Below are 66,576 nucleotides of genomic sequence, written 5' to 3'. Positions count from 1 at the left end.
AATATTCACAGCATGATTTATGTCTGACAGAGGGAGGTGAAAGCAGAAATTCACCCAAGCCCTTCAATTCTGGCAGGTATTACAGACCTATGATCTGTTGAATGAAATGGAGGTCATGTGACTCAGAACGCTGCAGCGTGAACATGAAACAGAAGCGGTTTCATGAAGCTCCTTGAATTGCTGCTCAGTGTGTCTGGGCACATTCACAAAAACTATTTTCTTTTTTCCTGTGTCATATGATGAAACAGGCGGAAATTAATGGCAAGAAGATCGAATCCAAATTGTTAATTGCTGGAAATCCAGTTTAGTCGTATCTGAGCTCTGAGAAGTAAGCATTAAGTTAGTCATTCTGTGTCTGGGACGTGTCAGACTGACCTGCTGACAATCAAATTTAAATGTGACCTAATTTCTTGTCAATCAAATGCATTTTTGCAGCTCTTTTGCTCAGTTTAGGCCCATTTTGCATTTCTGTCAGGGTCGATGGTTCAAGACCCAATCATTCCACAGCTCACATATGAGCAGAAATACCGGTACTTTAGAAATTTGTAAGTTCTGGTAAAGTTACTGTCAGGAACTGGTGGTGTAGGACCCAAAATGGCTTGGTGGCAGAAACTAAAACATTTAACTGAAACCTGTCAACATATGGAGCAATAAAAGAGTGAAAAACTGACAACGACCAATTGAAAACAAGACAATTAAATTGACTGAGGGCATTTAACAGGGATGAAAACAGCTGTGGATGACTGACATGAATATGGACTGACTGACAAGACATAACACAGAACATTACCAAAACACTACTTAAAAAACAGACTAAACCGCAGAATATTTATATTATATTTCTTATCTTCTTTTTACAAAATTCCTGCATTTCTCAGAGTGCCTGGCAAATAAGTGGTTTGGAAAAACATTATGATGTGCTTAAAAGGATTATTGACCAATAAGTGACAAAATGAATTTGCTGCCATTTGGTCAGATTACGCAGTCAACATGCTACATTTTGTCCTAAGTGTGTTTTGTGCTGTGACATATTACCAATAAATCATTACATCTCCAGAAGTTCAAAATAATGTTTATTATATGATAATAACACTTTTCAAATGTGATCCAGATAAAAGCTTCCTAAGTTGACAAAGTCAAGTATAAATATTTTTCCACCTGCTTTTTTATTAATTATGTTCAGCACTGAAGAAACTACGTTTAATAACTCAAACTCTTTTTTTTTTTCCTTTCAACTTTTCCCTTTAAGGGTTGCTACAGCGAATCAGCTTCTTCCATCTAAACAGGGTTAAATTCCTAAATAACTAGCTAAATAACTCGACTACTCTATACAAAAAATAAATCTAAATTAACAACCAAGGTAAGTTAAAGTGGTTAAAAAGATCAAGGCAAATAATTAATAATAACAATAATATTATTTCTTCTCTTTACAGGATTGTCATTGTCACTTTTTCTTTTACTGTACAGCTGTGTGACAGTGCAGTTCATAGATTTTGAACTTAGTATAATTAAAAGTAAAATCAGCAAGACACATTATTATTACCTCTGCTTTTTTAAATAATTTATTTCAGAAAAGCTATGTTATTATGAGTGAGGACAGCTGTGGCATACAGGTGAAGAAAGGTGAAACAGTTCTCTTCAGACGAGACGGCAACTGTTATTTGAGGGCACCCTGCAGGTCCGTGACCCAGTGCATTAGCATGGACTGTGTGCAGCATGAAACACCTATGAATCTATTAAAACCACTTAAAAAGTGGGCTATTTTGGCATCTGTGGTAAAACAAAGGGGAGCAAATCCATACAAGTATGTCAGTATTTAACATAAAAATAAGAGAGAAAAGATTTAAAGTCTATATATATAATATATGTAATATATTTAAAAATACATAATGTTTACATGTGTGGCAAAGAAAAAATAACAATGTAGTCATTGGGAGATTATATTCACTTAATAAGCAGATTTTTAAGATGCCAACAATGCAGAAGATTTGCATTCAGATTGTGTGATAGTGATGCGTTTGCTGGGTCATATTTAGTGTAAGTCATACGGAATCATTCACAGTTCACTTCTGGTGCCTCTTAAACTGGGAGGACCTTTTACTTACCTTAAGTAAAAAGGGGTTAAAAGTGAAAAAGATGAACTTGCTCTTAGGTTTCATTTGTCTTTTTCATATGTCATTTTTGGCTGGACAAACTAACAAATATTTTTAATTTAGATATTTTTTTTCTTTTCACTTTCTTGAAATTTAAACTGAGCTTTTAATATACGGGGTTTTAAATTCTGCTGTAGAAAAAGAAAATTGGCAAGGGATGATCATCTCTACCTCAAGCAAACCACGGGTGTACCATCGACTACATACTGCTAAAGCTTACAGTTGGGAATCAAACTTTGTGTTCTCCAATTTTTTATGCAAATGACTCAAGACCTAAGCTGCTTTTCCTGCTGCTTCAAATTGAAAAAAACAAAAACAGTTTGAAGACATTCTGTTGCTCAGAAGCTGCAGTGAGTCGCATTTTCACATAAAACTCAGCATGAAGCTTTGTTACTGTTTTAATAAGGAAGATCTAACTTACTTCCAGGAGCACTGGGACACTGTTACTTCGCTGCATGGCACCTATCATTACGCTTCATTCTGAACCTATAATTGCCCGCCTTTCTTCTCAGCCAATCACCAACATCGATTTAGCCTTTAAATTCATGGATCTTCATCTCTCTGCATTACGGTTCCAGACTAGGAGAAATGCTGCAAGTGATCTGGCCCTTAACCACCATCAGGGTTTATTCATCCACGATCTCAGCTTATCACTAATGCATGATGTCACCACATCTGCACATCTTTCTGTGTCACAAATAAATCCTTCCTTGCATGCCTAAGAAATCTCCTCATTGATGTGAGCATCAAAATGCAGTGTTGATAAGGTGATGTGTACACCATGAAAAACACATAAATAAAAGCTGCAAGGATGTCACGTCAGTGTGGGGTATTACACTTACTGTAAACATCTTTAACCCTGTGAAACTCACTACAGTAAAGAAATTTAAGTTTTTTTGGGTTTACATGTTTTTTATCAACCCTTTAATGAAATCTACCAAAAAATCGGATTTAGATCGGATTTTTTTTAATGATACGTTGGATGAATTGGTCAGTTTTTACTCACGACAATATTAGTTTAAAATGTGCAAAAATATGAGTGTTCAGGAAAGAAAGCATCTTATTTTCCCACTGCCTCAAATTTAATATACACATTTTTATTGTGGTTTAATTGTATTATAAAGAATTCATAATTATCTAATATTGCAGTCTTTCAATAGGCAAATATATGTTTAAAATATGAATAAAAATAGATGTGCTATTCTCACCGTAAAGTTTAGAAAATTAGCGATCCTTTTCCCGCCAAAAGTGTTATTTGTTTTTTCAGATTTCATGGCAGCAGAAGTTTTGAAATGAGCAGGAAGTCTACTTCTACTGCCCCTAGTGGAAGGAAGATGAACTACAGGGCAGAAAACGGATCACGTTCTATAATACGGGTTTTATGGAAAGTTTTGATTATAATAATAATAAACAGATAGAGAATTCAGAAAAGCGCATATCAAATATGAAACCAAATGGTTATATAGGGTTAAAATATTGTGACTCAATTCAGGCTAAGGTTTGACATGGAAACAAATGTAACATTTTTCTTTACCCTTGGGAATATGTTTAATTACTCTGGACTGCTGAGAAGAATTCTTATCTAATTCTAATGCTCGATGACATCCCAACAGCAAAGTAATAATAAGGTTTTGACCAGATTTTCTTTTCAGGACGTGCAGAGACATGAACATTTTTTTCTTGTAAGGAGAAGTCAAAAGGTTGTGGAACTCATGAAATGCACCGACGCATACTTTGTTTTTTATACTAAAACTCTTAAAATGCTTTACTTTACCAGACTAACTGACTGGGTTAATGAATCTAATATCGGAGGTTTAATTTACTGTTATACCAGTTTACTGGCAAAAAGAGAAACTAAATAATAGATTAGATTTATCTGCGCTTTTCAAGACCCTCAGAGCTCTTACAATGTGTCCATTATTCATTCACTCCTCAATCATACTTGGTAATGACAGAGACGTGGCTGCCAGATCACGCCTACGGTCCCTCTGACCATAATCGGGACATTCATACGCATTCACACACTAGAGGCAGGGAGGGTAAGGTGTCTTGCCCAACGACACAACAACAGTTGACGGTGGGGAGCGGGGATCAAACCGCCAACCCTTCGATCACTGGACAACCTGCTTGACCTCCTAAGCCACTGCCACCTCAACTACCCAATGATGTTTACATTTTTAAATACAACTATATTTTATTATGATAAGGACTGGTCCTGGAAGCATTAGCTGCTAACTTCCTCACTACTATAGTATGATGACATTTTGATGCACAATTTCCCTTCTCCGCTCCATTCTGATGCATCCTTTTGTAGACGACTAGATGTACTCCATTTACGTCTTTGTTTTCGCCATCTGAGCTGGCTCAAAATTGTACGGCTAGACAGCTTCAACATTGCTCGCCATTTTTATTGCAACGCCAATGTTAGGTTGGGGGTGTGAGGGACTGTAAGCTAGCGAGAGAGCATGTAAACAGATGAATGTTGGGAAGCAGGGGGTGGGCTTACTCCACGCCAACAGTCCTGCCCACAACTCAAAGGAAACATTTTAATGAACTCCACTGCAAAAACTATTTACTAGAAAATGGCAAAGGATTTTTCAATATTGCCTTTCCATGGCATAATCATAATGACAAGACCCCACAGGGAATGTTTTGAAAATAGATCAGAAGATGATCGGAGTGGGAATTTAAATAATGTCTTTATATAGTTTTGATTCTTGCTGATGAAGGATCTGCAAAGTGTTGGTTGTCACTTTGAAATTAGTCACAGATATTTAAACTATTGTTATTAAAAACAAAATTCCTTACAAACCAAGAGAAACACATTAAAACCTACTTTCATATTTCCCACTGTCACAGCAACAGGAGCTCCAGCTGGTAAAATATTTGTCTCCACAAGGACACAAAGGAGCTTTTTTTCTAACTGGATTTTAGAAGCAGACAAAAGCTACAAGTGCCTCATGAAACACCGCGAACAGAGATTTCTGTTCTCATCTGTCCAAAGCTCCCTGGAAAAGCCTCAATAGAGGAAACTAATGGTACGATTTGGAAGCAGCTCATGTGTGAATTTCCAGCAGAGGAAGGTCTGATTTATGTTTTAGCTTTCATCTCATCTTCCATCATTCCACATCTCACTGAGTCTACATGTGTTTCCAGGGATGTCTGCGCCGTCCTTTTGAAGACCCTGGAAAACATGGCATTTCTCAAATGCTTAATACTGTGGGACATTTGATGGTGAGAAGGAAGTTATTTAAATGCAGAAATTGATTTACTGTTTTGACAAAAGTAAAGATAGAAAATTGAGGAGGAAAATGTAGGAATAGACCTCATTTGTCTGTTCTGATCAGTGGCACAGAACCATTTTTAGTGTCGAAATATGTTTGCATTAAATATGAATTTTGTTTTTATTCAAAATGCCATGCATGTCATATTTGTGGTCATCTTCTATTGTTTGTACATTTTTTCTGTCTTTAGATCAAAAATGTGTGTAGCTTCATCTGGTAACCTTTGGATAATAAGGAGTTTAAACATATTCATGATGTATTATCTGGATCTTTCTTGTTTTTCTCTTCAAAATCTAACTCTAAACGTCTTAGCCTTGTTTGATATTTAAATATTCTTCTATTTTTAACATGTTGAAACGTGACTATTTCATTAAACAGCTAATAACACACAGAAATGATTGAACACCCGCAAAATAATCAGATGCTGTATTAGATTAGAGTCTTCCACAGACTCAGGGAAGTGTTTATCCTCCTGCCAGCTGTCACAGTTGCTACCACTGAGAGAAAAAGTATTGTTCCAGACCATCAGTGGGGCACAGCTAGCCTCTGACCGCCATATGCACTGTTTTTTGCAAGACTGCACAAGAAAGTGTGTCCCTGTGTCCGAACACTCACTGGTGTTTGTGTGTGGTAGAAACATAAGGCAGAGCAGTGAACTGCATACAGTCACAGCAGGTGAAACCCTTTACTCTGTCATTTTTCAACTGTTCATGGTTCACAATTAGGATGCTACAATGACGTTTTTTCAGCAAAGGAAGATTTAGATTCAATGATTCAAATATCTCCTAAATCTGCACCAAAAAGGACAGAAGTAGAAGAAAGACACACTTTTAGTTTGTAAAATATGTTTACTTGTGTTTATAACAATAAAAGTTTCTAAAGTTGAAACTTAGGGCTGCAAAATTAATCAAAATTGTTATTCCGTTTGCAATTTTGAGCTTTACGTTTTGCCACTCCAGCTTTGCACACATTCCTCAAGGATTTGGCAAAAATAGCTAAACTCATACAGTGACAAGTTGGTGCATGTGACCCTCCCTCCTGCTGAGGGTCAGTGTGACTAGAATGCAGGAAGGTGTTTGAAATATTCCAGACTTTATTGATCTCTTGATTAAATTCAAATCTTAACCCTCAAGAAAAAAAATTGACACCAGAATATATTAAAGAAAAGTGCAGTTTAGTATTTCATTACCACAAATGAGTAAAAAATGGCTCAAAATCTTCAAACAATAACCACAGTGAAATTAAAATGAAATTGTTTTGCCTTAGATAACATCCAATTTTACATGTCGAACAGCCTGACCTTCATAGAATGAAATACATAAAATGAAAACAAAGTTCTCAGAAGGGCTCTTACAGAGGGGGCATATCACCTAAATGTAATGGCAGGCATGTGTTTCCTGTGAAGTAGAGCTGTGGCAAATACTGTACGTTACAACTTTCTACCTCCACCCACCGCTGTCCATCAAACGCGGTGTTGGGTGTCTGTAAAATAATCACTTTTAACAGATGACTTTGTTTCAAACCTTTAAAACACAACCAAATCCAACACTTCGGTCACTGGGAGCCAAATGTGGCATCAAACAGATTTCACCTGCAGAGATTCAGGTGTGCTGTCTAGAACTGCATGTGTGGAATGTACCACAAAGACAATGACACAATCAGTTTGTAAAAACGACATATGCAGCATTCATAGCAACAAGGCGTATATTTAGCCCTCACTCATCCTATGACATAGTCATGCCTGACACCTTATCTCGGCACCAACAGCCATGACAGAAATTCAAAAAGCTCCTAAAAATAACTATCTCAAGTAACAAAAAACGAAGTAACATGACAGTCGACCTACATTGCCATAAAAATAAAAAAAAACAACATCTTTGGAGTGGTCAACTGAAGATTTGTCCAAAACCTGTTGGTAAAGCAGCAAAGCCCAAATATCTTCTGATTCTAAAGGTGAAAAACTCAAAATGTCAAAAAAATCAGTAAAGGGAGGGTGCTTTTACTGCAGCTCAAAGCGTGTCACTTAACTCGAGACTAAAATTAATACAATACAAATGTAACACCAGTTGATTTACATTTGTATGGCAAAAAGAAATCAGATGTCTGCCCAAAATGTATGGAAACTAAAGGAGCATACTTCCACTGTACGTGACCTTTGTAGTATCCTAGGCACTTTAACATTGGGAGTTGGGTCATCTAGACCCACTAGACAATGATTTATGATCTTCACTGGTGTCCATGGATTACATGAAATCCTCTTCACCTTTATCCACCTTTGTCATGATAGGGAGAACACGTCAGAATTACATATACGGTATTTTAAAAGACAAAGAAGAAGAATTTGCAAATATATGGCAACCTTTCATACATTTTGTTAAGATATGGACCCTTTACAATAGAGTGTTGATTATTTTCCAGATGGTATTATGGATCTCTGTTTTTACTTTGAGGTTTGTTCAGTTTTGTCAATGTCTAGGGGGAGACACTTTTGTTCTTGGGGTGGGGTGGAAGGTGTTAAAATAAGACTGTGAATAGGAGAAAGCATTACTTAAATACTGTTCAGGGAAGTTGCAATTCTTGCAACGGCTGAATCACATGGAATGTAAAATCTGTTTCTGTTTTTTTTTTCATTCAACATTCAATAAAAAGAATGTGGAAAAAAAGGCTCCTTCCTTTCATCAAATTATGATCAGCTCCACTTCTATAATTACAATTACTGCTTCATTTAGACTACATGAAACCTTTTCACCTATTGTTATTTTCCCCCCTTCAGATTACAAATGATGCTAACAAATATTTCTGTTCAAATGTGTCTGTTGGTTTAAGTTCATCTTTGATTTGTTTTGGGTGGATTGACTTTCCTCCTAGTCTTATTTTTCTTGATCTTTGTCAACTGTATGTCAGCTGTCATTAATGTTGGCATCATTTATCTCTGCTCAGCTTTTGATCATCACCTCTGACTCCAATTATTCAGTCCTACATCCCTTTAGTCTACCAATTCCTGCATTTGAATCCTGTAATTGTATCAACACTGACCTGACTGAAAACAAAATCCAATTAACTTTTTAAGAAACATCTAACCTAATAAAGCATTACATTTAGATTTTTTATTCATACATCACTTTTTTGGCATCTCACAGTGATTTCTTTGAACTAAAATTGTTTACTGAGCACAAAAGCCCATTATGCAGAGAGCATCTCGCTTAATTAATCTTTGCTGCTGTGAGTCTTGTGACATTCACTCATTAAATAAGAAAGTCAGATCAAATTAAACTACAGAAAAACGAAATGGGTGATTGATAGTCAGAGCGTTTACTGGCGAAACAGTGAATGCTCATCCTGCTTTGGACAATTTAATTTTTTTTCACATTTCTAAATAATATTTACATCTGCTATGTGCTGTAGCTAATGTTGCTATGCAGAAAAACAGTCAAAAGCAAAATGGGATGTAGATTAATAATCCTGAAAAGCTCTAAACTGATATTTTGAAAATGACTTTAGAACGGACCCGCCAGCCACCTGGTGGTAAAATAAAGTTGCTGCACTGCTGGAGGGAATTGGACAGTTCCATGTTAGCAGAAGATCTTTGGTATTTTGTCAATAAATGAATAAAACTGACTGAAGAGCAACAACATATGATCCAAAAAATAAAAGGCAAAAAGCTGGAGAATCTTTTCCTGCAATCAATGCAAACCCCTGCTTTTATAGCTGGAGGGAGGGGGATAAATCCTGTTTCTGTAGTATGCAACTTATTATAAAAAACAATTAACACCCAAAAAGCAAAGGCATTCATAGCTACATGTATTTAAAAGTGAACGTTTACATTTCTTAATTGATTTATTGGTTCATAATTTTATCACATTAACTATTTGGTATGATCTTCCTTAAATAGGATTTATTACACCACATTTTTTCAAGAAAACATTTTTTATTCACTTGTGGAAAAAAAAAGTTTTTTCATGACTGCTGATTTAAACTGAAGAAAAGTACCACTGTCATTTTATTTTTAGGAATTCTTTTCTTAAATACTTGCAGGAAATCTGTTGGATAATTAGAAAATCAAATGATTCATTTAGATAACCCCTTTTTGATTTGGCAAAAATGACCTTGCAAAGTGATCGATTATAGTTTTTAATAAGAAACTGAAGCCCAAGAGAAGCAAAATCTATATAATGCCGTTTACAGTGAAAGTCAAGTAAAAAAGACGTTCATGGTGCAAGTAGGTTTGATCAAATGATCTGCAAATAATGCTGGTCAAACAAAAAAAAAGTAATTTGTCAACCTTCTAAATTGTTATAGCTGTCCATACCACCCCATCATTAAGTTCCCTACAGGGCAACACGACAAGTTTGGACAGAACAGACAGTCAATTGTGCACTTTTGTAATTTGCAAAGGTAAAGGAACCTTCTGAGGTTGTAGATGAGCGTCCCGTCTTCCCTGTTCTACATGCTAAACTCGACTTTGCGTCCACGTTTTCACTGTTGTTTAATTTGCATTTGGTGTAATATTGACAAAATTTGTGTAATTTAAAATCCTGCGGGATGAACTGATTACTTTAATTAATCTATAACTAAAAAAACAAATTTTGAAAAGGCCCTTACATCAAATACGATTATGCAGCAAAAGGACATTAATCCAAAAGACGGACGGTACAGTATTGACGACAGGATTCTAAGGCTGGAAACTCAGAAAGGCCCTCTTAAGATCCAATACAATACAGTTAGGCTCAGTTTCGTTTTGGCTCGCCTCACCTAATCCATCTCAGTCTGCATGTTTGCATAGAGAGTCCACTTAAAAGGAAAGCTCTCAGTTGGCAACGTGCTTTCAATCACTGCTAACTTAGAAGACACAAGCAACTTGGACACTTCATGGCAAATTAAACCAGCATTTAAATGTGAATTTGGTGACTCTTCAAACATCCCCTTGTGCACATCTTCAAACTCTTTCATAGTCTCAAACATTTTTGCTCACAAATTAATGTCCAAGCTTTATCTGAGCTCCAGTAAAGCAGTGAAACCCTTGTGCTATCCTAGGCACTTTAACATTGGGAGTTGGGTCATCTATACCCACTACACAGTGCGCTGAACCTTTTTTCTTCAATGATTTGTGATCCTCACTGGTGTCCATGGATTACATGAAATCTTTCCACCTTTATCCACCTTTCTCATGGTAGGGAGAACACGTCAATGTAAGGGTGGGGTCATCTAAGATAGCACAAGGGTTAAAATCATTTAAAAAAAGTATTTCTATTAAAAAAAGAAAACAATTCCCATGGAACACTTCGCAATGCATGCAATTTATCAATCCTTAAATCTTGTATTATTCTTTTTTTTTTGCATCCACATTTGTGGCTTTGTCCTCCAAAATATATAGAATGATGTGGTTGTGTATATTTTTAGCATACCTTTTTTTTTGTAAATTCTGCATATCTGATCTACGGGGAAAAATAAAACCCTCAATGTGTTTCAATTCAACCTGCCAGTGAGAGCTGTGTACTTGTTTAGCAGCATTCTCTTTTTAATGTGAAGTGGCTTTCTTATCTTAATAATTGCTAAGATTGAATTTCTCTGCAAAGACTGGTGTGAATTGGATCAAAATAAGAGACACATTTCTTTTTGATAAAATATAAAAGCATAAAGCCTCTTTGTTTTGCGTCCAACACCATTGATAGCACATTTTTTTGCCTGGCCAGAAATTTTCAAAAGTTTTTAGAATACACTAAATCACAACACAACAAATCCCTATTGTACTTTTTGAGTTTTCTCCATTAATGCATGGAGTCATTATTAAATTATTAACCCCACCATGAAATACCCCTGTAACAAATATCGACACTTTCTGAATTTAGTACTAAACATGCCCAGATCTCCAGAAACACACAAATAGAACAGCCCTTATGCTCGCAGAGAGTGGAAACAGAAAGGGTCTTCAAACTACCTTCAGGTGTTTCAGCTCCTTTAATCCAGATGTGTTTAAAGTTCCCCTTTGGAGCAATCGATTGATTATGAGGTGAGCTGGAGAGGCACAGGAGTGCAGCTTCTACTCTCTCTAGCACATCTCCTGATTGAATTTCCTTTGTGGTGCAATTGTATCGCCAGTGCTACAGGAGGGAGTGGGCACGGGTCACCACACTCGACAGGCTTCTACTTTCTTTGCAAGAGTGGGGGGGCCTCTATCAGCAGCTCTTCAAAGGATTGATTTTAGCAGGTTCAACACAAAAGCAATGCAGAGAGGACACACTCCCCTTATTCTGGTGCTGCTGTTATCAACTGTTGTGCACATCTGCAAGAATGCCTCAACAAGCTCTGTCTTTTATCAATTTACTTCAAATTGTCTTATTTAGTTTATTTTGCTTGACTTATTATATCTGTCTTCTCTTTTACTGTTTTTGTGTTATTTTCTTTGTGGCTGCACACTTAAAAAAAACCATCTAATCAGAAATATATTCGATTGACCATTCCAATGTGACATGTTGAATGACGGACACTGGATATCCTCTGATAACCTGAGAGCAATGCATAATTCAGAATGGGTTGGAGTTAAGTGTCACATGAAACCTGGCCCACTATATCCATGCACAGCCATCAGGTTACAATGTGAGGAGCTGATCACTTTCCTTCTCAGCAATCCTGGACTTTTCAATGGTTCTTTGTACAGGGGCCCCCCGAAGATCATTTCCCCTAAAAGGTCACAATGAATGACTCTTTTGAAATATATGCCAAGATGCAAATATTAGCAAAGTAGCAAAAATGTTGTGCGTCAAATTATAAATAACATTTTTAAACTCTTTTCAAATCAGTTCAGATCTTCCAGTCAGGACCAAAGAAGGAAAGAAAAAAGCTACCTCATGAGCTGAAAGGAAACCAGATAACTCTTTTGAAATCTGGAATGCATTTACTCAGTTCATTTCAGTTATGTTACCTTTAGATGTGATTTTTTTTAAATTCAAAAATAAAGTTCTGAACAAGAACATATTAGGGTTGGATGACACAAAGGTGGAGAAATTGTAAAAAATAATAACAAAATAACAATGAATTAACAATAAAAAGAAGATAAAAAAAAATAGGAGATGAAAGTAACTTTGAATGAGAACTACTAATAGTTTCCAAATTGAGCACTTTTGGGCAAATTGCTTGCCTGAAATCTATTCAGCAATTACCAGTGACAAAAATTATGGGGGAAAAATAAAAAACCTGTCAACCTCTGACTTGCAGATAAAGCTCTTTGACGCCATCTACTGGTCATCCAGTAAAAACCGTTTGTACTTTTTTTTCAAACAGTCATTAAGGGGAAAATAAAAGAAATGACAGGCATTCATAAAATGAAACAAGCATTCATTCATTCATTCATCCATTCATTCATTCAACTTCTTCCGTTTATTCCCTTTCGGGATCACGGGGCTGCCGGAGCCTATCCTGGCCACTTGTGGGCGGGAAGGGCTCCACATTTAATTAGAATATTTAGGCTTATAAAAAGGTTGCATGAGTCATTATTAAAATTAATATTGAGTTTGAGATATTAGTTTTTCATTTCATATGATAACTAACTGTTAAGCAGAGTAATTACCAAATAAGGTGTAAAAAATGTAAACCTTTTTATTTACGTTTGTGAGAAATGCAAACAATACAATACAATACAATTTCTGTTTTTGTAGTAAAACATGACAGCATTATTCATTTTAAAACTTTACTGTCCGCATGCCCCAAGACATGAAATGCATACAAATAAAAATATATAGAAAGTAGAAAAACATTGAGTGGAATCATGTTGTTGACACATTGTCAACAACATGAATTAAAAAAGGAAAATAATTCTGCAGATACAGTATTATTCATTAACACTTGTCCTTCAATTCTTTCTCAGTTTCATGTTTTGTATTTAACTCTTTGTGATTGTAACTGTGAGAACCACTTTACATTTATATTTTATCTTGAAAGGATGAATGAATGAATGAATGAAAGAATAAATGAATGAATGAAAGAATGAATGAATGAATGAATGAATGAATGAATGAATGAATGAATGAATGAATGAATGAATGAAAGGGAGCATAATTCAGAAGTACTGTGTACCTAAAGTTGGTATTTGCTATTATTGTGGATGTGTGGCACATTACAGTAAAATAGTAATACCCATTAAAAGAGTACTGTGGTATATTTGGTATAGATCATGAAGTTGGTGTCAAGTTGCACTGAAGTATGTTTTGTATGATTATTTAAAGATTGTGGTTTTTAGATGCAGAGTTGCCGTAAGCAGATGTTAATCATCAGGATGGAGTCTGAAAAAGGAAAAAAACAGGAAAAGTATTATTTCCAACTTTAGGAGCTTGTGGTCTTGTAATGGACTTGTAACCTGTCCAAGGTTCACTCCACCCTCATTAACGATCGCTCCTGTAGAAGAAGATCCCTTTTGTCAGGAGCCAGACTGGTACCCTAGGCTAATCCATCTAGTCCAGCCTTTGAAACCTTAGTGTTTGATTCAGCAACATCACTCAGTCATCATGTGAAAATCTTGACCAGAAACGTTTTTTTTTTCCTGCAGAAGAACATGTCCATTGAGGTCTCTGGTATCTGGCATCACTCAATTTTCAGCAGCACCTCTCAGACTCCCAGTTTATTCTAAAGTTGGATTTAAGATTTTAGTTTTTACATTTAGAGCTCCAAACAGTCAGGGTCCACATTACAGCTCACGGTTGAGCTGTAACAAGAAAATGATTTTGAACAAAGAAAAATATGAATAAAAGAAAAAGTAAAGGTGATTAAAGCAACAGTCTTTTCTAACCATATCAATACTTTGTTTATGTTAATGATTCCTGGTGATTATCTATCATGTCATTTGTAATAATATGTTGTCGAATATTGCAATCATTTCTTTTTCTAAAAACAAACAATTTGCACTTTTTTTAAAATACTTGATCTGTGTCATTTTATAATAATTTCTGAAATAATGCTATGCTACTGAATATTGATAATTCATGTAAAAAAAATTAAAAAAGACAAAAAAAAATGAAGTAAAGCATAATAGTTGTGGAACACTACATATTCACTTCCTCCCACTCCCTTTCAAGCTTTTAATTAAACTCCTTTTGACAATTTTAATATTTATTCAATGTATCAGGTTCTGTATGTATATGTGTTAATATATCAATTTATGATTAAAAGTATACATAATTGAATTATTGTGAGTGTATGCGCATGTACCGGTATATATATTTTCCAATCAAGTTTGATACATTTTTGTATTTGTTTTATTTTTGTCTTGATTGCTTGAAATAAACCATTTCCTGTTACGGTTTCTGTTTCTTTGCCCTTGTGGTTTGTTTCCTTTTGTTCTGTGATGTTTTGAGTTTCACTTTCTGTTTTATTTTGTAGTATTTCCTGTTTTGTTGTTGTTTTGAGTTTTACCTTGCCCCATCAGTCCTGAGTGTTTCCACCTGTGTCTTGTTGCCTTGTATGTATTTAAGTGCTGTCTTTCCCTTCCTCCTGTGCTGGTCCATATTGTATTCTTCCCCGGTTTTCGAGCTTAGTGCATTTTTAGTGTTTCGAGTTTCTAGCCTGCCGTATGCAGTGGTTTTGGTTTTGTCTTTAGTTTTGTTATTAAAACCCCTTTCTCCTGCAACCTCCTGCCTCCTCTCCTCTCTGCGCCTGGGTACTCCCTCTTCTTCCCCACCGTGACATTATGGACCAGCCCTACCAGTACCCAGCAGAGGGGACCTGTCTCTGGTGGACCCCTGAATGGTCCCAGATCCCCTCCTCTTTTTTCGATGGGAGTCGTCTGGCCGTGAGAGGCGGCCGTCGTCGCAGCCGCCGCCGTCCTCACCGTAAGCCCTCCCCTGACTCCTGGATGGAGCTGGACATTCTCCAGCCATGGGCCTTCCTGGCCCCTCTGGACCAGGACCTGTGGCTGTGGGAGGACCCTTACCTGGAGGAGGAGGGGGACGAGTCCCAGTGGACTTTGGAGGGTCAGCTCCCCGCCTCCTACTTCAACGGGAGTCGACTGGCTGTAAGAGGGGGCCGCCGTCGTCGCCGCCGCCCTTCTCGGCGTCCCGTCGTGGTCCCGGAGGTGGACCTGGAAGCTCCCCAACCCGGTCCTGCGTCCAGGAGGGCGCCTGATGCACCCCAACCTGTTCCGGCTCCGAGGTGGGTGCCGGACCCACCACGACCCGTTCCGGCTCCTAGGACGGTGCAGGACCCACCACGACCCGTTCCTGCTCCCAGGAAGCTCCTGGTGAGGGGGATGGCAGACCGGAGGGAACTGGAGACACCACAACCCCTTCCTGCACCGGACGTCTGGCCCGAGCCCCCCGCACCGGACGTCTGGCCCGAGCCCCCCGCACCGGACGTCTGGCCCGAGCCCCCCGCACCGGACGTCTGGCCCGAGCCCCCCGCACCGGACGTCTGGCCCGAGCCCCCCGCACCGGACGTCTGGCCCCGAGCCGCCTGCCGCGGACCCCGAACCCGGGCCGCCTGCCGCGGACCCCGAACCCGGGCCGCCTGCCGCGGACCCCGAACCCGGGCCGCCTGCCGCGGACCCCGAACCCGGGCCGCCTGCCGCGGACCCCGAACCCGGGCCGCCTGCCGCGGACCCCGAACCCGCCAGTTCCTGACTGTGAACCCGAGTCACCAGCCGTTTGCTGGCCGGACCCGCCTCGCCGGACTGAACGGCCTCCCGGCCGCCCCCCGGACCCGCCTCGCCGGACTGAACGGCCTCCCGGCCGCCCCCCGGACCCGCCTCGCCGGACTGAACGGCCTCCCGGCCGCCCCCCGGACCCGCCTCGCCGGACTGAACGGCCTCCCGGCCGCCCCCCGGACCCGCCTCGCCGGACTGAACGGCCTCCCGGCCGCCCCCCGGACTCTGCTGCATGTGGCAGTGTGTTCTCTGGACCCCCTCCTCGTGGGCTTCGTTGAGGAACCTCGGTGCGGTTCCTTGAGGGGGGGGTGATGTTACGGTTTCTGTTTCTTTGCCCTTGTGGTTTGTTTCCTTTTGTTCTGTGATGTTTTGAGTTTCACTTCCTGTTTTATTTTGTAGTATTTCCTGTTTTGTTGTTGTTGAGTTTTACCTTGCCCCATCAGTCCTGAGTGTTTCCACCTGTGTCTTGTTGCCTTGTATGTATTTAAGTGCTGTCTTTCCCTTCCTCCTGTGCTGGTCCATATCGTATTCTTCCCCGGTTTTTCGAGCTGAGTGTCTTTATAGTGTTTCGAGATTCTAGCCTGCCGTATGCAGTGGTCTTGTTTTTGTCTTTAGTTTTGTTATTAAACCCTGGCTATTCCCTGCATCCTCCTGCCTCCTCTCCTCTCTGCGCCTGGGTACTTCCCATTCCCCCCGTGACATTTCCAAATCCAAATGAGCTTCATAAATTCCCCAAACCTTCTCGGGCTTTTAGATTCTCAGTTCAGGTTTAATTGGTTATCTCTCACACATAGTTTAAACTAGAGAGGACTGAGCAATCCAAGTGATGTCTCCAAAACTCAGAAACCGTCTGTCCCTGTGTTCCATACCCTCACACTAGGTTTTTTAAAGACCTTTTAAGTTCAGCAGGCTTTCAGCTAAATGTAAGATTTTATGTTGGTTTTATGGTGTGTATCTTTTATTTTAGGTTTTTAATCTATGATGTGCGCTACTTTATTTGTTCTTGTATATAGTCTTGACCTGCATTGTAAAGGACTTTGTGATCAGGGAAAAGTGGCAGTAAAGTAAATAAACTTTACCTACCTACCGGTAATTGCTTCCACACTGAGAGGCTCCAGCATCCCATAACTGCCCATGCCAAAATGGTTATAGAAGATGGATAGATGTAATGTTGAATAATCAAAAGGGTATTTTTTGAATGTCATTTAAACAAATAAAAAAGACTTGTAATTTCAAATGGACTCTCTAAGGAGCGTTTCAATCCTTCATCCCACCATGAAAATCCAGACCAGGAAGGAAACTGTAATGTAATTTTAATCAGCTGCTACTAAGGATAGCTCAAAGTGATTGGCAAAAATCTACAAAGAAAGATTTCCTATCATGACGAAACAGTAATAAATAAACAAATAACCTTTGAACAGGGAATAGAAATATTTAGCACAAGAGAACAAAATGTTCCTTTGAGATTTTAGCTTGAGATGGTTGAGACAGATGTAGAAAGCATGTAATTTCAGAGTTGTTCTAATCTAAAATAACAAAAAATAAAGACATCCAAACTAGAGCAATACGCCAAACAAAAGTACGCAGTCTAGAAAACTACTTCATTTTTTCAACATTTTATAATAGAATAGAGTAGAACAGAGTAGAATTTATTGTAACTGTCAGCAGATAGTTGAATTTTAAAAACATACATTTAATGACATGACAGCAAGATCATTTTATTTGGAATTATTAAATGTTCACAGTTTTACTTGTAAATGTTACTAAAGCACGGCTTTTGAGATATTTTTGAATTAGTGCTGGGTTTCAGTTTGACATTTGACCACTAGATGGCAGTGTTTTCACCAAAGGGGTTTCATTTATTTATTTAATAAAGACAAAGGACTCATCCTGGCATGCTAGAGGAACCCCTTCTCCCCTCCCCCATCATTTTATCCTTTCTGTTTTTTTTCTTTTCTTCCTTTAAACAGACATGACTATGAAGAGAAAGCCTCTAATCATGTTTTTGTGCTGACATTTGTACTTTCATAACCCAGCAGACTCGATTTCTAAATAAAGTAGTCAGTGAATATTTAACAAACCATGCATTTTTCTATAGCATGGCAAAATGTTCGGTTTTTAGTTTGACAGCCAAACCAAAACTGAGAACCTGGATTGTTTTACAGAATGCATTAAGATGATGTGGCTCTTCTGTTCAAAACATTTGTAATTTTCCCATTTAAAACAAAACAGATAACCTCCCAAATAAAGAACTTTTTATAATAAAAAAATATTTATTATCGCAATTGTTATTTAAAAAACTGGGGATTAAAATAATGATACATATATATATATATATATATGAAGTTTTTGAGGGTAAAAGGTCATATGAACAATATTTTGTTAAGGTTTTAACATAAATAAACTATGCATCAGTGTTGAAGTATGAATTCCATGTAAGAGTTTTACTGTTGGTCATCATGTTGAGTCATGACCCACAAATGTCTTTATCTTTCAATTGTGTCAATTCTTTTTACTGCGTGTTAAAGAAGTTGATAGTGCAGGCCTTAAACCTAACAAATGAAGATTTTCAGGGTGGAGCAGGCTTCAACCCTTTGTAATTCATGTTTATTGGTCAATATCAGTGGTGAGTGTAATGATGTATCTATTCGAGATGCTGGCCAGTTTAGAAACTACAACTTTCAATCTAGCTTTTTTATGTCCTAATGTGTTAGAAATTAATTTGTAACTTCTTGGACTCTGAGTGACAGTAAAAAATCTATCATAGATAATCTGGACATGTGTGCAGTTTCTATAGAGATAAGGCAGATTAGACACTGTATGATATCTGTTTAGGTGTAACAAATAATAAAGATCTATGAGTTACAAAATAACCTCTTAAAGTATTGATTACTTGGTCAAAGCAGAGGCATGCAGGTAAATTGCTTTGAGTAAGTTTCTGGAGCCTTTATTTGTTTGAAAATATTCTCCCAAACAGGATGGTACTGTGTTTAAATGTCAGAGGTCATTTACTTTTTTCTTTGAAATCTTAAAATGCTAAATTTTTTCCAATGTTATGGTTGATAAAATATTAACTTTGCATGTTATGTTTACTAAATCCAATTCTGGAACAGCCCCTTTTCTGGGTGATTTTGTATCAATACTATAAGCATTGTGATTTCTGTAATGATCAGGACAGGTGAAAAACAAATTCATACAATTTTGACATTGTCTCATGACCAATTGGTTTATAGTTGAAGGGTTATAGCACAAATTTTGGGGCAATTACCATAATCTGGAAAGTCATTGCTGTGTTTTTTTTTTTTTTGCTTAGGCAAGACTGCAAGTACCAGTAATTAGTTTTTTTTCCTGAGTTATCTGGATTATAAAATGTCAAGAAAAACTTGAAACCTGGGCTCCTGTTGCCAAGGGAGGCGTTTAGGGAAACCTGGCTTTTTGTTGGTAGATTCCTGCCATAGAATCAGTTTTCTTCTCTAAATAAAAAAATAAAAAATAACCATACAATAAAAATAAAATAGAATGACAATAAGTTCACTTCAGTTTTTTAAGCAGGGAAAAATGAAGATGGCCCTGTTAAATTTTGTGAAAAGCAGGTTTCTCCAGTGCTTATAAATAAAGATTTGATCAAAAAGAGAGTTAGTGAAGAGGATGTGAAACCACCTTTAAGACAAGAAGGTCAGAGGTCACGTGAGCAACAAAGTTCGTTTAATTGTGTATGCAGTGATCAGGACAGACCTTTGCGACTGTTTCGAAAAACTAGATGTTCAGGAAATCAGACGTTTAAGCAAAGTCTTATGGTGACGATCTAAACAGGTTTGATGACATGTGATCGGAAGAGGCGTGTGCTTTGAGTGACAGAAAAGTTGGTTTCTTAAACACATCACAACAACAACACTAGCAACAATACCATCATCACCACCAGCAACAATAAGAATGATAGTAATGCATTGATTTCCAACATTCTAAAACAACAATAGATAAGACAATAAAAATAATAATGATAGTAAAAATACTAACATCAACAATATTATTATTATCATTATTATTATTGTTATTGTTATTATTATTATTATTATTATTATTATTATTATTATTATTATTATTATTATTATTATTATTATTACTACTAATACTGTTACTACTACTACTACTAATAATAATAATCATAAAAATAATAATAATAAGAGGGGGGTTGATGTTGCGGGGGTCCTGCTTGGGCTGCAGCGCTCTGCAGCGACTGCCTCCCGCTTCAAGGCTTCATGATTGGCCAGAGGGAGTCACGTTGTCCGGGGAGCTGCCGGTCCGATGCTGCACCATTGTTCCCTCGGCAGCCGGAAGAAGGGCTTGTTTCGGCGCTGCTGCATGCGGCAGTGGTGCCGGTTCCCCCCGCCGCAGTTGTGGAACCCGCAGCCGGCCCTGCCGTTGGAGAAGAGACGCAAATAAAAAGGAGAACCACAAACAACAGAGGAGACAAAAAACTGATGTTCTCATCGAAATGAATGGTGAGTGAGATCAATGCAGCCTTATCTCCTCTTAGAAAAAAAAAAAAAAAACAGGGGAAAAATGTTTGCTTTTCTTTCCATGTTTGACTTTGTTTTGTCTGCACACATCAATTTGGTCAATTTGGTCAATTTCTTCAAAGGCACTTACTTTACCTATTAATGCAGAGTACAGCATTTTTTTAATGAAAAAGTAGACTAAAACTAGAAAACTGCACTGTAACAAGTTTTCATCCAGTCAGTTTCACAGCAAAATATGCAGAAACTGGATCAAAAACTGTCTAGATTCACATTTGTGTCAAACAGGATGTTTCGGGTTAGAACCTGGCATGAGGCCAACTGGACTTGGGTGCAACCCAACAGTTTCTGGCAGAACTTCTCCACCATCCTCTTTAAAAAGAGACTAAATCAAGATTGAAATGTTATGACAAGGCAAAAGGTTCCCAACAAAGCAATCCTGGTATACAACCCTGCACTAAACGGTTTTCTTTATGCCTGTTATGAATGTAATCTTTTCATTCAATGAGTAATTTAACACTGGCGGAAAAAAAAATAAACATGAGTTTTTGTCTTCTTTGTTCCTCGCAGATCATAAGTGGGTTTCTGCTGGATGACACATTTCATGAAAGGTAAGATTGGATCTTGCTTTTTCTGTTTAAAATATCATATTGCCCATCTTTGTGCCACCATAACACACTGAATTCAGGCCTCCTAGATAGGAGGCATTCAAAGTGGAATCAACTGTTGCTAAGGTGCCACAAAGACCATCCGATGGTAAGATATATAATGCAATGTTGGGGCAAAAACTATTCAATTAAAGCAGCTGTAGATTTGCAGAGCCTGTAAAGAAAACATTTTGCTATTTATTTATTTATTTATTCTTATTGTAAGTTTTATTTTAACATCCTTGAGCTTTTTATGACACCCTGTTAAATCGTTTTTATACATGCTCCACTCGAACATGGCAGCCTCATTCAAGAGCTCTGCCGTCGTTATTGTTTCTTCCTTAGCCCCTTCAGTGCAGAAAAAAAAGCATTGCATGCAGCTACGCAATCACTCAAGCATTTCCATATCGGTGGTTTGAGATCGGAAAGGTGAGGTTTTACTCTGTGTGTGTGTGTGTGTGTGTGTGTGCGCGTGTGTGTATGTGTTTGGGGAGTTGGGCCCCTCTTCTTGCAACTGTGCGGTTTCCCTCCTCAATCCATCTGTTTCCTCGGTCTATCAGCAGCCAGTCCTCTACTGGGAGCAGAATTTAATTAGCGCACGTGGCTCAGAGTTAAAGGACATGGAAACGTTGAGTGTTTTTTTTGGTGAAAAGCTGCATCATTAAGATGACGACTTATTTGAAGAGGCGATACGGGCATGCTGGTACTACGTGTGGCGCAGACAAAGTTGATGACCGTGAACGGAGCAGCCTTTTTAAGATTTGCAGGAAAGGTGCTATGGCTCAGCGCTGCTGGAAAGTCTCTGCAGGAGGCTGACGTGGGTGACTGGTCTGCACACAAAAGATCACAGATGAATCATCAAGATTAACCTCTTTTTTTTAATCACATCAAACAACATTTGAGGTGATATGGAGCTTCACCGAATTTAACCGCATTTAGAATAAGTTCAGAAAAATCCTTATTTTATAAAAAACAAAACCACAAATGATAAAGAAGTGAAGAAATCCAATGCAGTAGTAAACAAAACATTGTTTTTTAATTAGAATTAAAAAAAATTCTTTCTCAAAGCTGTCTTTCTTTCCTAACCCACCATTTAAATAAAAAAAAAACAATTTTTACGTAATTAGTTTATTTTAGGGTATTATTAATCCTCTTATTCCTCAGAATTAGTTTCTTGAATTATGTCAACATTATTTTGGAATTAATAAATTAAATTTAGATTCATTGTAGGTGTTGTTTTTTGCATACATTGCTTTGTAGGTTTTAAGTCATCCAAAAAAGATGTAGGTACTCCAGTTATGATATATTATAATTTTGTTTTGTGGCTCATCATAGATACCCTTTAGAAACATTAAAAGCAATCAACTCCTTCAGTAATTTAAACATTTTTACTTGCCAGCTAGTTTTAATTGACTATACTCTATAAAAACTATATGAATATTGGACAAAATATATGCAGTCAGCAGCATGTGAGCTAATACCTACCTTCAAGATTATGAAGCTTTGTGAGTCTCAGCAGGGTTCACGGCTCCAATTTAGGAGCTTTTGATGAGACTCTTTTTGTGTGTTTAGTTCCTTCCTGAGCTGAGCGTTCATGCTCCAGGATTGCACTCTTGAGATGTTGCCATGACATCAATTTGGATATGTTTTTTTATTTTTATTTTTTCTGTTAACAGCCTCTCAAATGTCACAAAAATATGACTTTTTCTTCTGGTTAGATTGAGGATGATGATGTTAATGTATGTTGTTGTTTATCACTAATGTAAATGCATTACAGTTTCAATGTGGCACAAACAGTAATGCATACTGTGCCATAAAAAATATTGATGCAGATGTCAAACAAATGCACCACAGTTATGTAAGGACTAAAAACAGCATGTTTATGTATTTTTGTTTGTTTTATAAGTCATATAGACATTAAATCCATCGTACAAGATCTTGCTCACTAGGTCTCATCCTCATGTTCACACAATTTTGGATTAAGATCATAAACTAACTTTTCTGAAGAAACTGCATTGAACAAAATTAGGTGAGATCTTGGCTATAAATCATTTTTTGGAAAAATGAATTGGCACAAACACCTAATTTCCACTATTGAGTAAAGTAGAAGTGGTTTGATGATATGGGCTTCTTTAAGAGAAACTGCCCAAAAGATGATTTATTTTTATGCAAAATTTCATCCAAAAGTCAAAATATTCTGTATGAAAATACGTATAAAGGCATCAGTCAGACAGCTTAAATGGGCTTAAATGTGGAGCTGCAGCAGAACATTTATCAACAACATATAAGAAAATCTGCAAGTGATGGGGGACCCTGTGCTGGAGTTACCTAAAGAGCATCAATGCACCACAACCTCAATGAGATGAAGCAGAATTATTAAGAAAAGGGGGCGCTCACACATCCACAACAATGTCAGGCTGAATATGTCAAACACAAAGCAATTATCTCAATGTGACCACTTAAAAAACTGATGACTGTTTAGTCGCGTTACATTTTATATTCAGTGGTTTGTGTTCTGTTCAATAAAAAATAAGCTTATAATGTTAGCTGTTTTTTTGTTGGGAACAATAAAATGATTTGTGGTGAGATGTAAATAGTTTGTTTTTCATTTAAAATTACATTATTTCTTTTGCCCATATATGTTTTTAATCAATTCCCACAGAAAGTCTCACAATGTACATTATATACACAATCACATATATGTTTGACATATATGTGATTGCTTTCACAGTGACATCACAGGTAGCTTTTTTTATCCATGCCTCCTGACTCCCCAGCTCTGGTAAAATCAGTTGTGCAGCTGTGGACAGTCCAGCTTTCAGGTACAGCAAATGAAACATGATGTGAAACTGAATGAAGATAAATATGTCAGAGGCTGACCCCCATCTGTGATGCCATTCAGAGAATGACTCACTGAATGACGCTTGTTGATTTAGAGAAGCCCAAACATTGTGCGGTGTCATGTGCCAAAAATTCACGTACCCAAAACGTATGCTTCTCAAGAATCAAAAATTAACACATTTTAAATGTGTCTGCATATTTTACGTAATTTATAGTAATGTATATGTGCATAGTTTAGTACATAATTTAAGAGTTTTTTTACACCGATCAAATTTACTGTGGAAAATAATTTATCCTTTAAAATAAAAAAATAAAGTTGAATTTTTTTCTAATTTAGCATTTTTCAGACTGTAATAAATATCATTTTGACTAAAATAGTTTAAACTGTACAAACAAATATTTTAGTAGTCAAAAGATTTATTTTAGCACAGTTGAAAGTATTTTGGGATCTTAACCATTAAAACAAGTCATAACTTAAAATGTACCTTAACTTTTTGTGGGTATTTGGCAAAATTCAAACTGACATTATTTATTTTATTGTGCATTTGTTTGATATTATCAATGAAATGTTGAGTTTTTCTGTTCTTGTGCATGTGCAGGTATCGTTTAGCCTTGAACGTTTTCCATCCTGGGTGTTCATCACAGGGACTCTCATTTGACTTCATTCATTTTTTCCTGATTTCCCCAAAATTAGAGTTTAGAATAAACAACCAAATTCCTATAATTAAATGGGACACATTTTAATTTTTATGTGTGGTTTATTATTTGGAACATTTTTTTAAACATTGCATTAAAAACATCCCACCATGACAGTTTGTAACAAACTTTGACAAAGTATAAATGATCCTCATCCTATTTGTAGATGTTTTATGGATTTATTTAGGGAAATCTGCTAAAATGGGAAAGGGTCATGCATCTAATAGTTAGCTATCAAAAATCCTGCACTCTTAGCATTAACAGCAATAAGACCTCTCTTTTTTCCTTTTTCAGATAGCAGTCTAAATGTCATGCGTAGAAAAGTTTAAGACCTTTAACACGATCCTGGTTATATATAAATGATAAGGCTCGTCTGCAGAATATGAACTCCGCGTCCAACAGCTTTGCTCAGCCCGTACGATAGATAAAAGCAGCTCGATCTCCATGAAATGCTTTGGCAGCTCTGTTTCTGCTGCCAAACTGGCTTTTGCTAACTTTCAGGTGTCATGGGAAAGTCTCGTCATAAATAAAATATAGAGGCATGAATAATTTAGGCGTGTATTGTGATTGACATGAGGGTGAAAAGACCCGATTGTGGCTCTACACGAGTGGGATTTTGGTTATGACAAATCAGAGAATGAGCCAGAGTGCGGCTTGTTTGTCGGCATTCTTGTCTGCCGTTGTGTATTTTGTACACAAGAGGTGTTGAATGAGATGCGTGCATAATCATCCTTTCAGACATTAAAATGCTGCTGGTGCCGTTTGGTGTAAAATATTTAATGGGATCTGGTCTGGAGTAAAAAAGTTTAAAACGCTACTCAAGTTTTTGTGAGAATACCAGATATTTAGCAGAAAACTGCCCATTCTTCACTTTTCAGTCTGAAGGCTGCAATCATTTGTTATTTAATGCATCAACAGTGAAAGTGGTGCATATGTGGATGTGGTTGAATGAGTGCCCTTTCTTTCTCGTTCTGGGCTGTTAATCAGGAGCCGTGCTTCCTGTATTGTTCTAAGAGGAGGAAGAGGAGATCGATGACTGCCAGCCCTGTAGCTGCAGTAGGAGAGGCTGCAGCAGGCATCACTGGGCTGGAGCTGCTCCGTGTGCTGAGTGCTGAGCAGTGGGCTGCACCTCCCCTCCATCCCCCCCCCCCCCCCCCCTCCACCCCTTTCATGTGTGTGAAGCAGATCTGTCTGCAGCCTCAGGCTAGTGCAAGTTAACAAATGTACAGAGTGAATGTGAAGTCACATTTGCATAAATCTGTGGATGTCACCACATTTTTTTAAGCGGATTCCTTTGTGCTTAATTGCAGTTTTTTTTTTTTTCATTTTAATATTTTCAAAAGATCTGACAAAGAAGAACAATACATCTGACATCTGGCTCTAAGAAGATCCACATAGGTAGATTTCCTGTTACATTATTTATATATTGTTTAAATAACAACCAGTTTTCCACTGTTTTGAACCAGCCATTGTCTCCATGGACCTGATGACTGGAGAAAGAGAAAGCAAATGTTAACTTAATTATCCTTGAACATGGCAGGAGTGTGAGGACATTAAAGCGGACGGCCTCTGACCTCCCAAAAAGACGCCTACACTATGGCTCTTTCTTGTACAAGTACGGAAGCCCCCTTTGTACAAAACCCTCTTTGGATATGAGTGATGTGTTCTGTGTTCTCTCAGTGGCTTGGACTCTCCATTGACATCATCTGTAGCTGTATAAACATCCAGGCCACAGCCTCTCCTCAGGGGAACCCGGATTAGGCCCGAATCTTTATCATCCTGCCTCTTTCTCTTTAATTTCTCTCAACGTTTATGGCCGGGTGAGACGACCTTGATGGATGAGTTGGACTCCCAACATCCGACAGGCTTCGAGCAGCAGGACCTTATTGTAGCAGGCTTTGTTTTTTGCCATTTGCACTCATAGCTCCAGTTTATTTGAATCTACTGGTAATTGCAGAGATGAAATTAAATAAAAAAAAATGTTTATTTTATCAAAAAGGAAAGAAAGAAAAGATCTGCCATGCCATCTGTGCTCAATCGGTCTGTTCTTCATCACTGTGGAAACACTTGTAGGCTGAGATGTTAGCAGCCACATTGAAAGGCTTGGGCATTTGGCAGAAGCAGACAGAACACGGAAGCTAATTATCTGACAGTCTATATCAATCTATACTTAATCTGGCTCCGCCCCCTCACAGGAAAAAGCAATCTCCAAGCATATGGATGGTCTGTAAGGGTCTGGGGATAAAATATTAGACAGCATTTCTAACCCAAAAAGGCTGGGTACTGGGTGCAAAACACTGAATCAATTTGATTAAGAAATGTAAGTCAACTATTTACAATTTATTTAAATATAGATTTTTTTTATTCCATTACAAATTTTCTTTAAATATAATAAAACATTACTAAAAGTTCAAGTGGCACTGAAGAAAAATTTTTGCCATTAAAATACGGTTGTTTTTTTTTACATTAACAGCTATTAGTTTCTCATGCTTTCTTTGCCTGAAAAAAACAAGCCGTTACCTAAAAGGAAACCAGTCTATGGGTTTGTTTAACTAATATGGTATTTTTAAACTATAGACTAAGTTAAGTATGTGAATGAACTAAACCTACAAAATAAACAAAACCACCCAAATGCGTAAAATCGCTGGTGACCTCCCTAACGAGTCTTGTCAGGGCAGTTTAAAAAGATGGGTCATTCTTATTTTTTTACAGCTTTTTAAAGTGTTTAAAATATATTTATAAGTGTTCAAACCTAAAGCCTAAAGGAATAGAAGAAGCTATCCAAATGCAAAAAAATTCAACTATTTTTTTCTTTGTCTTGAATCTGAAGGAAATGTTAATCTTTAAAGGTTTTAAAAATGTATTCTTAATTGGTTTAGCAGGCTACAGCGAGTACAGCATATGCTAATCATATCAATATACAGAAAGAAATAGAAAAAATGCGGCCCCCCTACTTTGGTCCTATTTAAACTTTCCATAATTTGTTATTTAATTGGCGCCCCATTTGAGATTTACACAAGCCACATAAGACACTTTCACAAAGATAACTTTTATCCGAAGGCTCAGATGATCAATAACTGTTTGCACCATTAAACTGTCTTGATCTGGATGATGAAATAAATTAAAGATACATCTTTATCCAATTTAAGAGTATGGCTAAGATGAATATTTTTCAGGATAAGTGCTCTAGGGAAGGTGAGAAACAAGGTGGGTGTGATGAATCTGTTAACTTTAGTTTCTCTCAGCTGCTGAAAAGTTTCTGATTTTCTTTCTTTTTTGGATCAGCGCTAAGTTTTTGTGTTGTTCTAAAGCCACATTTACAACCTCACCTGTTGTATTAGTGCAAAGACTAGTGCTCTTATGCGCAGTACCCAAATTGTAGAATCAATTCTTTCTGTTTTGTATTTGACTTCAATTACAAAAAGACATGCCTACTCCAAAGAGGAAGATCCTTTCTATATTTTTGCATGTTTTTTTGTTTTTGTTTAATTTCCTCGTTAATTTTTTTCAGACCAGAAAGCCGCGTGAAACCAGAGCAAATATAGGTCACCATCTCGGCAGTGCAATATAAGAAACATCATCTTTCCAGCTCTTGTTTTGCATTTTTATGTAATAGGGCAGCATGCACAGTACATGTGATACTTCTGCATAAACCATGACAGAAATTCAGAACGATCTATTTAATAACACAGTTTAGCTTTTATTAAATTGATTTTATATGTCTAGGTTATATTAATATCTACACACACTTTAAACTTAACTGAAAACACTAATAGAGTTTTAACAAAGTAGGCTTTTATCTTCGTACAAAACCTTTTATTTAGTTACTTTATTTTAATTTAATATTAACAAAATTATGGTTTTAAATGGTTTTAAGACCTTAAATAAAAAGAATCTCTACAAAAACATGCTGTCCTCTAATACATACACGGATAAATTATAAAGATTTTTGTAAAACATAAACGAGGTGATAGGTCTGTCAATTCATCCCCATGATGTTAAGAACTGACACATAAAAGCCTCACATAACATCTTAATGTTCCTTTGTCTGTAGAGCATGAGCTCATCAAGGCTTCAGAAAACCTATAAAAACTGTAAAAACACAATGCTTTATCACATAATTCCTGTCTTTAAAAGGATTTTTAGATTTATCATTTTTAGAAGTAAAGACCTTTAAAATCCTGTAAATGTAGTTGAGAAAAAAAGATTAATATGGATTTTGTATCATTTTTTAAATTTCTAAATTCTGCTTCACCCAAGCTTGCAACTGAATTCTACCAATTCACGTCTGGTTTTTGGGCTTCCTGTGTGCAAACCACTTTTTTTTTAAATAACTATTTCTGTCAAAAACCGATAAGAACCCACATGTTTTACTCTATTATCCTTGATATTCTGCTTCTGCCATATCTGCAGAATGTTCTAGTTTCTTTCTTTTTTATGTGATGAAGTTGTAAACACTTTGTACAAAAACAGACTGTTGAGTTTTTCAAAGAGAGAGAAGGTTTGGGGGCATGGAGACAGATTAATCAAGTTTATAAAAAAGCAATAAGAAGAAAAATAAAACCAAACTGAACAATTTTTATGAGATGTACTGAAACATTAGACTATAGCTTTTTTTTTTTAGGTGATACTGACGTCTTTCAAGATAAAAAAAAAATACTGCAGATAAAACAATACAAAACACAGATGTATCAAATCCATAACAGATATTAAGTAATACATCAATTAAAATATAAAAAAACAAAGATGATATATTCTTTTAAAAGAGAAATTACTAATAATCATAAATAGATTTGTTTTCAGTGTACACGCATGTCACATTAGATTCATAAAATTTAATGATCATTAATTAGAGTGAAGAAGAATTTGATTTGTTGCTTGAAAAGAAGTAGGAAGATGCAAATTTATGTAATCCCACCCCAATTGAATTATTCTGTCTTTGTCAGATCAAGTGCAGATTATTTATCAAGTCCTCCAAAAACTATGATATGTATCACACGTCATGTAATAGTTATATAGTACACATTTATTATCCTTAAAAAAAAACCTGCATTAATCTAGTAATCATTGCTATACATTGCTAAACAAGAAAAAAAAAAGCAAAAAAAATCCATAGTTTATTTATTATCATCAGAAAATATTAATTACTCCACCACGTCCAAATTCATATACCCCTTATATTTGGAATTTGTATGAATGACCTTTAGGTCCTCTCATCTCCATGTGGTGAAACTGAAGTTTCTTTATATATTTTCTTGAATTTATGGATACATTGTTTGAGCTCAATCCTTAACCTGTTCCAGAGTTCCACACAGGCACACAGAAACTTTACTTTGTGGTTCTTATCAGTTTAATCTTGAAGTTACTAGATTCCCTCAGTTTGTGGTCTCATTCATTTTTTGGATATTGCATGGTAATGTTTTTGTTCTAACTGGATATAATTTGTAAAAAATTATCAACAACCGGCGCTGTATATTCATAAAATAAATACAATAATGATCATACGTGTGCCACACAACAGATGTAGTTATATAAAATAAAAAAACAATTTTTTCATTTTGATGCAAGTTTGTTTTTAATTGCCATGTAAAAAAAGGCTTTAAGTGACATAGAACAAATATTTCCCCAAAAAATGTGGTTTAATTTATTAGTTAGATAATATAAGCTTGTGTAAAATAATGATGGAAAGAGATTTTTGAAATCCTCTCTGCAACACATGTACGGTATTATTCCACTGCAGCACAGCAAAACATCATTTGAAACTGCAACCTCAAGCCTATGATTCTTTTGATAATCCCCTGAAGGATGAAACAAGAAATTAACAAAGACCACTTTAGTTTAATTAAAGTTTACAGCCCAAATAATTATTTCTTGAGGATAATCCCCAACAATTTTGGCACCTTTTCCTCCATGTTATTTTCTTATGAATCCACTGGATATAAACATTTTTCATAGTAACCTTTTGGTGCTTTCCAGTTTTCTCCAGAAGCTTCAGCAGCGAGTAAATTATAATTATATGTATTTTTACGAGTAGATCAAACTGTTTTGGAAAGGAGCTTCTCAATAACGGGTGCATCAAAGGGGTAAAATTTAGACAATGAGGAGATGGAAGTGTCTTATGTAGAAGACCTGAGGCTATTTTGCACTTTGTGCACAATCAGCACAAATCTCCCTCTGTGGATGTTGCTGTTAGTCTGACACTGAAAATGACTGAAACCGGTTTAATACCTCTTTGCTTTAAAGTATCATCATCAATTAATCTTAATGAGACATGTTCATATTACAAAAAGGCTTCTTTTTTAAAACAATTTTAATGCAAAATTTACATTTATCTCAAAGTATCTTCAAGTCTTTCATTTATTTTGGTAAAACGAATGTTAATCTAATTATTGACATTAAACAGGAATTTTAAAGTCTAGTAGTTTTTTTTTTATAACTGATGCATGTTTTTGTTGCAATTTCAGTTTAAGATAATGAGTGTAATAATTATGCAGCTTTTCTGTGAATCAGTTGTTGTCTGGAGGTGTTGACCTGTGGGGGAGGTGTGTATATTCTCCTCCATTACTTTGTGTGAAATAGTTAATCTGAAACAGAGTTGGATAAAAGCAGAACAAGGTTAATAAAGTTTTGTAGTAGACTTCGAAATAGGTTTTTAGGATTTTTTTTATTTTTTGCTCAATCTATTGAGTTCTTCACAGATTTTGTCCTGTGTGGCTTAATGACTATTAAATGGGACATAAATTACTCATAAATGTCGCCGGTGACACTTAAACAACATACAGTAACTTTTCAAACGTTAACGCAATCAACGTAATTCAAGCCAAGATGAGAATAGAAAGGAGAGGAAATGAAGGTTTGAAGATAAATCAAAGGATGAAAAGAAATGCAGAAAATGACAATTTTCAGTCATTTATTGACCTCCACACCTAGATGCTAAATGCAGACATGAATTATTGAACTCCAAACATCATGTAAGCTACATGTACATCTGGTACAAATTGGATCAAAACAAGTTGTGTTGCTGTAGAACAGGGGTCTGCAACCTAAAGCTTAAGAGCAACATGCAGCTCCTTTGAGCCTCCATTGTGGCTCCCTGGCTTTGAAAAAGAATGCTAACAGTTTGCATAAATAATTATTTTTGGTGTTGGTAGTTTTGGTTCATTTGTTTTAGTTAGTAAAGTTTGTTCATTTATGTTTAGACTTTTAACGTGTCAGAAAACTGAGCACAATTATGGTAATGTCGCAACGATAAAGAGATACTACTTCTGAACGTGAAAGTTTATAGAAAAAATAACACCGTCATGATTCAATCATTGTAAATATTAAAAAGGTACATTTTATAAAAGAAAGACTTTATGTTCACAAAACAAAATGTATTTTTGTAAACATTAAGGTGGGACTTTTGGTTAATAAGAAACTGGACTAAATAGCTCTTTCAGCATTGAAGGTTGCAGATCTCTGCTTTATAACTATTACAAAAACCTCCTTTATTTAAAATGGCATATTTTTGCTTCATGAAACTTTTTGTTTTGTTTATTACATGTCACTTGATGTATGCTGCACCTAGAAATGCTTCAAAATGACCACAAGCTCAACAAGCTGATGTGGGGAAAAAAGAATCAAAGTGTAACTCTATCCTGTAAGGAAGTGCTGTACCTTTTATGTTGATATACAATCCAACTGAGAGCTGGAACGGGGTTCCTTGACTACTCGGGCTGAGGCCCCACTAACTCTTCAGCTGAACTTCCTGTCATAGGAAGCCTCAGGAGCCCAGTCATGCCAGTACTGACAAATCCAGTTTCCTGTCAATTTCCAGATTTACACAATCTTATCTGCATTATTTTTGGAAAACTATCAAATCATGGTAGAAGCCTCTGTGCATTTCTCCTAAACTCTCTTGCTCCAGTTTCACACTGCCCCACATTTTCCCTCATGCCTCCCCTCATCAATTTCTTTAAAAGCGATGCCCCTCTTCACGCACACAAACCCGTACTTCTCCCTCCCCGCTCCTCGCCCTCCTCCCCTCTCAGGCTCGTGTTGGTAAAAATATCTGCAGACAGCAGTAGCAGAGGCACGCCTGACTCTCTCTCTCAGACATCCCACCCATGTGATCTCGCAGGCTGCCTCCGCTCCTCTCCAGTCAGGCTCCTGCCTTTCTGCCGGCTGCAGCTAATGAGCCTTTGTTTGGGTGAGAGCAACACGGTGACAGAAAGGGAGTTGAAGTGAGAAAGTCTATCGTCTTGCAACAATAAAGCAAATGGCACAGGCAGAGCTGGAAAATTACTAGTCTCCCTCAAACTCCTTTCTCATGCCTGTGAGGTCACTGCAAGTCAGACAAAACGGGAATTTCTTCATCTTCTTCGAATAACTCCATTTGTGACTGGGTGGCTGCCCCCTCCGTGAGAAGAGGTGACAGGAGTCACACACTCCATCAGCGGATACAGGTCAGTTGGTCCTGCGGGGGTTCATGGACACACACACAAGTGTCATGTAGTCATACCACGGCTGATGTGACATGACTTGCTCCAGATGCCAAAGGCTTGTTGGCATCACTTAGCACGGCTTTCAGATATTTCGTGGTCAGATGGGCTTGCTGTGATTTTGGAAACTTTGTGAATGACGAGGGGTCTTTCAATGATGGGAGTTTGTGTATGGACTTATCGTGTGTAATCACTCAGGGAGGGGCTTCCCGAGCTGGCTCCTGCTGCATTATTTTCTCATGGATCTGGACCCTTTCCCAAGAATGTGTGTAACCAAGCCGTAATGACTGCTACCCCAACAAGAGACAAAGAAAAGGCTGTGGAAAGGAGCAGCAACCTTTTTTTCCTTTATTTAATTTTGTCATGATGGAAGAGGTTCCCCCTCAATGATGTCATATCTGTTCAGCATCATAATCCCACTTTTTAGGCTTTCATAAGAGAATGCAGAGGAACTAGAAACCCATTCATCTCAGGAGGGGAGTTGAGTAGAATTTGCTCCAGCCCTAAAGCTTTGTTGTCCTCTTCCACAGTACAGTATATAACACTAGAAACAAGGCCATATGGGGAAGTACTAGTTGTGAAGGTACATCAAAATCTCCATGGAAACCACTTTGGGTATCAAAGCCTGGTGCGGCATCAGCTAGGGGCAAAGCATGTGAGTAGGGCTCCAACAATAAAGTCTAATTAGGACCCTCACGAGGAAATGGACTGAAAATTGCACAGGTCATCTTGGAAATTTCCACTCCTGCTTGGCAACAAATAAATTGAACAGTGAAAGAAATGTGTGTCTGATATGAGACTGGCAGCTTTTCTTGGTCCAGTTTTGAAATCTCACAAGCCAGAGTTATGTAATGCGCTTCCTCTATAGATAGATAATCTTTGTCTCACTCGTTCAGAGTGAAAGGTGCAGTTTCCTCTGACAGCAAACGACAGTCCCCTCAGGCTCAGCTTTCTTTTCTAATGTTTTTTTCTAGATTCCTTATGCAGAAAAATCATTTCAATTTGGTTCTTCGGGCCGAATCTTCTTTTCTTCACTTTTTTCCCACATGATGGATGCCTCACATTCCTTGGTTGTAGGTAGAGCTGTTGACTCTGGAGGATCTCCAACTGCTGGCTGTACCATGTCACTGCGCTGAACAAGCATAACCTCTAAGGAACAATGACCCTCTTGCTGGCAGCACTAAGTCCTCAGTGAGCTGCACCTCTCTCTCAGGCAAAATTTGCATCTGTAATGACTAGATAGCAGAGCCCAGATGAAATACTGAGGCTGTTTGTGAATGAAACTCCCCCACAAGCTGCTCTGGCAGATAGACAGAGTGCGGCTGGTTGAAGATGCATGCTGTCTCCACTGATTCTACCTTCTAAGAGAGAAAGCAGTGTGGGAGACGCTGCCAGTCACACTGCAGCGCTGCTCTGTTATTTTGAAATGTGACATGGTGTTCCAGTTACTGCTGTAAAAACAGGGAACCCGAAGCTTTTGCAATTAAATGCATAAAAGGACTATTTTTTCAACGGTACTGAGCGAGTCATGCAATAATGCAGTCCATTACACACTAGAAAAATCGTGGCATGTTAGTTAAAAGCGAAAAAAATCAAAGGATATACAGTTTTCTAATTACAGTGCATTAGTTTTACAGACAGATTCCGGATGATAGCAGTTAGTTATTTGAATGATGAGCCTATATTTGTTAGTGTAATTGCATCATCAGGCAGGGGGAGTTAATGGGTTCTGCATTAACATTGAAGTCTTCAAGACCCTGTGCATGACGTTATGGCTGTTAAGGTGGACACAGCAATTATTTCTTAGCATTTTATTGGTTGCTGATATGAAAATTTTAAAACCATTACTATCATTGCTACATTATTTTTGCAAAGCTTTATGATTCTTGAATATTGCTTGTATTAGTGGAAGAGTCTATGATCAGTTGCACATTTTATGGATTTTTTTTTCTCTCAGCGTGTTTCTGTAGCTGCTTTAACCCGAGGCTTTTCCTTTCTTTTTTTCTGTTGGAAGTCCTTCGACCCAAGAGAGTCTCATTAAAGATGCAGAAGATAGGAATGAAGCTGTGTAGCACTTTATGTTAATAGTGTTGTCATACTTGAAAGGCTACATGGAAGAGCACATGTATAAAAAATATGACATTTTTGGCATGATTTTTTTTTATGCTGCCGTGTTTTGAAAGTCTAGATGGTTTGGTGTTTTTCTCATCCATTTTTTTTAAAATGAACCACTTCAAATGAACTTTCCCCGAAATAGACATTGTACTTAACTAGCAGCTTTCTCCTTTCCTCTATATGCTCCTCTGTGCCAAGGTGATCAATAGCCCAGGGAATGCCTGGAAGCTGGGACAGTAGACAGAGATTTTCTGTGTGTGAGTGCAAGAGGGTGAGGCTAAAGATTTCAGTGCCCCTAAACTTGAGATGAAATAATTTGTGGGCCCCTCTCTGCTGTCTCCTCGTTTCAGGTGCAGAATCCGGCAGGCCATGAGCGGAATACTGAAGAGAAAATTCAAGGAGGTGGAAGCCTCCTCCTCCTCCTCCCCGTGCTTGTCTGCACGGGAGTCAGATGATGAGGTCTCCTGCAGCGAGAGTGGGGATAGCAGCGACAGTGTCAGCCTCTCTACCACAGGTCATTTCACTTGTGAGTGCCTGTGTCTTGTACGCACAGATTATTCCCAGTGTGGCAAATTAGGTCCATTAACAAAAAGGAAAAAAAAGAATGTCGACGAATCGGAGGAAACTAAGCTAAAACGGAGAGATTTTTAATCAACATGAGTAAATCTCCCAGACAGCCCAATTTTGCAGCTCACTGTCATTACGGGATGCAGCTCAAAGAAAACAAATCTGTCAGCTGGTAAGAAACATCATATGAATTGAGAATTGAGATTGTGCATTAGAGAAGAGAAGCCAGTGCTGTGAGAAAGGGGCAGCATGCACCAGCAGCCTCTCATTAGAAGGAGAAACAGTGTGCAAGCCCTGCAAGATGAATGAACTGATGTCGTCAGAAGCTGTGTGTGCAATGCACTGTACATGCACTGTGGATAAACTGCTGTGGAGGAGCAGGGCAGCGGCCATGCACTAATGCGTTATTCTATAGCACCCAACTATCTGTTTAAATAAAGGCTTAATTTTCAACAAAGCAGCCCAAACTCAAAGATTAAGATAAAAGAAGACATGAAGTTTAATGAAATTTAATTCATATTTCATTATGTCTTTTTCATTTATGTTTTTCATTAAAAAAGGTAATTAGTTCATGAAAAGAGAACATTTGTACTATAAATAGTTTAAAACTTTTAAATGTCACATGTTTTGTCGCTTGGAAATAAAGGATTAAATTATTTACCACACTTTTTTTAGAACTGTACAATATTCTTGTGGACAAACAAGTTTTTTGTCATAACAGGGTTAAAACAATGAATTTAATATGAAACATCTGGCAACAAAAAAATGCATTTATTTTAAAAAAATATCTTAGGTGCTTAATTTTTCACAAAGGTCTCATAAACTGAATGAGCTCAAGGTGGACTTGTTTGCATTTGCATATGAACAGTGTTTGTTTTGCTACTGATATGCCAAGAAACTTAACTGCTAGATGTAATGACGGAATGTGCGTACAAATCTTTTGCTTCCTTTTTATGTGTGACTCTGGTAGATTACTGTGCTTTCCTCCTCACGTTTCTCACCCATATTGCAGTAAAACAGTCATGCAGAAGCAAAACAATTATCAGCCCCGCTGTTGCTTGGCAATCATAACAGTGGGTTAAAATATCCTAGCTCGGTTCAAATCTACATACTTTGTTTAAAAAAAACCCTACAGATGGAAGCTTGGAATAGAAAAAATATATTGGAAATTCAAATATGAAGTAAAGAATGACATTTAAAACAATAAAAGGAGATTAAATAAATGAATAAAGAAACAAAAATAGAAGATTAATATTAAAAAAATGCCGAAAAGTTTTAAATTAATGGTTTCACACACCAGCTGGCTCTACAGGAGTGAAAGGGCGGATGAAAGGATGAATTGAAGGCATGAAGGTTGCTCATGCAGGCAGACTTCTACAAAGAAATGAATGTCAAATTTCGAATTCCTGTTATGTAGATATTCTAATAATTAAATTAGAGCGGTCATACCTTAAAATCTGCAGTTTTACACCTAAATCAAGACATTCAGCATCTTATTTTCATCTCCCCTCAGCATTTCTTGGTGTGATAGTGCTACAGCTGTAATGAAATCCATTGTTCGCTGGTGGAGGAGAGCTGCAGGAACCAGATGGTTTCTATTTGTCCTGTCTGCCTGATGGGGGTGGGGGGTGGAGGGGGTTGGCGGCGGGGGAATCTGGGAACGCTGCTTCTGAGTACGAACCTGTGCTCTTCCTCTTTGGGCCAGGCAAGGGATTATTTATGCTCTGACGTGGCCCTCCTCTTTGCACCTCCCCCCTGTAGAGCTCTTCTTAAAAACTGTCCACTGGGGAGTTGCATGCGCCAAGTAAAAAGCCTGGAAATCTGTGCTAAGTTATAGATCTGTGGAAGGTTGCTGCAAACATTCACAAAACTTGTTTTTTACATTTAAAATGAAATTTTGTCAAAAGGTCATTTTTGCTTTCTTGTCTGTCAAAGCAAAAAACTATAAAAACAAAGCAGCGCTGGAGTGGATTTGCAGCTTTAATTATTTTCAGATGGGATTCGTCATTCTGTGCAGATGTCTTCAACGTTATTCTGTCTTTGTAGCTGATTCAATACTGAAGCGGGAAAAGCGTCTACGTACCAGAAGGGTGCATTTCGAGAATGTGACGGTGTACTACTTCACCCGGCGGCAGGGCTTCACCAGCGTGCCCAGTCAGGGGGGCAGCACGCTGGGCATGTCTAGCAGGCACACCTGGGTCAGACAGTACTCTTTGGGAGAATTTGCACTGGAGCAAGAGAGGATCCATAAAGATATGCTCAGAGATCACCTGAAAGAGGAGAAACTCAACTCCATCAAACTGGAGGTATGACAAAAAAAAATTTGCTTTTAATGTTTCGTGAAAGACATCTCACTAATTGGTATTTGCTGTACTTTTCAACACATTACCTGTCTTTTTTTTTTTTTGCTTTTGGCCTTTATGGGAAAAAAAAATATTCATTTTGTCCAGACTGTATTATTGTTTTTTTCTTTTTTTGCTCTCAGAACTAAATGTAATTCTTTGTAATCACTTTGCTTGCAAACCAGCCTCGTTGCTTCCAAATCTTTTTTACTAATGAACATAAAGATGTAACAAAACAAAAAACAGCCTAAAAATAATAAAGGTGGTAACCATTACTACTTAAAAAACATTTACTGGTTATAGCTATGAAGTTATCACTGGAGTAAAAATGTCATATCTATAAGTTTCTCTGGGGGGGGGGGGGTGACTTTCAATTTGTCAATTTTAAGTTTTCAAATCATTTAATACGATTTTTTTCAAAAGTCACATTTGCATACATTTTCAGAGGTTCAAGTGCACACTGAGTTTTCTCCCAAGAGATGTTCCCCTTCAGTTTAAGATGTACCTAAAAAGTTTAAAAGTGAAAATTGTCAACCTTTTCCTTTGTACTCTGCTTCAATCTGTATGTGAGAGACTCCTCCCTCTGTGACCATAATATGGATCTACTTGCAGTAGAAAATAGTGAAAGATGACAGACGTATGGGATATGTTTTTCCCTTTTATAATTAATCTGTGCTTCCCACAACAAAGATCTAGAGTCCATCCAATCATCTTGTATCCTTTATCTTTTGCTTAACTACAATGATAGTAATGGTAAGATCTAGAGTTTGACACAAGTATTCAAAAAAGGAAAATCATTAATAGAAAGTTTCAGGATTGTTCAGTCTAATTTTGTTTTTTTGTTTAAAAATGGACAAAATGAACTCAGACAGTTGTTTACAATATTTTTAAATGTAAATTTCTTTCTGTGTTGTTGCAGCTGACTAAGAATGGCACAGTGGAGTCTGAGGAGGCCAGCACTCTGACAGCAGAGGACATTTCTGACGATGACATCGATCTGGACAACACTGATGTGGACGAGTACTTCTTCCTGCAGCCTCTCACTACAAAAAAGCGACGAGCACTTTTGCGCTCCTCTGGAGTGAAGAAGATCGACGTTGAGGAGAAGCATGAACTTCGGGCCATTCGCGTTTCAAGGGAGGACTGCGGCTGTGAATGCAGAGTTTTCTGTGACCCAGAGACCTGTGCATGCAGCATTGCAGGAATCAAGTGTCAGGTAAACTCACTGACACACAGATTGTGAGCGTATACGAGTTGATGAAATCAATTGAACATTTAAATCCTGTTTCCTTTTTTTTAATTTTTTTTTTTTTTTTTTTTAGGTGGACCGGATGTCGTTTCCGTGTGGCTGTACAAAAGAGGGTTGCAGCAATACAGCCGGAAGAGTAGAGTTTAATCCCATCCGGGTTCGTACTCACTTCCTGCACACCATCATGAAGCTGGAGCTGGAGAAGAATCGCGAACAGCAGCAAACGTCTTTAACCAACGGTTACGGCGGGGAAATTGGTGAGCTGGGAAGTGGAAACCCCTTTGTTCAGGCACAGCCCAGACTACAGTACTCTTTGCCAGACGCCGTCCCACAGACGACTAGCATGCATTTGGAGACTGCAGACGAGATGGAGGAACCATGTGATGAAGACGAAGAGGAAAATGATGATGATGAGGAGGAGGAGGACAATGAAGAAGACGAGGAGGATGGGAGCAGTGTCTGCAGTAGGTTGTCTGACTCAAGCACCCAAAGTTTGGCCAACAGTGACTCAGAGGAGGAGGAGGAGGAAGACGAGGAGAAAACTGGGCAGTTAGAGGGTGACATATCAAACCCATCGGTTTCTCATTCCGAGGGGACTCTCTTGTCTTCTGTGGTGTGCTACAGTGACGACAACCGCATAAATGGAAATACGTACCTAATGAACTCTCCCCCCAATGAGTATTATCAGCTGAGAAACTCCAGTGCCGGCTCTAACGGACAAACCAGTCAACCTGCTGAACCGTACGGGGGAGCTTTGTCATTCCAAGCATCAGTCAGCAACAGCACCATGGTTCAGACACCGTTCAGCCTGACCGCTGAGCAGTATGCAGACTACTCCCATCAGAGGGAGGGGCAATATGCAGCCTGCCACCACTTCCCCTCAGCCAACCCTGTGACATGCTTCACCCCTGACCAGAGAAAGAAACTGTTATCCACAGCTGGGTTTGTGGAGCCCAATCACAACGAGTTTCAGAATTACCTAAATAATAATAATAATAATACGGGTTCCTACAGCAGCTCATGTATAACAGGTGAACAGCCTCTGCAGAACTCGGGTGTTAATGGACATTCTGACCTCACCTTGATAGCAAACAATCCTAAAAACATCCCTTTATCAGACCATTGCTCTGAGGTCACAGCCATTTAAACAGGGCCCATCCTTTGAAAAAGTTCCTTTTAAAGTCTGCTTAAGCTTATATGATGAATGTCTTATTTTTAAAGTATCCAACCTTAAGTTTCAAAACGGTAAACAGCATTGTGACACATTCCGACTATGAAGCCATAGCTTGTAGGACAAAACTTCACAACATTTGTGCTTAATTGCTTAAAGAACAGATTCTCTCAAATAATAAAACTTCGCAGTTCATGCCATGCTTTGCAATGTATTCTGTAAATCCATGTGTAAAGTTCTAGTTTAAAGCAGACACTGGACATTAGGTAAAGGTTTTCTGTCTGCTTTGTGTCAAATGTGCAAAACAAGTTTCCTGTCATTTCTTTATTGATGACTTCTAAATGTAACTATTTATTGTAAATGATTTGATAAAAGTACGCATGCTGTTACGGAAGTCTGTCACATTTGAGAAATTGCTCAAATTATGTCCATATACTGTGTGTGTGTGTATATATGGACATACTCATTGCTGGATGTCTAAAAAGCTTGAATACTCTGGACTTCCTGTTGTAAAGACCCTACATTTTTTTTAAGCCTGCTGCACTTATGCACAATGTTAGCCATTAGGATGCAGCGGTTTAAAATCATTGATTCTTTATTGACCCAGATGCTCTTTAAGAATCCCATAAACTGTCACATGACTAAGATGTTCATTTATGGAAAATCAAAAAGTAAGTATTAAGCCTTTTATCTGACTGATACGACTAATTTAACTTGAAATGTTAGCTGTTTTTAGAGAAAAAATGCAAAAATGAACAAATGTCAAGAGTTGACAACATTTAATTGTTAAAACACTGACATTTCTTGGCCAACTAATACCGGTACAACCAAAGATTATTTTCAATTTTGTGAGAAAAATAATTGAATTTTTCAAACATTTAATGACAAAAGAAAACTTGTAATGAGTTTGATTTAGCAGAATGGGATCTTTATGCAGGTTGGAAAAATTGTGGTTTGCTCCTGTAGGAATGAAGCGGGTGGTTTTTGTGTTTATTTAATTGTCAGGGACCTCCCACAGAAAGTATATACTATCTATGGGACCTCCAGAGTAATTATTCATGATACAGATGAAGAGTACTTACAAGCAATCAACCAGATTCTTAAAGCCTTGTGTGTTTTTATTGTGCCAAACTAATGTGAGATGGTAAAAACAATGATTCATTCTTATAAGAATCTTTTTTTTTTTAAATTCATCTCTTTTGTATGATATATACAATTGTGTATTTATTGGGGTTTACTAAAGTCTGTATTGAGTAAAATTGCTTTGTTATCTTTAAAAGTGAATTTAGTTTAACATACATTAGTGAGTTGTGAAGCTTCATGTGCCCGATTTATTTATTAAATTCCAGTTTGGTAAAATGCATACGTTATGCACAAAATGGTACTTTTTTTTACTTCAGTGTTTACTTTCCAACTGTAAATAGAAAGTACATCATCCAGTCGCTTTATTTGAGCTTTTTTTTTCTAATAAATTTTATTAAAAATAATTTTTACAATGTCAATGAATTGTCACAATTTCCCACTTGCTGAGGGAATACAACTGACTACAACAAAGTGGAACAAAGGTTGGGCATTTTTAAGTGCAAAGCGCCCTCTGCAGGCCACAAAGATTAATTAAAAAATACTACCCTGCAATAAAACAAAATTTATTGAGCTCACATTAATCCATCTTACTTTACAACTGACAAAAAGGGGTTTTGATGTGTGAAAAGTATACATTCTGTCTGATCTTTTACTAGTCAAACAATAACCTTTCACAGATATGACCTCACATTTATTATACAACTCAATCCTACTCCAACTACAAGTGGAGAAAGATGAGATTAAAGGCATTCTGTTGGGCAAAAAACCTCGCTTGGCATAACTTTTAAATTAAAAACTCCTTTTAAAAACAAACTTAAATAACATCTAGAGTTTTATCTTTTTTCTAAACCGAAACCCAATAATCATCACTTATGAGGCCTTTTTTCTTTTTTTACAAAAATCATCAGTTTGCTGTATCTACATAAATACAAAAAAAACCCAAAAATGCACTAAATTGGCAAAAAAATAAAAGTTTCTAGAATTTGCTTTAACATTTGCACTCCCTCAACCAACCAGACCCTCAAAAACAAAACTAAAAATCTGCATTTAAGGCACTAAATGGATCCAAATATTTTCAGAAAAATATTTTTAAAAGAATCAATGAAAATGCTCCTGAATAGTCATCTATAGTTTCCTTATGAAAGCATCTCTTTTAGAAGAACTCTATTTTCCTAATCCTCTTTTTTTGTAACATTAACAGGCTTTAGATTCACAAGAGTGTGACTCACTGGGGAATATCCTCTTTAAAGTCAACAGTTGCATGTTTTGGTTACTCAGAAGTGAAAACATCTAAAACACACACACACACAAAGAAAACAACAGGCACATGATGGTTTCCTCTAAAGTCCTGACATTCAAGAAGCTAAAGTTCTGTTGTGTATAAAAAATAAATAAAAATTCAATGCATTGGTTTCTCTAAAAGAAAAAAACAAACAAACCCTGCATTATTAAATGCATGTGTCCCAGTATGCTCATGCATACAATAAAGCGTGTGCGTTTTGCACAATCAGATGAAGGACCACTGCTGGTATCTGTCTGAGGGGTTGCAGCGAGCCAGGGAGGGATGATCCTGGTGGGCTGTCAGACACATGTTCCCTCCAGGAAAGTAGAATAACTGGTTCTGTAGAAGCACAGGATTCATGTTACAATTCTTAAAAAGTGTTAACCAAACTGGCTGAGATCACAAAGACGTGCACAGGAAATACAAACCACCAAACTCACATCTTTTAGTTCCCATTTTTGTTCGGCTCCCACAAACGTGTTCCTGCCTTTGTACTGGCACTCTTCCAGCTTCACGACCCCCCCTGCTCCATGCAAACACAGCTCCTTCTGAATGTTGTGTCGAACCTCACGGTGTGTGGAGTACTCAAAATACTGTGGAACAAACAAAAAAAAACATTTAAAGATGGGAATTTTAGGTAAATAAAATGCTTCTGTGGATTTTTTAACTGACCTGGTTTCCTCCGAGTCCATGACATGGGTACATAATGAGCTCCTTTCCACCCTCATTGTTCTCTCCAGCATCCAGACACGAGGCCTTGCCCACATTTTTCACCTGCAGAAAAAAAGGGAAGCGAGAGGAAACAAAATGAAAAACTAACATCCAGTGCAAGCTGTTCAAACAACTTTAGCCTCTGAAGTGCTTTCAGTGGTGTTGAATTGGAACTGCTCTCAACCCTCTGGAGAGTCCAAGTGGAAACCCACAGTGGCTAGACAGAGCTGTGGGGTTTGTAGTGAGATGTGCGATCTTACCGAGCCAAAGAGGAGTGGGTTGAGATCAGGCATGAAGATTTCTGGATAAATGTTCTTCAAATACCAGGAGAAGTTCTTGCACTGAAGCCGCTCTCGAAGATCCTTGCGTTTGGATATGTCTCCAAAAGTTTCCTGATGCAACAATGACAACAAAGACAAAAAAAGAAATATGAGCAAAGAGATATATCTAAATATGAAAAAAATTATTGGTTCTTTTTTGGATAAAACCAGGCATGCGACTGTACGGCTGCATAACTCCAATATTGCTCATTATTTTTGTTGCACGGATAATGTTAGTTAGGGGCTGTAAGCTAGCAGGGCAGGATGTATACAAATGGATGATGGTAAGTGGGGATAGCAACAGTTCTGCCCACAGCTCAGAGGCAAATTTCTAATGAATACCTGCCACTCTGTGGAAACTATGTCCCACAAAAAAGTTTTTTTTTTTTTTTTTAATTTTGCCTAAATGGCATCATCATAATTAAAAGACAACTGGGAATACTTTTAAAATAGATCAAAAGATGATGGGAGGGGGATTTTAAATGTGCTACTTATCAATGTTTTTTTGTTTAATTTTACAAAACAAAATATAATGCCTCAATTTTACTTTTAGGTGCAAAAAAAATGTTTAAATAAATTATTATTTAAATCACTCTAGCAGTGTAATGAAGTTAATCCAAAGGAAGTATCTGGTCCTCCGGAGTCCTCTGCCGATCCTTACAGTGGGCCTGTAAAGCCGTGGACAACTGTGCGTCTGTCTGAAGTCAGCAGGACACGTCTGGCCTCCTCTGTGAGGTGTAGGCTTTAGGGCAACGTTTATTGCACCTCTGAGACCAAACGTTGGCAAAGTCAGGAGACTGACATTCAGCAGAAATGACTTCTTTATGGGCTTTTCGTTGGTTAACAAGCTTTCTTCCCCCACGTCCTAGAGAATTTGTTCAGTTGTAACAGATCTTGAAAGTAGGGAAGGATTCTCCAGGAGCGCATGTGCTTCTTCCTGCACAGCATGTTAAGTAACTGGGATGAGACTTAAGGCCTCTTGTAAGCAGGAACAGGAGTTGGGATTTGCTCTAACTTGCCTCAAGGAGGAGATAATGAGAGGCCTTGAAAAACACTTATTTACAGCTATGAGAAGTGGAAATGAGAGACAAAGCCTTGGAGTGATTTGCTGCTTACGCATAAAATAAACTATGGTTTCTTTTCAGGGGGTTGCTTACTTCTTTAGCAATTTGTGCAGCTTGTTGGTTACGACGGTAGAAGATCTCCTTGTAGTCATCCATCCAGACCTCGGCCAGCCGTACCTGGTTACGGGCGATCACCTGAGTACCTTTAGGAAAGGTGTGTGGACTTTTGGTGCGGAACACATGACCGACAACGGAGCATGGAATGATCTCCAGCTGCCCTCCACACTGCCACACCTGCAGGTCAGAGGGAGGCCACATGCAATCAGACACACCCACGCCGCCACAGCGACATAAAAGAAAGCAGGCTGTTCCTCAGAATGGCAGCTGGCTGACGCCTTACCCTAAATGACATTTCAATATTCTCCCCTCCCCAGATTTCCATTTCTTCATCATAGCTTCCAATTTGATAGAAATATTCTTTAGATATGGAGAAGAGCCCACCTGCAAACGTAGGAGTCCTGTAGATGGGACAAATTTCCTTTGAGTTTTCAAAAGATGTACAAGAATTTCAATGTGATTTGAAACAAGATTGGCTTACTTAATGGGATACGTTTCGTCCTTTCGCCTTTGTTTTTCATGATCTGGAAGACTCTCCCAGCCAAAAGAAAGGCCCCAGTCAAAGTTGCCCCGGTTGTGGTTCTGGCCATACGGCGAAGGTTTCATAAATTCAAAGGTATTGAGATCAATTGTGGATATGTCCGGACTCACTACGGCGGTGTAGTTCTGAGCTATCCTAGCCAGAAGAGGCTCCAGCCATCCATTGAAGCATTCGCCTGTTAGTCACATGCACATCATAACTTCTTTCATTAAAAAACAAAAAAAAGTAGTTTTTGCTTCAGAGAGGAGCAAATATGTTGTGCTAAACATGGTCGTTTGAAATGTATGAGTGATGCAGACTAACAGTGGGCGTCGAGGAAGGTGAGGGTGTCACCGGTGGCAACAGAGGCGCCGAGCAGCCGGGCGGTTATGAGCCCTTTTCTTTCTCGCTGGCGGACCACGCGCACAATGCTCAGCTTCTTCAAGTACTCATCCAGCTGGTCCTTCAGAACTTCTAAAAGGGTGGAAAAGTGATGGAGGTTTAAAAAAAAAAAAAAAAAACATTCGTCCCTATTTAGAAATGTATAACTTCTAAATCATAAACTGAGAGTAAAGATTCCTTCAAGTCCCATCATCTTTTAATCTATTTTAAAAGCGTTCCCAGTAGTCTTCTGATTGTGTTTATGTCACTTTTAGCCAAAATGAAAAGACCCACGTCATTTTCTAGGATATAGTTACAGGAGAGCGGCAGGAGTTCATTTGAAATTTGCCTGAGTTGGCGGAGAGTAAGCCCGCTCCTACTTCCCATCATCCATCTGTTTATACTCTCTCCCACTAACTTACAGCCTCTCACACGCCCAACTTTACATTACCGGTGCAACAAAAATGGCGAGCAATATTAAAGCCATCTATCTGTAGAGTTTTGAGCCACATGCCAGCTCAGACGAGGAAAATGAAGATGTTCATGGATCTAGAAGCAGATGCATCAGAATAGAGCTGAGCAGAAAGCGTATGGCTTGCTGTAGTAGGTTCTACGTCACTGCTACAAGCATTTACCAAGGGCATTTGTGCATCTGCCCCTGATTCACAACAATTTGAATAAAGAAATTTCCAGAAATGAAACTTTAAGCTTAACTTTCATATATATATATATATATATATATATATATTACGGCTGCACGATATGAGGAAAACTCGCGATATGCGATATTTAAGATTAATATTGCGATAACGGTATAATTTGCGGTATATAAACAAATAACAAAATAAACAAAAACATCATTCCCATTTAATTGCAACGGTTTAAAAATTATACTCCAAATGACCCTTGTTGACATAGGAGACAAACATCTAAGATAATAGGCCTCCATCCGATTGGTCAACAAGGTGAAGGCGTCCATCCGATTGGTCAAATGCATAACGGGATTTATTTGATTCGTTAAATGCTTCAAGCTGCCATAAGGTTGTATTAACACATTTAAGGTTTACGATTTATTGCGATTTTCAATGTCTTTTGCGATATGCATATTGCAGAGCTGGATATTGCGATAACGATAAATTTGCGGTATATTGTGCAGGCCTGTATATACATTGTGAGAAACTGCCCCAAGAACAAGATAAAAACACCAAAGCACAAATTTCATCTGAGTATCTTTAAAAAAAACAAAAAAAATCAGTGTCAGAAATTTTCCTCCTGCTAACCCCACTATGAAAAGAAGCAGGTTACAGCTGCCGTTTTCCACTTCACAGACCTAAGCAAGACAACTGAGATCCTTCTCAGAGCTGCCCACCCAGAACGCTTCATGAAATTGGACCCAAAAGTGAGCGGGGCAGTCCTGAAGGGCCCCATTGAGTTTTTACCGTCCACGCTGGCGTCATCCACCAGGATGATCTCCTTCAGGAGGATGGCAGGGGAGGTGTGCAGGACGCTGTAGACCGTCCTTAGCAGAGTGCTCCAAGCCTCGTTGTGAAACACAATGATCACGCTGGTGGTCGGCAGGGGGGGGCATCGCCTGAAGGTTTGCTCGATACATCTGCAGCAAGACGGACAAAGGATATGGAAGATTTGGAGTCATTTACATGGAGGAACTTTGTGTTTATACCCAACTGCAAACTGATGTGTTCTTTGATGGAAAGTTGTAACTGTATTGAGGCAGGGATGTTTACACAGCCTGAGTCAAGGTAATCATCATGGTTTCTACCCAACATATTTCCTCACCCAAAAAAACAAGTGTGAGACAATTGTTTGCGTTGCGTATTTGTTTCGTACAAGCTTATGGAGTTTCAGTACAATGGGCGTTACACCATGGGTGTGTCGATGACAGTGAAGCTAAAAACGAACAGCAGGAACTTCTAGTTCTTGCTTCTTCTGGCTATAAATACTTTGAGAAAACCTTAAGATCTTTGTAATACAGAACAAAAGACATCATGACGTACTCTGGAGGTCTTGTGTCTGGGCCCAGGTCTCTACTCAGAGAGATGCGGTCGCTTGCATACAGGTTAAAGCAGTGCTTTTCTTCGCCTTTCTCCTTCTCCTTCTGCTCTTCGGGGCTCAGAGAACTTGGATTGAAAGGTTTCCCTGCTGCTCCAGGAGCGAGAGGGTCCTGGGGTGGCCTCTCCAGGACCGGCTTGAGCTCAGCTGCTGTGTAGTGGCCCGGCAGGCAGGACATGCTGCCCGGCTTCTCTTGCAGCCGCACAGGGGCTTTGATCTGCATCTTTGGAATGGTATCCCTGAAGTTTTTCACAGCTCCTATCACCACCTCTAACATGGAGTCCCGCTTCACCGGCATCTCCTTCAGCCAGGGGTCCTCCAACCGGCTTTGGGTCCCCACTTCCCATTGTATGAGGAAGACAAATGTGACAAAGAGGAGGGCCACTACAGCTAGTTTAAGTGGGTGCAGTCGCCTTCGAAGGAATCTGCGCAGAGCTGTCATTGTGCTTTAATGGAGAGCAGGCAGGCTTTGGGCTGAGAACCAGCAGCTGTAACAAATAGAATCACATATTTTGTCATGACATCCATTATGTTCTGACACTACTGCCAACAAACCATTTCAAACCATTAACTTCCAGTAAATGAAAACAAAAACCTTTGAGGTGTCATACACCCTTACACTAGTTCTTCTTTTTTTTTTAAATAAAAACCTGAGTGGAAGTATTTCATTTTCAGTGGGCAGCACTTGAACTCAGCACATCCACTTTGTTTGATGAAACCAGATTGGAGAAGTGAACCTACCATAAGTCGCTTTGTCCTCTTATAGTTTCCGAGTGAATCCATCGAGTGACATGGTGCTATCACCGGGGACTTCCCTAAATGTACTTTGGTTCCACTCCAGCAACAAAAGCCTCGCCGTGTGCTCTGACTTCACCAAACTTCCGTCTCGTTGGATCCAGGTGCGCTTCTCCCAGGTAGAAGGCGGTGACACATGGTGCGCTTGCGCAAAAAGGAACTCCTTTTTTTTTCTTTCAAAGTAATGGCCAGAAATTCAAAGAAACGTCAACGGCAGCTACGCTTTTCTGACTGCTGTTAAACAAAGACAAGTCACATCGGAGTCACCCGGGATCGTGATATATTAAAAAAAACAAACAAACAAAAAACTCCTCAAAGGAGGTTGGGGCTGCTCCTGCGAACGGACGGTGTCATTAATGGGATTCGTTCAACTGGTCATTCACTGGGACAGTTGCCTGGTTACAAATAACGGAGGAACGCGACATACCCCACCGCATCCCAAGTTCCTGCGGGGGGAAAAGGGCCACATCCTCCTGCATGCGGGGATTAAACTTTGTACCAACGCGTCCCATTAAACTGGAGGGGGACGAGAAAGAATAACAAATCTGCAGAAGTTGAGCGTCCTTTTCAGCCGGTACTCCTCTGAGTTTTGCTGGCGGTGGTTCGGGAAAGCAGAGACGGACCGTCTGTCTCTCTCTCCGCAGCCTGTCTAATCCCCCAAAATGTCCCGCGGACAAAGAGCTGAATGGTTGCAGGAGTGAGGACGTGGATTTTACCCGCGGGGAGCCTGCTCTGGTGCCCACTTTGGAGCCCCTCTGTCTAGGATTTCCGCAGTGGCTCCATCTGTGGAGTCCCCCCCCCCCCCCCGCAGCCCCCACACCGTCCCTGCCCATCGACACGGTCACCAGCGCACATATGAGACCCTTTCCAAATAAATCTGATCAGAAATCAAACCCAAAGGTGAATCAAGACACTTTTATTGGTCCAAAATACAACGTTCTTCCTACAAAATGTTATTTTTTACGGGAGACAGTGAATGCATCATTTCCTCTCATTTTAAAATTACCGGTAAGACAATATAAATAAATATATAATTTGCATTACAGGAAGTAAAAAATAGTTTTTCCTCCTATTTTATGCTGTGTGACTGTCAGCAGCTACAAATGTACAGCAAAATGCACACAAAAAAGTGGATATCTTTAACTTGAGAATATCCAAACAAAAAATGTGGATTCTTGTAAACTTTTGAACTTAAAAAAAAGAGAAAAATCTCCAACAACGTATCATTCTTAGGGGTGTCATGTATAATCGACCTAATCAATATTTCTATTAATATTCCTACGACCCAATCAGAATAATCTGTCTGTGACAAGTTGTTAATCGAAACAACCTTCAGCATTATATGTTTCTAAATGAAATAAATTGATTATATATTCTGTATTGAAAAATGACCAAGTGCCATTACAGTGGACAACACATGTAATGGCGGCAAAAAATGATCAAGCCATCATCCCAGTGAGCTCAATGTGTGGAAACCCTAAATTTAGCAAAGACATGTGACCATACAGTGTGGTAAAATGTTCTAATAAAGTTTGTATTATTTTGATGTGGAAAAACAAAGCTGAAACTAAAATGTGAATGGATTTGTCAACAATTCTGATTTACTTGTTTTTTTGTACACATATTTAATTTATAATTGATTATCTTGCAAGATATACAAGAAATCTGGAAAACATCACCTGCGCTGTTAAGTATCCAGGTAATTATCGAAGTTTCACTGGTTGTATTTTTGATTCAAGATGTCCTGGATCAGTGAATTGGATCGTTCAAAATGATCCAAAATTGACTAGGAATCATATCAGCAACCACAAAAGAGGATATGAACCAAATTGTTATTAAAATAAATTGCAACAACTTGTACTCTTTCTGCACTTTGTTTCCATAAGCCACTTTTTTTTTACTTATCAAGGGGTCTAGACATATTGTTTTCAGAGCTGCCAAGAAAAAACATTTCATTTTTGTTTCCTCACACTCTATTACAATCAACTTTAGATCAATTTAAGAGGTTCCATTGATGTATTAAATTTAATAAAGTTGTGGGATCATATTCATGGGTTTTTGTTTAAAAAGGCATCAAGCAAAAATTACTTTTTAAACGTTTCAAAGATGGTTTGTTTCTGCACAAATGTGTGATAGAAACTTATGTTCAAAGGAAAACTTAAAATGATCAGAAGACAAATTATTCTAAGATAGTCTGGCCAAGAGGCACATTTAAAAAAAAAGAAATAGAGGTGTCTTTGGGACGTTTGTTAAGTAAAATAATTGCTGGTTTATTATCCATCCGTCTTGCATGCACATCAAAAATCAGCACTAAGGTCTTAAGGCAGCACGAGCTTTGTCCAAGATTTCCTTTCTAATCTTTGGATAATGTGGATGAAGAGCAAGAACCTGTGGACAGAAATATTTGCAAAGTTAGAGCCAAATAACAACAATATTACCAACAAGTTTCAATTATCTAAAAATGTTCACCTTGTGGCACACGTCTATGGCCTCAACATGTTTTTTTGCTTTTAAGTAGTTAAAAGCAAGTTTATATCCTGAAGAAAAAGGAAATAGTTGCTGTTAAAAATGTGGTTTTCTCAGTATTACTCTAAACAAAACTGGACGTTGTGGTTCCCCTACCAATATTTGGATTGGTCTGATTCCCATACTTCCAAGCCAGTTCATAATTGAGTGCTGCATCACGGAATGCCATCTCTTTTTCCATTATGTAGCCCTGATATTCATAAGCCTTGCAGCATGACTTTGAAAAAGAAAAAAAAAACAAATGAATATGACAGAAAAAAAGTTGAATTAATTGCACAATTAAGTCACAATAAGGTTTTTAAGTTACCTTATTATGATTTAAGCATCTTTTTAAAAGGTCTCCGGCCAAATCAAATTTTCCTGAGTGGATGTAAATATCTGCCAGCAGCAACCAGCTCTTCTCAAACTCGTCTGCATCTGCCAGGTTCCAGTTCATCTTAGCTATGAGTTTGAGCTGGTTCCTGGCTCTGGGGGTTTGTTTCAGCATCATGTAAGCGGTTGCCATGGCCAGAAGTGCTGGTGCGTGGTCTTTCTGAGAGAAACCAAAACAATGAGATGTCAATTTAACATCAAAATGGCCCCTAACAGAGCTAAACTATTAAACTAAAGGCAATCCAGCAAACATGTCTGACGCAGTAGAAGTTCAGTTTAACGGTATTTGCTGTCATTAAGGAGGAGGCTGAAATAATGCTAATCTCTTGGTGTGAGCATATTTACACAGGAGGGAGTGCTGTCGCTCGTGAACCATCTGGAGTTTGCTTACCTCATTGCTTGCAATCTCTGAGAAAACATTAAGAGCTTTCTCTATATTGGCCTTCTGTTTGGTCGCAAGGAGACAGTAGTTCTCCAGGATGCGGAGCTGTATGTGTCCGCCTGGCGTCTGAGGCTTTATCTCCCGTAGCAACTTCTCAGCTGTTCTCACTGCAAGCTGCTCCGACTCCTGCTTCTCTGTGGAGTTGCTATTGAGAGGCACGGAGGGGTTTTTGTCATTTAAAGAAAGACCGTCAATTTCAAAGCGAAAGTTAATTAAACTTACTCACCCAATTTCACCATCTAAATTCTCAAATAGTTCCCCTCCAAGCGTGTCATTGTCAGGGTTCAGGTAGATTTCAATCATGTTGTAAACTGCGTTTTGACCCCAGTCGTTGTCTTTCCGAGCCTTGTTAAAATGTCGTAGCGCATCGTTGGGTTGTCCTGTATACCTGAGCAGGACGCAGAGGTTTAGCTTCATGTCTTGACTAAATATAAAATTAAAAAAAATAAAAACATTTATCATCTTTAGAAGATGGGTTTGTAACTTACCAAAGATAGAGTCCTTTACAGTAATAGAAGCCAGGGTCTACTTTAGACCTAAAGGAATGTTTTTCAACCATGTCAAGAAATCTGGGGACTTCTTCCAACTTTCCGGCTCTTCTCAACAAGTCTATAATGCGTGACAGAGCTAGGTAGTTATCTGTTTAAAAAAAGATATGCTTTTAGTTCTTAAAAGTGATGATCTTTTATTCATTATTAAAAGAATAGTAAAAATTTATAGTACCTGGCTTCCGCTCCAGAAGTTGTTGAAAATGAAAAACGGCTTGTTCATACTCTTGTTTTCTGAACATGATGTCTGCCATCATCTAGGGAGAAGCACGTGTGAGAAGTAGACTTTTAGATCAGGTTTTAAATAACCGTTGTTGCAGCTGTGGTGACCGAGGGCCAGAACAAACCAAAGTTGTGTCTTCATTGTGTGGGTCAATCTTTAAAATGATACGGCATTGCTCCTTGCAAGCATCCGCCTCATCAAGGGTGAGGTATAACCGTGCCAGCTCCACCATCACCTACGAACAGGGGAGCATTCATCTGAATGGAGTCAATGTCACAATAATCTTTGTGTTAAAAGTGCAAATCTAACATTTTGCTCAAATCCAAACAAGTTAGAGAATGCGTGACACTCAGGCAACAGGCTTCAAAAGATGCCAATGCTTGTTGATCACAGCTGCAGTAAGTACACACAATGGTTTCGATTCAGCTCCGCTGACCTTGAGATCTGTCTCGCAATACACAAGAGCTTCTTTGTAAAACTGGACTGCTCTCTCGTAGCCCCTCTGACTTGTGTAGTGTTTTGCGATCTCGGCACAGATCTCTGCTGCGATCTTCTTTTGCTCGGGGACAGCATCGGGCTGCTCCAACTGCACACGCTTCACCACCTTGGCCTGCACGTCACGCGCCTTTGAACAGCAAAATTTGTCAACTCAACAGTGTTATAACAACAGAATGATCTGAACCGTTTCTGCATATCATAGAAGATGAACATTTGGAATAGGGCTCATATTAGAGAATTTTAGTCACATAAAAAATAAATCACATTTTTATAGTTTATGACACAAAATGATATAGAAAAAAAGGAATCACTTACTTTTTTCAAAGAAAACAAAGATTCTTCGTTTTTTTCAACTTTATTTTGGATCTTTGCCAACAGCACCAGATAACGGCAGTCATCAGAGAGTAAAGGTAGTTCATTCACTAAACAAAACAAACAAATCAACGAGTTATTACTAAAAGGCTGCTTTGGCACCTCCTAGTGGTCAAATTATTTTGTCAGCCATGTTTTAACTAAAGCTGATCTGATGCCATTTAAAACCCACTCCACTGAAAATACCATTTTTGTTGTTTTTAACATGTTCTTGTGGCTTTTTTCTCATTATGGGGGACATATATGAAGGAAATTAAGCTTACAATTGCATATCTGAGTATTTCTTTATTCAAATTATTGTAAATCAGGAGCAGACAAAGAATGCAGTTGGAAAAAGCTTTTAGCAGTGACGTAGAGTCAGCGGGCCACAAGCGCCTTGCTGCACGCTATTCTGATTTATCCAATTGCAAACAAATACATCCATGTACGTCTTTGTTTTCCTTGTCTGAACTGGGATCTAGGTTTGATGTTGTCTGCCATTTTTGTTGCACTGTTGGGGTTGTGAGGGGCTGTAAGTTAGCGGGAGAACGTGTAAACAGATGGATGATAAGAAATGAGGGAAGACTTACTCCTTTGCCAACAGTTCAACATAGAGGCAAATTTTCTAATGAAAGCACACATTTGTTTTTTTGTTGTTTTTTAATTAACCTAAAAATGGCATAATCACAATTATAAGACCTATGGGAATGCTTTTACAATAGATCAAAAGATGATCTGAGTGGGTGTTCAAAGACTAAACAACATCTGTATTTCTTTAGCAGCTCCTTGTTTTTCATTTGAATTAGTCTTACTAATAAACAAGCTTTTAAAAGTTTAAACTCTTATTATAAGATCCTCAAAGCAAGCTAGATTTTAAAGTAATATAAAAAAGCACTCTGACTAACACGCGCTCTCTTCTGCTCCTAATAGTCTGCTTTTTCAGTTAAAAAAACATTGAAGAAATATCAGCTTACTTGGTTTATACATCCAAGCAATGCATCACCGCTTAATAAATATTTGTGAACATCCAGGTTCAACTGCTTAATCTGTTGTTTATAGTTTTAGAATACACATGAGAAAAAAAGGGATGTTTCAGCTCGAGTCACTTCCCGTTGCTGTCATTTGTGACGCATTTAGTACCTGGTTCATGAGCCAGAGCGTCATGCAGGACTTTTTCACTGCGATCGTATTGCTTCATCTTCATCAGAAGCTCAGCCAGGTCGTAGCGCAGGAACGTGTGCTGCTCTGTCTGCAGGGCAGCCTCATAGTACTTGATAGCCTGAATGTCAACAACAGTCTTTGAATGACGCATGTCCACCTGTGTCTGAAATATTTAGGGTCAAACAAATACCTCAAAGTAGTTATGAGTCTTGATCAGAGCTTTCCCCATCTTACTCGCTAAGATGGAGTCTTTGGGGTTTTTCTTCAGGGCCTGGTCATAAGCCTCAATGGCTTTCTCTGGCTGAAAAAACACACACACACACACACCAGCGACAGGAATCAGTATAAACAGTTGTAAACGTGATAAACAATTTAAGTGCTGTTGCATACTTGATAGTACAAATTGTAGAAAATGGGAATAGCTCTTTTTGTGTTAACTGATTACACAATCTTCACCAGATTTAAGGAAAAAAACAACACAAAAAAATTGTATTAGGAAGCATAGTTTAAGGCTCAATCGGATGAAGTAACAAGTTCATTTCTTCAGTGAAAATATCAAGAATTTAATATTTTGATGTATAAATCCAGATTAAAGTTAAGTGTATTTTGTTGCTTTAATCCTCATGAATACTCCAATATTGAACAAACATGGAGTCAAACAATTGTTAGTTATCACATTTCTTAATTCTCTGCGTAGGAAGAGAAAAAATGTCAAAAAATAAATCACAAAACAGGAAGTAATTTGTTTGTAGAAACATAGAATGTTTATAACATGTTCAACATTCAGTAGTCAAACTGTAAGAAAAAGAAAAGAATAACCAAAAAAAAGCTAAATTAAAAGAAGATGGTGCAACTGTATCAAAAAAGTGAGCACAAGTGGAATATTGCTAATGACACTTTAGAAAGCCATCATGTGACATCTTTGTCTTATTCAGTCTTCATACAGTCATGTTTAAATTTGGTCATATTCTTTACTATAGTTGTAAGATGAAGCAGAAAAAAACAGCTTACAAATAAAGCTTCCCTAACATAAAAACAAGTCACTTTCTTTAAATAAGGCCTAAAGAAAATTATTTAAAAAGAAATAATCAGACTTATACCCCTCACCTCCAGAATGTTCATGTAGGCGTCACCAAGTAGGAGATAAGTGTGAGGGCTGGACCGCTTTTCCACAATTTCCCTATGAAAACGCTCACATCGCATCATTTATGTTGTAGTTTTTATGCAGACATGAATACATTTTTCTGTTCAAAATAGACATCATTTGATTTTTATTTTGGCTCATATACTGTCTTCACAATTTAATTAAAGGCTGATTTTTGTTAATGCTCACCTGTAACAGCTCACATACAGCCGCTTCTCTCTTTTGTGCATCAGATATATGTTTGCCATTTTCTCTTTTGCTTGGATGTAGTACGGCTGTTCAGGGGTAATATTTCGCAACATTTTCAGCGCCAGTTCAACGTCTCCACGCAGCAGGGCCAGGTCTGCGTTAGCAATGGTGATTCGCAGCTCCTCAGATGTCCCGGAAAACTCAGTAATAGCATCCTGCATCACCTTTGCAGCTTCATGCTGAAACACAAAAAACACTCATTAAGTTCTTAAATATATAGATGTTTTCTTTTCCAATCCGAGAACTACATTTGAACCAAAATAAAACGTTATCATGCAGGAGCATTTATAAATTCAGTCTTTGTTCACCTGTTGTCCGTTGAGCCACAGGGCCTCAGCGAGCTCCAAGAAAATAGAAACACAGTCGGCAGAGCTCATTTCCATCTTCTTTTGCTTCGATTTTGAATGGGATTCCGCTTTACGGACACCCGGAAGACTCACAGCCATCTGTAATATCTGAATCGCCTCTGCAAGCTCACCCGTTTTCTTCTTTGCCTGGGCCATAATCAGGTGGTACAGCGGGTGGCCTCGAATCTAGAAGAAACAAAAGGCAGATTGGTGTTTGTGCAGGCAAAGCCAGCATGAACATATTTCACTGCTGTCTGTGTCACACTAGCACTATTGTTCTGGAAAGTTATTTCTAAACAATCTTTTTACTATTGATTTCCGTGTGAATGCTAAAAAATGTAAACCTCAATTAAAAAAAAAGTAAATTATTCTGATGTATGGGCTTTGACTTTGCACTCTGTCCCTGAATGATACATTTACGGACTCTGCTTTACAGAGATTTGCTTTTGTTCACTGAAATAAAAAAAGAATAATCTCTTTTCATTGTTGATGGGCCTCAATGCATTTTGAAATATATCAATACAAATTCAGTACAGTCTTATATCAACAATAGTGTGTTAAAACCACTCCAAGGGCATTTAAACAAATTAATACGTAGAGTCAAGTGCATAAACAAATCAAGGATACAGAAAACATTTCTTCGCATCTTCCTACGAACAAAATGTTATTTTTGATTTAATTTTTTAAGTGTGTAATTCTTTTTAAGAGAATCTCGTTTTTGTTGTTGCTGTAATGTTAATGTAAAATAAAAGTTGAGAAGTTGAGTAGTTTTTGGGAAAATTTAGACAATACAAATAAAAAGAACATTTAAATGTCTTCTCGTAAAACCACACTATTAGATTTTTATAAGTACAGTAAATACTAACGTGAAAATCACAGAGCTGCAAAGTGGACAGTTTACTTTCCATGCAAATGTTGCATAGAAACACCAGCGACCATAAATTTGGAAGCAGTGATCTTACCTCAAAGTCTTGGCTGAGGCAGAGTTCAAGAGAATGGGTGCACAGAGTTATGTTTCCCTGCAGCAGGTGGATCTGAGCCATTAGGAGGTGAGCGTCTGCATGAGATGGATACTGGTCTAGGCAGTGGCGTAGACTGCTCTGAGCAGCATCGATATCACCTGAAACAGTGCAGCATTTATGCCGTTAAATTGTAAAAGAAACACAGTAAAAACATGAAATGAAGTTATGATGCTAGTACAAATCTGACACACTTACCACAGAGATATCTGACTTTAGCCATCAGAAAAACTGCATTAAGGAGACCCGGAACAATTTTCACCACAGTATCCAACAGCTTGGCACAGTGTTGGAGCTGAGGAGCAGGAGGCTGGCCTGGGGCAGGAGGCTACAATGTAATCAACAACAAATTTTCTTTTACAAAGTGTTATGTCAAACCAGACTTGAATTGCTCAAATGCAAGACCTAAAGTTTCTATACCGCACACACGACAAACCTAAATAAAGACCAATTTTCTACCTTTGCAGGGCAGAGTGCAAGATATTCTTGGATGATCTCCAGAAGGAAGTCTGGATTCATCTTTTCCAGGTACTCGACTCCCAGGGGAAGGCCCTGCAGCGAGGAGAAGTGGGTGTCCACTGCATCGTTCAGCAGGTTGGTCACCTCCTCCTGGGGCCGCCGCTTTTTGGCCGCCAGCACAGCCTGCAGGTACAAGAGCTCCTGAAGGATACAAACATTTAAAAAAAGGATTCAAATATCATTTAACAAAAAGAAAGCAAAAATCAGATTGTCAAATAAAAAAGAAAAGGAAAAGTAATCAGCAGGAAAAAAATCTTCAAAGAACAGGGATAGGTACAAAACATTGGGTCCATAACAAATATTTCAGTTAAAAGGTTATTACGCCTGATTTTCCAATGGACTTTTGAATTTCTGTGAGAAACTCCAATTGTTGTTCTGCGTCGTCAACATGACCCTCCATCAGATGACAGCGAACTATACCTGAAAAGGGAAAACATAACAGGAAAACTTTAGTATGAAGGAAGGAACTAGGTCTCGCTTAAAGCATCAAGCAAACTGAAAACAAGAGATTACAAGTCAGTATTACCAGTCAGAGCTGAAATACTAGCTGCTTCCTTGTTGGAAGTCGAGGTCTTGTACCACTTTAGAGCCTCTTTTGTTCTGCCCATTAGAACCATCTGGTAGCCCAGTTCGATTGCTAAATCGGGGTCTCCCGGTACCAACGAAAAGGCTCTTTCCACCATTTTAAATGTCAGCTCAATCACTTTTTTATTGCGCCCACACTGTCATACAAGCAAAACACAACGATAACAAGATTCAATGACAATGCAGTTTAAGCTGAGAAAGACACCCCTCCCTGCAGCTTCATAAAGTCTGAAAGGTGTTCAAAATGGACTCACAACACGAGTGAAGGCAAGAGACATTCTGTAGAAAAGCTCCGGGTTGTTTGGTTCCAAGATGTCTAAGCTGCTCATGAGGTTGGAGAGCATCTTTGCTGCCTGTTAGTGAGACGTGTAATGATGATGAGAGCTGCATCATGTTGAAATATCAACCCTTTTATTTATTTTTTAATTAATTTTGTCATTTCTATCAAAATAAGAAGTGTTACCTCAGTAAAATCACCATCTCTGCACACGGAATGCAGTGCTAGCATTCGCAGGGCCTCCAGGTTATTTTTATCCTTCTGTAAAAGCCTGAAACATTACACAAGGTGGTGTGAGTGAAGTCCATCCTTTACATTTGATAAGCTATGATTTCTATTATTAATAGAAATGGCGTATATGATACTCCTGCAGTGCAGTGTGGAGCTCCCAGTCAAATAACATTAAACTAAAAGGAATGGAAAGGGTCCTCTCAGGGGGTGTGATGAATACTCCTTGATCTTTCACAAGATCAGGAAGGATGTAATCTAAGTTACCAGTCTGATTTCTGTCCAGCAAACCAGAGTATGACTACCAATTTATAGAACACCTCAAACGCACTTCATCAGTTACCTGTCTGCCGTGTCCACAGTTTGATCCCAGTTTTGGAGGCTTAGCATCAGTTTCATTTTCTTGATGAGAGCAGGTAGAAAGCCAGGGGAGCTCACTATGATTTGGTTAACTATCTCTAATGCTCCAGAGTAGTTCTGACGGTATTCATAGTACTGTGCCTGCGATAAAAAGAAAAGGAGACATTTAGAGACTTCAAAATGGTAAGAAAAACAAAACAGAAAAGCTAAACTTCAAACCAAGTTAAGAGAAACAAAAGGAGCAAGCAAAAGCTTAAAATTTAAGATTGAAGCTCAAGTTAGAAAAACTTACAGAGTGCAGTTTGAAATATTACAAGAAAAATGCAAACACAAATTTAACAAAAACGAGTCCAGACTATAAAAGCTACAGCAGCTGAAAAATATCCAATAAACTGAAATAAATTTTAAAACTACAATAGATTAGAGTCTTTAAAAACAGTCAAAAAAAATGTAAGAATGATACTATAAGAAATTTGTCTGTTGTTGTTTGTACAAACATTTTTAAATAAAGATTTTATTTAATGAAACTGCTCAAAGAGAAGTAACTGCCATCACAAAGACGACAAAGAAAACATTGAGTCATGGCCTTGGGCAATCATTTATACAAAACATACAGTTGTATGTGTCTGAAATGTAACATCCTGGCATTCAAACCATGGCTGCTCACTATAGAGCTGTAATACACACATTACCTTTCCCATCAGAGCAAAAACATTAGCTCCTTCTTTCAGTCCCTCATCAAAGTACTTTCCAGCCTTTCGGGCATAGGAGTCTTTTCCAGATGTAACGTCTATCCAAGCTTTTAGAACGATCCCCTGAACAACAAATATAAGTGAACAGTTTATCAAGAGACACCCTGATGATTCAAAACATTTCTTACATGATATATTTATCTAACAAAGGTAATTGTGAATTTGTGATTTTCTTCATCATACTATAAAAGGCTGAACTCTTACCTCTTTAGAGCCATTGGAGAGCTTGATCATTCTTTCTATGTACTCTCTTGCTTTGTCATTTCGCCCCAACAGCCAGAGGAAAGTCCCAGCATAGTACAAACTCTTAGGAGGTGCACTTTTACGGTCTTCTTTTATCTTTGCATCAAGCTCTTGAATGACCTCTTTGTCTGCAAACACCAAGAGATCTTTTAAAATAACTCATACATTTAGCCCACCAATGTGATCTAGCAAACTCTTTCTCTTTCGGCTTTTCCCATCAGGGGTCGCCACAGCGAATCATCCTTTTCCACCTCACTCTATCATGAACATCTTCTACCCTAACGTTAGCCAACTTCATGTCCTCTGTTAAGACATCCATGTATCTCCTCTTTGGCCGTCCTCTTGCCCTCCTGCCAGGCAGCTCCATCTCCAACATCCTTCTACCAATATATCCACTATCCCTCCTCTGAACATGTCCAAACCATCTCAGTCTGGCTTCTCTGACTTTGTCGCTAACACAGGCAACGTGAGCCGTCCCTCTGATGTACTCGTTCCTTATCCTGTCTAACCTGGTCACTCCTAAGGAGAACCTCAACATCTTCATCTCCGCTACCTCCATCTCAGCCTCTTGTCTCTGTCTCACTGCTACCGTCTCTAACCCATAGAGCAGAGCTGGTCTCACCACTGTCTTGTACACCTTTCCTTTGAGTCTTGCTGGCACTCTTCTGTCACACAACACTCCTGACACTTTCCTCCAACCGCTCCAACCTGCCTGCACTCGCCTCTTCACCTCTTTTCCACAATCCCCATCACACTGAACTGTTGACCCCAAGTACTTAAACTCCTGCACCTTCTTCACCTCAGCCCCCTGTAACCTAACGCTTCTACCTTGATCCCTCTCGTTCAGACACATGTATTCTGTCTTACTACGACTGACCTTCATACCTCTTCTTTCCAGAGCAAACCTCCACCTCTCTAGCTGTTCCTCCACCTGCTCTCTACTCTCACTGCAAATTACAATGTCATCCGCAAACATCATTGTCCAGGGAGATTCCTGTCTTACCTCGTCTGTCAGCCTGTCCATCAGCATAGCAAACAAAAAAGGACTCAAAGCTGATCCTTGGTGTAGTCCCACCTCCACCTTGAACTCCTCTGTCTGACCTACAGCACATCTCACCACCGTCATACTTCTCTCATACATGTCCTGAACTACTCTGACATACTTCTCTGCCACTCCAGACGACCTCATACAGTACCACAGCTCCTCCCTCGGCACCCTGTCATACGCCTTCTCTAAATCTACGAACACACAATGCAGCTCCTTCTGACCTTCTCTGTACTTTTCCATCAACATTCTCAAAGCAAAAATGGCATCAGTGGTGCTCTTACGGGGCATGAAACCATACTGCTGCTCACAAATCTCCACCTTCTTCCTAAGCCTGGCTTCCACTACTCTTTCCCACAGCTTCATTGTGTGGCTCATCAACTTTATTCCTCTATAGTTGCTGCAGTTCTGCGTGTCACCCTTGTTCTTAAAGATCGGGACCAGAACGCTTCTCCTCCATTCCTCAGGCATCTTCTCACTCTCTAAAATCCTATTGAACAACCTTGTTAGAAATTCCACTGCTGTCTCTCCTAGGCACTTCCATACCTCCACAGGTACGTCATCAGGACCAACAGCCTTTCCGCTCTTCATCCTTTTCAGAGCCTTCCTAACCTCATCCTTTCCAATCTCTGCTACTTCCTGCTCCACAACAACCACATCTTCCTCCCTTCTTTCCCTGTCATTTTCCTCGTTCATCAGCTCCTCAAAATACTCCTTCCATCTTTTCTGTACACTCTCTTGGGTTGTTAGCACCTTTCCATCTCTGTCCTTAATCACCCTTATCTGTTGCACGTCCTTCCCATCTCTGTCTCTCTGTCTGGCTAGCCTGTACAAGTCTTTCTCTCCTTCCTTTGTGTCTAACCTGTCATAAAGCTCATCGTAAGCTTTCTGTTTGGCCTTTGCCACCTCTCTCTTCACTCTACGCTGCGCTTCCTTGTACTCCTGTCTACCTTCCTCAGTCCTTTCTAAATCCCACTTCCTTTTAGCCAACCTCTTCCTCTGGACGCATTCCTGTACTTCCTCATTCCACCACCAAGTCTCTTTACCGTCTTTCCTCTTTCCAGATGACACACCTAGCACCTTCCTACCTGTTTCCCTGATAATCTCTGCTGTAGTTTCCCAGTCCTCTGGAAGCTCATCCTGACCACCCAGGACCTGCCTCAACTTCTGCCTAAATTCCTCACAAGTTTCTTCATTCTGTAGCTTCCACCACTTGGTCTTCTTTTCTGTTTTCCCTCTCTTCTTCTTCCTGACCTCCAGAGTCATCTTACACACCACCATGCGGTGCTGTCTGGCTACCCTCTCTCCTACCACCACTTTGCAGTCATTAACCTCTCTAAAAATGACCTCGTCTACATAGGATGTAGTCCACCTGGGTACTCCTACCTCCACTTCTGTATGTCACTCTATGTTCCTCTCTCTTCTGGAAGTAAGTGTTGACTACAGCCATTTCCATCCTCTTCGCAAAGTCCACCACCATCTGTCCCTCCAGATTCCTTTCCTTCACACCAAACCTGCCCATCACCTCCTCATCACCTCTGTTGCCCTCACCAACATGCCCATTAAAGTCTGCTCCAATAACAACTCTCTCTCCTCTGGGAAAACTCTCTATGACCTCATCCAACTCACTCCAGAATCTCTCCTTCACTTCTAACTCACAGCCAACCTGTGGCGCATACCCACTGACTACATTCACCATCACCCCTTCAATTTCTAACTTTAGGCTCATCATCCTGTCTGAGACTCTTTTCACCTCTAGAACACTGTTTACGAACTCCCCCTTCAGAATCACACCTACCCCGTTTCTCTTCCTATCAGCACCATGATAGAACAGTTTGTATCCTCCTCCAATACTACGTGCCTTGCTGCCCTTCCACCTTGTCTCCTGCACACACAGTACATCTACCTTCCTTCTCTCCATCATGTCTGCCAGCTCTCTGCCTTTCCCTGTCATTGTGCCAACGTTAAGAGTCCCTATTCTCAAACCTATGTTCCTGCCTTTTCCCTTCTCTCTCTGGTCACGGACCCTTCTGCCTCCCCTCTTTCTTCCACCAACAGTAGTCAAATTTCCACCGACACCCTGTAGGTTAACAGCATCGGTGGCGGTCGTTGTTAACCCGGGCCTCGACCGATCCGGTATGTCTAAAGTGTTGTGGATGATTCGCATGGTTATTTTGGCAATTTTTACGCCGGATGCCCTTCCTGACGCAACCCTCTCTATTTATCCGGGCTTGGGACCGGCACAGAAGTTACTGGCTTGCAACCCCTGTGGCTAGATTCAATGTGATCTAGCAAACGAAAAACGCAATTGTGATCAATTTAATTAGTCAACTTAATCGATTATTTAATTTCTATTCCTTCAATCCAACCAGATCGATCCATCGGAGGAACGTTGTTTATGAAATCAAATCAACCTATACCATTATAAAATAGTTTCAAAATGAAATAAATAGATCATAATCAATCATAATTGACATTTGGACTGAGACATTGAAGGTTTATTTTACTTTAACGTAAAAACAACCAAGTGTCATGGCAGCAAAAAAAAAGAAAATAAAAAAGATCACTCCATCATTACAGTTCAATGTGTGGAAACCCTTTGAATTTAGCAAAGACACATGACCATACAGCCGTAGAATGTTCTAATAATGTTCCCTTTGGATTATTTGGAAAATCAAAATTGGGGAGAAACTAAAATGTGAATGGATTTGTCAACTATTCGTGTTTACTTGTTTGTTTGTACACATACTTAATTTAAGCTTGACTATCTTGTATGAAAAACAAGGAATCTAGAAAACTTCACCTGTACTGTTCAGTACCTAGGTATTTATCTCTGAGTCACACTGGTTGAACATATCCTGGATCAATTTAAGATCAGGGAACTGAACAGTTTAAAATGAACCCGTATTGATTGTGAATTGTATCTGCAACATAACAATTTGAATGAAATACTTGTTAAAATGGTTCGTTTCATCCTTAGATCAAATGAAGGATGATGAAAATGTTGTGCCTCACCTGGATTTGCTTTTCTTTTCTCTGCATAAAGAAGGGCCATCAGTGTGCACAGAGAAACATGCCTATCGTCTCTTAGTGTGTCCAGTTCTGCTGTTGCTTCTTGAATTTGATCTAAAAAATAATTATTGGCATAATATGAGTGGATTGCATAACAATATAAGTGGCACATCTGTACCTAAACTCCAGTAGTTCTTTCAGCTCACCTTGCATTAGAGTCCCATATGCGTGGAAGAAAATGTATTTGGGTTCATTGTTGTATTTCCTTTGAGCGTCTGATGTCGCATGTACAGCATGATTGTAGTACTTTTCATGGCAGTAGTATAGGATTAAAGCCTGTGGGATGATTAAAAAGAGGTAATCATTTGTGGATGTGAACGGTAAACTGACAAACGTGACGAACGGACGCGCAGACTGCAAAACCACAAGCGCACAAACATGTCGTCGAGCCAAGCTAGCTGTTAATGAGGATGATTAGCTTTTTCCATCGCAGGGAAACAACTGATGATCTGCTTTTGTTGCGACGTTTTAAAAGCAAATCTTCAAAATACTTTCTCCTATACATGACTAACTCCATTTCCCCCCTTTTTTGTCCATTTGACAAGCGGCTAAACTTAAGCTGAATAATGTTTGCTCAGCTCGTGTTCGGACGAACTAGAACAGTCTCATTTGTTGTGTTTACTTACCAGCAATGCGTCTTCATCCTCCATTTGTTCTAAAAATTTCAAGCTTGATGTTTGTTTGTTTTTGGAACTGTGTATTTCTCTCTAAACATTGCTTTTCGGGACGATACGTGAATTATGGTGCAAATAGCTGTGCTTTCGCCATCTTGCTCAACAGCTTTAGTGTTGCCTGGTAACGAAGGAACTTCAGTGGGTTTATTAAACCCTCTTCTTTGACTGTCAGGTCTCGTTTCCCAGCTGGGGCTACTTGAACCCCTGTCTTTATTATATAATTTAGACCATAAACCTCAAATATTAATATTATATTATTGCCACACAAATCAAAAATATAAAACTTTGGGCATGAGCTTAAATATATCATTGACGTAAAAACCCTGAAAAGGAAAACCTTGGGAAATAATACCGTTTTTCAACACCATCCATGGTAGTTTCTCTTTTATGTCTATAGATGGCGCAATGGCACACACACACACACACACACACTCAATTACCACGGCAATCTTAACCCATTAAATCCCACAGGTCACTGTGCCCGAAGGGAGGGGGACAAATTCTAAGACTATAAAAATGTTTCTGTGTGATCTATCCATGCATTTTCAGCATATTGAATAATACAAGTGTCACATGGGTGCTGAAAATTGTCACATGACCCAGAACTGTTCACTTTCTGGTCATGATGATGATATGGAGAAAGCTCTAAAATAAAAGGTTGGCCAAGTATGTTAACATTAAGACAGGACATAGATTTTTGGTGCACATCATGTTTAAGATGTCTAGTAATTTGCATTTATTTGCATTTGCATCAGATTAAAGCTCTTAAACTCTGCATCTGAGTCCAGACCTAAATTCTGTCCCGACAGCAATTACTCAACCATGTTTAAAATGTTATCATATAACTCACAAAAATGGCAACAACAGTGACCAGTGGGATTAACCATTGTATACAAATAGGCTAAC

At 38.6% G+C, this 66,576-nt stretch overlaps 3 protein-coding genes across 9 annotated transcripts; 1 reads left to right on the top strand and 2 right to left on the bottom strand.

Annotated features, from left to right (window-relative positions):
* The first annotated feature begins 20,336 nt into the window (after positions 1 to 20,336).
* On the top strand, positions 20,337 to 42,176 carry csrnp3 (cysteine-serine-rich nuclear protein 3). Of its 5 annotated transcripts, none has more exons than XM_011489750.4 (6): positions 20,337 to 20,569; positions 21,155 to 21,195; positions 35,714 to 35,877; positions 37,977 to 38,236; positions 39,192 to 39,488; positions 39,595 to 42,176. In XM_011489750.4, the coding sequence occupies exons 1-6, from the start codon at positions 20,567 to 20,569 to the stop codon at positions 40,666 to 40,668; spliced, it is 1,839 nt and encodes a 612-aa protein (XP_011488052.1). In that variant the 5' UTR covers positions 20,337 to 20,566; the 3' UTR covers positions 40,669 to 42,176. The 5 variants fall into 5 exon arrangements, with proteins under 5 accessions (XP_011488052.1, XP_004081949.1, XP_011488053.1 ...); XM_004081901.5 differs by having other exon boundaries at positions 35,714 to 35,889; XM_011489751.4 differs by lacking the exons at positions 20,337 to 20,569; positions 21,155 to 21,195 and adding an exon at positions 32,861 to 33,212 and having other exon boundaries at positions 35,714 to 35,889.
* On the bottom strand, positions 42,148 to 49,868 carry galnt3 (UDP-N-acetyl-alpha-D-galactosamine:polypeptide N-acetylgalactosaminyltransferase 3 (GalNAc-T3)). Of its 2 annotated transcripts, XM_078939291.1 has the most exons (12): positions 48,982 to 49,763; positions 48,186 to 48,728; positions 47,610 to 47,782; positions 46,114 to 46,263; positions 45,921 to 45,985; positions 45,751 to 45,851; positions 45,553 to 45,670; positions 45,246 to 45,446; positions 44,029 to 44,160; positions 43,730 to 43,831; positions 43,498 to 43,650; positions 42,148 to 43,396 (listed from the first exon to the last, which is right to left on the bottom strand). In XM_078939291.1, the coding sequence occupies exons 2-12, from the start codon at positions 48,680 to 48,682 to the stop codon at positions 43,283 to 43,285; spliced, it is 1,806 nt and encodes a 601-aa protein (XP_078795417.1). In that variant the 5' UTR covers positions 48,683 to 48,728; positions 48,982 to 49,763; the 3' UTR covers positions 42,148 to 43,282. The 2 variants fall into 2 exon arrangements, with proteins under 2 accessions (XP_078795417.1, XP_023806517.1); XM_023950749.2 differs by having other exon boundaries at positions 45,751 to 45,985; positions 48,982 to 49,868.
* Positions 49,869 to 51,280: 1,412 nt separating this feature from the next.
* ttc21b (tetratricopeptide repeat domain 21B) lies at positions 51,281 to 65,803 on the bottom strand. Of its 2 annotated transcripts, none has more exons than XM_004081737.5 (29): positions 65,623 to 65,803; positions 65,143 to 65,272; positions 64,940 to 65,050; positions 60,841 to 61,007; positions 60,577 to 60,699; positions 59,868 to 60,025; positions 59,483 to 59,567; positions 59,274 to 59,372; positions 58,961 to 59,156; positions 58,757 to 58,854; positions 58,375 to 58,575; positions 58,114 to 58,243; positions 57,859 to 58,016; positions 56,858 to 57,082; positions 56,490 to 56,728; positions 56,264 to 56,336; positions 55,347 to 55,457; positions 55,136 to 55,274; positions 53,960 to 54,066; positions 53,583 to 53,771; positions 53,271 to 53,381; positions 53,099 to 53,180; positions 52,864 to 53,014; positions 52,602 to 52,763; positions 52,325 to 52,520; positions 51,869 to 52,093; positions 51,658 to 51,778; positions 51,505 to 51,572; positions 51,281 to 51,423 (listed from the first exon to the last, which is right to left on the bottom strand). In XM_004081737.5, the coding sequence occupies exons 1-29, from the start codon at positions 65,644 to 65,646 to the stop codon at positions 51,346 to 51,348; spliced, it is 3,957 nt and encodes a 1,318-aa protein (XP_004081785.1). In that variant the 5' UTR covers positions 65,647 to 65,803; the 3' UTR covers positions 51,281 to 51,345. The 2 variants fall into 2 exon arrangements, with proteins under 2 accessions (XP_004081785.1, XP_078795416.1); XM_078939290.1 differs by having other exon boundaries at positions 52,864 to 52,984; positions 65,623 to 65,802.
* Positions 65,804 to 66,576: the final 773 nt, after the last annotated feature.

The sequence above is a fragment of the Oryzias latipes genome, chromosome 21 (genome assembly GCF_053564925.1).
Source record: "Oryzias latipes strain Hd-rR chromosome 21, Olatipes_Hd-rR_3.1".
NCBI lineage: Eukaryota > Metazoa > Chordata > Actinopteri > Beloniformes > Adrianichthyidae > Oryzias > Oryzias latipes.
The sequence above is the reverse complement of the archived record's forward strand: the minus strand, read 5'-3'. Positions and strand labels throughout refer to the sequence as shown.

Bases quoted from the DNA above. Each gene is read 5' to 3' on its own strand.
- csrnp3 (XM_004081901.5), top strand. The intron at 38,237-39,191 runs GTATGACAAAAA...GTGTTGTTGCAG, and splicing joins TCAACTCCATCAAACTGGAG to CTGACTAAGAATGGCACAGT. The intron at 39,489-39,594 runs GTAAACTCACTG...TTTTTTTTTTAG, and splicing joins TTGCAGGAATCAAGTGTCAG to GTGGACCGGATGTCGTTTCC.
- galnt3 (XM_023950749.2), bottom strand. From the start codon at position 48,682: ATGACAGCTCTGCGCAGATTCCTTCGAAGGCGACTGCACCCACTTAAA. The intron at 45,447-45,552 runs GTAAGGCGTCAG...TCTGACCTGCAG, and splicing joins ATATTGAAATGTCATTTAGG to GTGTGGCAGTGTGGAGGGCA. The intron at 44,161-45,245 runs GTAAGCAACCCC...TTGTTGCATCAG, and splicing joins CTGCACAAATTGCTAAAGAA to GAAACTTTTGGAGACATATC.
- ttc21b (XM_004081737.5), bottom strand. From the start codon at position 65,646: ATGGAGGATGAAGACGCATTGCTG. The intron at 55,458-56,263 runs GTGAGGGGTATA...GTGTTTTTTCAG, and splicing joins CCTACATGAACATTCTGGAG to CCAGAGAAAGCCATTGAGGC. The intron at 52,521-52,601 runs GTGAGTAAGTTT...GCCTCTCAATAG, and splicing joins AATTTAGATGGTGAAATTGG to CAACTCCACAGAGAAGCAGG.